We start from the raw sequence: 72,089 nt of genomic DNA, 5'->3' as shown, positions 1-72,089 counted from the left end.
GATAGTGGAGCCGCTGGGCCAGAAAATGTCTTGTTATCAAGCTGTTTTATTCTAGTCCGTGCCTTTATAATCACGGGGCTTTGTTGGCGGCCGCCGAGCGCCGCGTGGAGGAGATGCAAAATCACGCCGACAAGTTGTAGCGTGGGTGATAAATCACCGATTGATTTGAATACGACGCTATAACGCCCCCGGTGCGTGCGATTTGGAGGGAACGAGTCATGGTGTTTCAAGCCGACTGATGTTATCGAGGCTATATAGTCTGCCACACAATGCTACGCGCAGAAGCCTTTGATGTGTACCGCACAGTGCGCAGTAAAAGTTCCTCAGGTAAAAAAGCTGTGATCCCGGACTGCCGATGGTACAGGAGATGTAGCTCTATGCCTCTGCTTCTGCTTGCGTGTCCAATTCCGGATGGGTGACACAGCCAGCTATGGCGGGCGCCCTGAGATCGGGGGCGGGGGCGAATTTTTCCGCGCCTTTCTCCATCCAACAACATCGTAACCGCCATTGAATCTTGGACATGGGAGGATGGCTGCCATCCCTATCCCCCCCTCCCCCTTCCACTTTTGCCGTTTTTAGTTACAGTCCTTAGTTCGATCACAAGCTGCTGAACAACATTCAAGTTGAAGGACTCGAGATCTTCTCAGGGCAGACAGTGATGAAAGACTGACGGGGACTCGGATTTTGAGGCGTTTCCTTCCATGGTCATCTATCAAATGCGTAATTAGGCGAAAGCGTTAAATTCTGCAAAATTGTGGTGCAGATGTGTGTTGAAACCAATGACCTCCAGGTTAGTTCTGAAATGCGCGGAGCGGGCGCTTGATTGACATGTTAAAATATTGGATCCACAGATCAGCTACTTCCTGCATAAATATAGTTTTCTTTTGCCTGGTCAGACAAAGCCAAACTGATGTTCAAAACGCTCGGCGGCCTATCAAGCCACGTCGATACATCAAACGGGTTTTTCCACGTTTTCTCGCTTTATTCGGTGATATTCTCCAATACTTTATTTAAAGAACGTTTTGGCTTCCACATCGGCATGCAAAGTCAGTACGCACCAACGCTACCAACATTGAGACACCGTTTCAAACTACCGCCAGCTGCCAGCTGAACATAAAGACTACATTGGCCGCATCTCCGTTTTTCTGAACTTGTTGGGGCTAAACAACGGCGTTTTGGGGTGACTGCTTTCTTTTCGATCCAGATGAAAGCTGAAAAAGCTTTTGATAGACCCTATCACTGAAACACGCCTCCTGATGAGCGCACCAGAGTGGCATGCCCTGGAGAGAGGTACGTATTTACCCTTTGCTATCCTTGCTCCCAGGAAAACCAGAGCCATGAACTGTTCAGAATATGCTGCTGGAATGGTGATCGCTTGTATACTGGGTACCAGCAACCGTAATTCGGAAGTTGAAGGTCAGATCAGGGTAACCGTTGAAAAACCATTTCAGTCAACGACCACAAGCGAAATGTTCAACCGCAGGGATGTTGACGCTTTAACGCAGACGTACGGTCAACAAGTAGCAAAAGTAATGCATTAGCCATTTCACCATAAACCACTGATCATTTATCCTAACCATCAATCATTATATTAACTCTCGGCCAATGAGAAAGCCTCAATGACCTCTTAAGATTTTCGGAATAACTTCTATATGGTCTTAAGCGCGATGCTGAGGTTCTGAGTAACTGAGCTCGTATAATTTTACTCATGTAAAATTTCGAATTATCTGACCTTGAAAGTTCATGTTTTATGAACTCTTTCTCCGGGTTATCTCGGTGAATTTCGCTCAGAAGTGACAATCAACACTTATTTTGTGCTCGGAATGCACTCCAGAAAACTTTTTTAGATAGCCTTCCGAACCGTGTCACATAGCATCGATTGATAATGCCATGTCTGAACCGTATCACATAAGGGCATTACCATCGGTAGCGGGTCCAGGATTTCGTCCAGGTGGTGGCCACGCAGTAAATGTGGTCCCTGTAGTTTGAGCCTCCGTCCAAAAATCCTCGGATCTCGGACATTGCATGTTAAGATTCTTGTGTTTGCTGTTTTGTGCACGGGAAACCATCTTTCTGTGCGCAGCCCTAGAAAAGTATGTGGTATGTATGTGCATACTTGGGGCACATTCATTTTCTCAAGGTCATAGTGGATGCCGCCATTTTGAAAAGTCTTTCGGAAAAGCTACGACAAAATGAGTTAAAGCTGGCCGCTAAATGCCATTAAAATCAGGCACGATACTTGACCTCCACTTGACCTTGACACTTGACCTTGACCAATTTTGGTTGCGGTCAGCAGGCCTCCTTCAGCCATGTCGATGTTGGAATTAGCTAATGGCTAATGACGAGTGCAGAATTTTTGTTTTAAATATAAAGAAGGAGTGCGAAATATGCTGGCATTCCACCTTTGCTAGGAATGTGATGCGCAAATATAAAGAGTGTCACAAATTCAATAGCCAAGGAGAATGAAGTATGCTGCATTGGCGGCACGTAAAATTGTTTTAAGCCACTGCGCTTAAAAATTCTTCAGAACACATGATGCTGCTGCGGCTAAGACGCCACGGAAAATCGCCATCGTATCGACTTGGTGTACATTCAACACGAAGGTTAGACTTACTTAGACATATACACGAGCAGGCAAAACCCCATAAGTGGCGGGATCAGTGGCGCTCTCAAGCACATGTGGGACTTCCAGCAACAGAGCAAGAGCCTTCACATCTCATGAGGAGAGTCCGAGATCAATGTGGAGGCCCGGAACGATCAAGAGTGCCACCGCCGATGGAAATGCAGGGCCCTGGCAACGGCGGGGCCTTCTGATAAAATGGGAAGACTCAAGACTAATAGAGACCGCATCTAAGCGATCGAGGGTATCACGGCGAACCACCACAGAAACTTCCGTCAGTGTAGGTTCTTCCGAGCAATCGAGAAGAGCCTTAAATAAATGTGGTAGGCAACTCAGCGATCGGTGGTGCCCCGGCAGCTTAACGCACAGGGCCCTGGCCAGAGTGCAGAGCCGTGCGAGCAAACGGGGGGAACCCGAGACCAACATGGAAGGCCCCTGAGCGATCTAGAATGTCTTGGAAAGGGAATGTATAGAGTCCGCGATAACTGCGTAGGGTTCTCCGAGCACGTATGAAGCACTCAAAACGAATGTGACGGGCCCCTGTGCGATCAAGAGGGCCCCGGGCAGGTTGAAAAAGGCCCTGACAAGAGTGTAGGGTTCCCCGCAAATGAGATAAAATGAACAGAGTCCTAGACCAGAGGGCCACTGAGCATCGAATGCCTCGGTAGGTTAACTTATATGACCCCCAGCAACAACACAAGACCCGACCCAGGTCCAAAGTAAATCATTTTTGGCGCCGTGTGTTAGAAAACCTGCGCCCGCTCGTCCGCCTAGGGGCCCTTCGGAGTACATGGGCCCCTTGGGGTCCCAAGTGAGGCATGCCAGACCACTGCCGTTTTGGTTCTCCTTTGCAAGTTCAGGACATCCTAGATCACGTTAAGTGAAACTTGTGATCCTTGTGACTAGATCTGACGTTTTGATGGTCATGGATCTATATTCTAAAGTAAGTGTTCCACATTTGCATGGGGTTTTGACTTGAAATAGCCATCATGAACATCATTCAGTGCAGTTCACAGCCATGCCATTAGACCTAAGACCTAAGCCCTTCTGGGTTTTGAGTTATTTGCCCGCAAAGATGCCCAAACTATTTCGTGCAAGCTATTTCAAGGTCACCCAGGCATCCCTGACGCCACACTAACGTCAATCATATTTCACTATTCCATTGGCCGTGCGACGATCAAAGCCAGAAAAATGTAATTGTGTTCATGTCTGGTATTCGTGCGCACGATTTCCAGGTACGATGCCCGTCAACTGGCTCTCAATCGATGTTGTGCAAGATATGGTGACGCCCTCAAACAAAAACGTATTGAAGAGCATGTTTACTAAAAGAGAGGAATTGTCTAGAGAAACTTTTCTACTTAGAGGCATACCAAAAGTCATAAGTGAGCTTATTTCATCACATCTCATACTTGCTTCAATATCTTCAAATGAGGGACATTGCTTTTAATGACCCATATCCTTGATCCTTAAAAGTTCTTTTTAACGCTGTTTTTCCCATTGATGTGGGTGTTTATTCCTTGGCATAACCAAACAAGCCAATGCAACAATAATAGCCTTCACCCTTTTGACCTGACACAACATATCACCGACCAAATCTACCGATTTCCACCAGCGCCCATCTGATAGATTTTTCCAAGTGCTTTTCAGTTCCGCTTTCCGCCTCGCGTTTTAAACCTCATGGTCGGCTCGTTATAATATGTGCATGGCAATGGCATGGCATGTGCATGGCATGGCAGTGCATGGCAATTGCTAGCTGGCAGCTTTTGGATGAAGACCTGTCAAAAACAACAATAACGGGATAATGGGATAGATTACACACCCCGTTTTCAGTGTAAATGTTAAGCCATGCTGTGGCACGGCAACTGAGGCTTGCCATATCGTGAAATCATTGACGCATCAAGAAACCCACCATTCATTACCACAGCACGTTCTTTCCAATCAGTTGTATCACGGAACGAGGTGAGTGCCATGTGTCCATGGCAGCGTTAGCGTCAATCAAAGCCTCTGCCACGCCAAACAGGGCTATCAACGTCCCCAAAACTGCTGCCGCTAAACCTTTCACATCTTAGTAACATCACTGTCGTACACAAATACAGATGCGAGGTCACGGAAAGTTAATGTCCTGCGAGGTAACATAAGGACCTCAGGTGACCTCCCATGGCCCGTTGATTGCAACTAGTGGCTTGATATGACTTACATCGTCTGTGTTTTGCATGCATACACAAAGAAGGGACAACACTAGCGTAGTTCAGCCTATTTTGACACGATCCGACCGACATGACAACCCAACAGTAAACGATGCTGCAAAGGCCAAGTAAAATTTGTGGATAACGTGAAGTGCTGCCGTACCACCCTTAATTTTGCGCTGTCATATCGGATAAAAATCGGGAGGGGGGAGTTGTACCAACCCCGAACGCTGCGCAAGCTGGCGAAACTGACGAAGCTTCTGAGGGAAGTGTTCAAAACACTAGGCACATTTTGTTAAGGTCAAGTAACTCTTGTTAAGTTCAATAACGGGTGGCAGTGGCAAAACCTTATTTTGTTTTTGTCACGGGCAGTCCGATGGTATACACCGTGGAGGCTATAAAAGTCACAATGTCACAGTAAATGTCACAATGTCGCAGTAAACTTAAGTTCCACATTCCGGTGGTTGATCACAGAATACTCGCCCTTCTCGAGCGCCGCTTCCTGTTCATTGTGATACCGCACCAGGGCTCCGCTTCCTGTTCATCATGACACACCGCATCAGAGCGCCGAGCTCGCTCACCGCCTTGTAAGCAGACGTCACTGAGGGCGTGGATGGCGACGGTGCTGGCAGGAAGATGCAGCATCCCTCCACGGATGTTAAATGATAGCAACAGCATCACGATTAGTCCCGCCGCAACACACGGGAAAATTGAGCTAAGAGTGCGATCCTGTCATCCCCACCCCAACTTTCAGCCACTCGGCTTCCGCATGCCCGGCCACACTCGCGCCGCTCCGGAGCTCCTCCCCAGAAGTCCCCAGTGCACCAACCCGGCGCGCTCGACCGAGTTTATCTCAGCGAAAGATTAATAGAAAATCTGGCCAGAAATTGAAAGCTATTCTCGGCGAAGCGGGCTCGCTGCGATCATGTATGCATGAGGCGGCACCAGTTATCATCGGCCGGATGGATTTTGGCGGGCGGCGGCTCTCGAAGGGGCCGTGAGGCCGATGGTCGGAATGGAAAATATTGAAATAGAAATATCATGTTCTGATGAAGTGGCGGCGCGGCGGATGGATTTTTCTGGTCGGGCACGATGAACAGTGCCCATGAGGGTTGCGCAGTCGGGGCTGGGAGATCTACCGCCGCCGCGGGTTCATTTACGTCGCATTTGCCGCCGGGCCGCATGATGCACGGCGGCGGCCGGGAGACAAGGCCCGGCGGCCGATAGACAAGGCCCGGCTGCCGGGCGAGTTGTGAGCGTTCGTCCGGGCGAGGGACGAGCGTCCGTTTGAGCGAGGGACGAACGTTCGTCCGGGCGAGGGGTGAACGTTCGTCCGGGCGAAGGACGAGCGCTCGTCCGAGCGAGTGGTAAGCGTTCGTCCGGGCAAGGGATGAGCATTCAGCCGGGCGAGGAGTGAGCGTTCATCCGCGCGAGAGGTGAGCGTTCATCCGGGCGAGCGGTGCGCATTAAGCCCGGCGAAAGAGAACACTGCGTCGGGCGAGGAACGAATAGGGACGAGGGACTTGTAGGGACGAACGGCACAGCATTCCCGCAGCTCAGGCACTCAAGACAGAAGCTCCTGTGGAGCCGTTCTCGAAGGAGACGCTGGCGTTTTAGAACCGATTGTCATGCTTTCGCTGGCGTTTTAAAACCAACTGGCCTACCATCCATTATTTTATGTTTTATTCTTTCCGAGGGCAAGAGGAAAATCTTCGAATTGAGAAAACGTGTTTGCCCCGGCAAACTGCAACCAACTAAAATGCCTTCACTTTTGCACTTTATTTGGGCAGTACCGCTGCACATCGACTAAACCACCGCGCTAAATGGAACTTGACATGGTACCACTAACGCGCGCACAAGTCTATAAAGCCCATTTAAGACCGCCAGTACTGTACTGAATAATGTTTATGGCGTAAGGTATTAACTCCTGGTAAAAGCTGACATCCCATGTGAATCAGAGGATTATGCTTCAGATTAACGTATTTATCTGAAAAATCGTCTTTTATACCCTCTTGACCCTTTGACACCCTTTTAATACAGCGTCAATTTTGCTCTGGCTATATTCCTTTCGCTGGACTGTAACACACCGTGCGTAGGTAAATACGTCATGCTATATGTCGCATGCTCATTCATATTTTAGTTACTCAGGGCGGATTTAACTGATGAAGTCATTCGGGTCGTGATATCTCTCGCCATTTGACCTGATTCGCCTGCTTGAGCCGGAGTCACATTCTGATAGTTCTTCTTCTCTGTACCGAAGGGCTCCTGTAGTCGTTTTTGTTCTGCTTTAGCTCTCTAAAAAAACCTTAGTTTTAGGAGCTATTTTCGTTCCGCGCCAACGTTGCATGGGGTGTCCCGCAAGGCGTGACGTCATACGTGGTAACTCAGTGGCTTCAGCAGCCCAGAGCGTTGTTTCGAAGGCTGGCGGCTGGTTTCCTTGAAGATGTATTTTGATGCAAGCGTTGCACAATGACGGGACATCTTTCCTCCCGGATTCTGCAAGGCGGACATATGAAATCCGCCTAAGGTTGAAATGTGCATGGTCCTCAACCACGTGAAGGATGACCTGGAAATGAGGCGGCCTACATTTCACCATCTCGAAACTCAAAGGCATGCAATACCAAACCGCAAATACTTTCACAGTATGCATGCAACAACTGGAAGCTGTCCCAGACATATGACCATTAAAGTTACGCAAAAATTACACAAAAAAGATACTGGAACAAACCAAAGAGCACAGGAACAAACATGACACATTGCTCATGCAAATGCATCAATACTTACAGCATCAGGTGGTAATGTTCGACAGCTTTGAACCAGTATCGCACATGGAGGCTATCTAAGTTGCAAATACAGGTGCAAAATGAAATGAGAAAAGGCCACATATGCCGCAGTTCCACAAAGACACCGACTGCGACTGCTCCTCGGCTGAAGCTGAGATGCTAAAAACAGGTGAGGGACATTGTTGAATGCATTGATATTCATCGATGTAGTAATTAATGTATGGGTCAATGCACACTGTCTGGAGGTGCTTATTGTAAAAAATATTTGCAACCTAAAATAGTAAGTGATTTCTTGATGTGTGCAAGTACTGATCGGGCGGACGGCTGGGCGCACGACAGAGTTGCAGTGCTCTCCTCATGGATGTAAGCACTGACGGAGTGGACGGCCAGGCGTACGGCAGCGCTGCAGTGTTCTCTTTGTGGGTGTAAATACTGAACGGGTGGATGACTGGACGTACGACTGCGCCGCAGTGCTCTCTTCATTGGCGTAAGTACTAACCGGGCGTACGACAGCATTGCAGTGCTCTCTTTATGGGTGTAAGTACTAACCGGACGTATGGCGGCGTTGCAGCGCTCTCTTTATGGGTGCAGGTACTAACCGAGCGGGCGACGGGTTGCAGTGCTCTCTTTATGGGTGCAAGTACTGACCGAGCGGACGATGGGGTTGCAGTGCTCTCTTTATGGGTGAAGGTACTGACCGAGCGGACGACGGGGTTGCAGTGCTCTCTTTATGGGTGTAAGTACTGACCGGGCGGACGACGGGGCTGCAGTGCTCTCTTTATGGGTGTAAGTACTGACCGAGCGGACGACGGTGTTGCAGTGCTCTCTTTATGGGTGCAAGTACTGACCGAGCGGACGACGGGGTTGCAGTGCTCTCTTTATGGGTGTAAGTACTGACCGGGCGGACGACGGGGTTGCAGTGCTCCCTCGTTACAGTATCAGTGTCCCACGTATCAAAACAGTTACAGCACCATATCCCGGCAGCAAGTTAGAGTCGCTTTTGACGCTCGTCAGGCCCGATGGGAAGAGGCAGATGATGTTTTTTGTGTGCTATCGGAACTTAAGCGTTGTGATCCGCGGTATGGAAAACGGCGATTTAGAACGGGGGTTCATGCTTCAAATATAGTCAAACGCAGCGACACTCGGTTCTGCGACTTCAACCCGGGTCGGTTTGTACGCGCCTCAGGACCCACCAGGCTTCGCCCCCGCCTCTCGCCGTTCGTGCTCGCGCTCCGCACCGCAGTGACCGCACTTTTTTTTACTTCGATCTCATTGGCGTTGATTGGAGTGTGGTGTTCATCTGCATCTGTGACTGATAAGTGGCAAGAGCCTGTCCAGGTGCTCACTCTCATCGTTGACGGGTTTGTGAGGGTTTCATGGCAGACACAGAGATAGACGAGGTTTGCGATTTAGAAGAGCTTGCAATCTTTTAATCACGAGCTGATAACTCATCGGACTTGCACGATCCCGGGAGGCTATGAGAGAAATGCTACGTAGAATGTCCTTGCCCATTACGTTGATATTGCAGTGCTCTCCTCGCTCACGCGTCCACCAAACGAACCCACTTCTTATCAGCAGGTGCCAGTTGGACAATAGCCGGGGACTCAACACCAGCGAAGTTGTAAAGGCTGGAAACTTCACCAAACTAATCTACTTCCACGCTGCTTTTTTGCGCGGTGAGGTTCATACAAGTTTACAGCCCTGGGTTTATGACTTAACACTCCAATCCCGCCCGCTTCATCGGCTAGATCAGAAAAAAACACCTCTGGGCGGGTGCCGGGGCCGGAAACCAGCCAGTCAGCTGAACGCAGCGCCGAAATCGTCCCTCGGCGACCATATTTGTCGCAATAAGCTGGTAATGCGCCGGGCTCGTCGCGGCGTCGCTACTGACCAATGGAACGTTCCCCTCAGCGATTTGGAAAATTGTGCTCACAAGGAGCCGGCGGCGGCCGGGCGGCGGGGATTGAGATCCAGTGCTGATATGAATTTTGTTAACGCCAGCACATCGAAACTGAATCGACAATGGCGCCATTTGCCGGACGTTGAGGGGATCAGGACAGCGTTGTCATATTTCAACCAGATGGGATTCTCCGATGTGAAGATACAGCGACAAAGCCGCTGAAAATGAAACGATTTGGGGAGAAATATGGGCGGTTGCTTTCTATGGGGAGCAGGGTCGCGACGTAGGTTCACCTAATAGCTTTTGTGATGGCATTACCACGAGGATTTCCACGATGGGCCGCAGTACAGTTAAAGTAACACCGGAAAGCAAGGAGATCGCAAAATGGATGCCATTCCGGACATAAAGCCGTTGTCAGAAAAGCTATCGTTTCTGACAACGGCTTTATGTCGTTCAGACAATATGACGTGTGTGATAAAGCATGCGGCTTGTGTATTTTCGAATCACTTTTGAGGAGGCACCAGGAGGATTGCTGCGGCATTATCTTAAGTGCTGAGCGGGCCATTATTCCCAGATACGGCGTCCAGACGGCATGGACAATACGTGACTGGATGCCATAGCTGCAACGTTATTGTGCCAGTAAGTGCCTGTATCGTCTGCTATGATTCAGCGTCAGTGCTCCTCAGTCAGGGGCTTTGCGGGAAACATGTTCGATCGGGTGTGAGCCGTGTTGGCGTTCGGAAGTCAGTGGAGCCATCATCACCTCTTCTCTGCCCGCTTTTCGGCTTGCCGCAAGCTTAGTACCGCAATCAAATAGCGGATCAGCATGTCAGGCAAGGCGGATCCACGTTGCTTGATCGCTAAGAATGCCTACTTGCTTATCATTGATGTTTAAATTCCCTAAATATCTGTCATCCAATTATAGGTGGCCAGGCATCCTTCGTTTCGGACCCATAATGATGCGATGCCCTGTCTTTCAATGGCCATCAAGTACGTGCCAAAAAAGCAAGCAACAAACAAACGTTTAAGTCCCAGCACTCATCGCTCGGAAATCAAAGGCGACGTTACAGCACTCTAATTTTAGAATGCGGGAAATTGGCAGGCAAAGGGCTTTATAAGCACAAGAGCGGGCCCCGCCGGTGTGACATATCCAGATTAGGCGCGAAAGAGAGGTCTTGAACGATATGAGGCTATGCCAAACCCAAGCATACACCAGGGCAAGCTGCACACATGAGGCTAGTTAAGCAAGATGTTGAGTTTATTTGAAACAAAGAGCCAAGCAAAACGTACGCTATGTAGTGCAAACGTATTCGCGATTCGCATTGCTGCATTGCTATCATGCCGAAATAACATATCGTTTGTCCGGTACATCCATCGACTGATCCATAAGGCAATTACATCGATATAAACTACTTACTATGATAAGTTTTCGCAATTAATTGAACTTGCAAATAAACGCAAGTGCTTTGCTCCGTCGCATCTCTCCGCTCCGCTTCAAATCTCTCCCTCTCTCTCTCTCTCTCTCTCTCTCTCTCTCTCTCTCTCTCCCTCTCTCTCTCTCTCTCTCTCTCTCTCTCTCTCTCTCTCTCTCTCTCTCTCTCTCTCTCTCTCTCTCTCTCTCTTTCCTCCCTCCCTCCCTACCTCGCTCTGCTCTCCTTCCCCCTCCCTCCCTTCGTTCCACTTCGCGCTCCCCTCAGTCGATCTCTGGCGCCACTGCTGCTCTCGGCAGCGACCCTCTTTGTTTGCGGAGAGCGGGGATTACCAGCCGCCACAAGCCTTCGCCGGCTGGAGGGGACGGGCCTCAGGAGAGTCGTCACTGCCATAATCAATGCTCGGACGCTTAATTTGATTTCAGGAGATGATCGCGCCGCAATCTGCCGGCTTAACAGAGCGGGCGGGCAGAGGCGGGTCCAGGCAGGTGCAGTGAGGGGACAGGGGCGGAGCCAGCGCAGTGCAGGGGGCAGGGGCACGGCCAGCGTAGTGCAGTGCAGGGAGGGGAGGAAAGGGCGAACCCAGCACGGTGCAGTGAGTGGGAAGGGGCGGAGCCAGTGCAGTGCAGTGAGTGGGAAGGGGCGGAGCCAGTGCAGTGCAGTTGGGGATGGGGGCGGAGCCAGCGCGTTGCGGTGGGGGAGGGAGGGAGGGGCAGGGGCGGAGCTAGCGCAGTGCAGTAGGGAACGGGAAGGGAGACTACTGTATGCAGAAGACGGTCAGAGATGGTATCAGACAGATACAATCGAAGGAGCGGGCCGGCAAGGCAAAGTAGACAGCTAGTTGTAGAGCGGGAGGATAAGAGCTGAGATGACCGGGTGCAGTGAGAAAGGACTGCACGAATACGGCTACATGGAGCTGCGTGAGACGAGCCGGGTGCAGTGCAGTGGGATGGAACAGGGGCGGACACAGCAAGGTGCAGTAGGAGGGCGGTAACGGGGTGAGCCATGCACGGGGAGGATGGACGACAAAGTGTGTAAGGTAATAGAATAGTCGAGTAGTTATGTGTAGCAAGATGAAGGGAAAGCAGAAAGTCAGGCATAGTGCAGTGAGGGGCGAGGGATGAAGATTTCAACCTGACGAAACACAAGCCAAGTTTAGAGACCAGTCCAATACCAGCTTGAGCTGTCACATTCATGTTATACTCGCTTCCAAATCGCATAAACGACTGCTCAACATAATGCACAATGTACTAGCCAGGGAAGCAGCTCTTTTCCAGAGATCTAGCCCGCAGCCTACCAAAACGGGTCCAACATCCTTGGTCCAACGCGCGAAAGATCGATACACCACTATTCTGATGCGGTATTAAAGGGAGTGTCGCACATCTATATGGGGCTTTAACTGAAAAAGCCATCTTGAAGACCTTTCGGTGCTGTTTAAAATACTGCCCTTCTTAGGACATACGCCTCTCTTGTTTCTGAGCTAAACGCCCGCGAAAATGGGAAAGGCATATCGGTGAGGGTATTTCAAAGTCACCTTGGCATTCATGACATCACAATAGCTAAGCCATGCGGCGATCAAGGCCAAAAGATTTGATTGTCGAGGCGTTCATATCTAGCGTTGGTGGGCGCGATTTCCAGATACAACGTCCGTCAATTGGCTCTCAGTTAATGTCGTTCATGGTTCAATGACGTAATCAAAGCATGGCGCATTTAGGAGCATATTTACTAAACAGAGAATTGCGCTGTCTAGAGTAGTCTTTTTCACTTACAAAGCACAACAATAGTTATGAGTGAACTTGTTCCAGGGTGTCTGATGCTTACCATCATACTTTGATATGTGGAACATTGCCATGGACAAGACGATAGTAATAGTCTCATTCCTCGGAGAAAAACCAGGAGAACGGAAATAAAGATGAGTTGATATTTCGGCAACATGCCTTTATCAAAACAAATAGCAGAGGTAAATTTCATTTTATTAATTAATTTGAGCGAGTTAGTGAATTTTTCAGCACTAGTTTGTGCTGAAAAATAGTGAATCTAAGAAGTGAGCTTTATCACAGGCTCACAAATCACGACACTGGCCAGAGCTGTAACGCTAGCGCTAATAGATATCCTACCCAAGCTGACTAAAATCATGAGAGCTTATGGAACAGGAAAGTTGGTAAACTTTGTCCAAAAAACGCTGTGCATAACAGCATAACAAGTGTACTTTTGCGGCAGTCTAGCAAAGAGGAACTTTATCAAGAAGCATTGTCAATAACGCTGCAAGAGGTCTCTTAGGCACATGGCAGTTTAGCATTGGCATTATTTTCATATGACCGCTAAGCCATATACATAAATCTATCATATATATATATATATATATATATATATATATATATATATATAATAATAATAATAAACCAAATGGGATCCCTGTCACTGGTGTCTAAGCACTCGAGTAACGTCGGTGATAGACTCCCAAATTCTCAGATGTTCTGAATCAGCGTACGGAGAGGAATGCGTGCGTCACATTATGGTCCAGAGCGCGCCACCGTGCACCGCACGGCGCGAGCACACTTGCTCCACAGGATTCGGGTCTATTCAGATAATTTAACACCGCCCCGCGCTTTCAACAAGTATTTCTTTCAGGCCTTACAGTGGCGTCTCTGATCCACCCAGCCAGCTCGTGTTCTGTCCTGTCATGGACCCCTGTTGTGACATATTATTGCTCACATGATACCAGCAAGAATGCAAACATGATGCAAGCTTGTCGCCCTCGTGCTCCTGGTTTTTCGACATTATGAGTTAGGAGATCCTATGCTGACAGTTACCGACGTACTGGTTAAACAACATTATCAAGCAACCAATGGGGACGTTGCCTAACCTTTCTTGATACCATGAATATTGCCAGCATAACCAATGTTTGCTTGATAGAAACGTTTGAACGGTATGGTATACTGAATTGGTATGCTGGTATATTGAAGGCTGATCACAGTGAGAATAAGAACTCCGCAAGTGTCTTAATTCCTTGACTTTCGCCTTTTGCATCGCAATTTCCGCCGGGTTTTAGCTCCAACATGCCCGCTTCGAAGGTTATTATGGCATAGACACACCACATGAATCGCCATGATAGCTAAACACTCAGTAGACACATCATTGACCACATACGCATGCCACCACGGTCTGGCACGTTGAAACCCCAGATATTGCATTTCTGCCATCTATTGTCATTGCACTATTCTTGTTCATGATCGGCATGAGCACGTCACACCAAGCGGCATATCGGCTGGAAAGCTAGAGGGTAACACCCTGAGTGCGGGCGTGCATCACCCGCGATTGTAGCTAGGCCTGCCACGACCTGTTATACTTTACTTCCGTTATGCATTGGCGTCGTGTTATCCATGTTTGAAATACGGATGTAACGTGGTTACGAATGAATTGCAAAGTTACACTAAAAATTGCAGAGGAGTAGTTTCCACTTTGTTCATCCAGTGAGTCAGGTCACTCATTCAGTGAGTCTGGATATTGTTCGCTCATTTTGTTACTTCAAAACGCAGCCTACTAGCATCGTCACTAAATAAGTTAGGGCTGCTGACAACATCTTCCACTGCTGCGATAGCATCTACGAGGGTAAGGAAACTTTTTCTGAACTGAGCTCTCCGTACAGGGACGAAATTGAAAGAACATTTTCCAGCAGACTCGTTTCCGCACTAGTTAGGAAAACATCAGCCAAATTAACTGACCACCTGCCCTTTGATCGTCGCAATGGCAATGCCAGTGGTGACGGGCGTCGCAGAGGTGCCGACTGTCGTAGTTTCTTCTTGTGGACGGGTGCTTGATGCAGTGCGTTGCTGTAAGTGAAGACAGAGATGAGGCGTCACTGCCATTGTTTCTACTTTCGGGTATACGCACAATGTCCATGGAGGTAGTAGGTGACCCAACATTGGAGGCTTAGGAAGCTTAAAGAAGTTTTAAGAAGCTTAATGATCGGAAGAGGTGAACACCAGAGGGCGTTAATAAACGTGAATATAAACCATTCGGGCGTATTGAAACCTCGTCTGGGTGCATGCGATTGCGTCGCGCGGGAGAAGGGAATTCTAGACTAGTAGGCAAAAAGGACAAACAAATATTAAAGAGGGTACTTTTATTTCTAGAACGACCGGTGACAGTTTTTGAAAATAAAACCGAGGCTGCCGGTAGCGAGCATAAATATAATTTCAAACTTATAAAGCTGGAACAAGACAGTGCACGAGCCTTGTTCCTGGTGGAAAAACCAGGACAATGGACAGATTTTCAAATACTAATATTCGTTTTGACACAGACTTGTTGCCGACACATCAACGCACCTATCTTTCCATCTCCCGGTTTTTCTTCGAGAAATAAGGCTATTAACTCTCTTATTCATATTTAGAATGTTTCTCGCAAATACACTTAACAACTCACACAAGACTAGAACAAAACAAAGAGCCGTGATTGGGGGTGATGGGTCGAGTTAGCTGGTGTAACATGGGTCGAGTCAGCTGGTGTAGCATGGGTCGAGTCGGCTGGTGCAACATATGTCGAGTTAGCTGGTGTAGTTTGGGTCGAGTTAGCTGGTGCCACATAGGCCGAGTTAGCCGACGTCGTGTCACGTGTGTGTCACGTGTCATACACGTGTGCGTTATATTGTTTAGATGTTGCAATGTGTATCATGTGCCGCTATCGCATCGACGCGAAAACGTGAAATAACTAGGCAAATAGTTTACAGGTATCTGTACGGCGTGACGCTTAGTTGTCACGCGACATTGCGAAATGCAGCGAAAATTATTGTCAAGGCTGCATCTGCGTGCGTCTGCCATGTAAAACCAGGCATCTTTTTTCCTTGCGTTGTCTCACATGGATGGGTATGATAAAATTGCGTGTGACTTGTTTTGGCCTTTTCATATTTTCTTCATGCGTACCTGAATCTGCTTTATATATTATTGTCCGACCAAGGCTGATGTAGGGATAGGGATTATTCCAAAAGCTCCCGTTCAATAAGAACAAGCTTGTTGAAATACTATCTTTTCTACCTTTACGATATCCCAGCTAAATCATGTTTACAAACATAAGTATCTAGATCATTTGTGACGGCCAACCCCACGGTCTTTGCAATTTATCAGAGCAGCGAAAAATATCTACTGCCTCGTGCAAATCGATTGCTTATCTGCCAGTTGTACAGACACGGATATAGTGAAAACCAGGATATAGAGACCAATAGTACCTACCAACACAAACGGCGTGATGTGATGACTGATTGTTCCAAAAAGGGGTTCCTGCATATCCGCTGCGTAACATGAACGAGAGCGTGACCAGTAGTGCGTGACGGGCAGACCATCAGCAAGCAATCTGACCACCAACGTGTGCGCACTGGAAAGGCGTAAAAACGTAATACGGTTCGCATAGGTAAGACAGTAGAAATACACCTCGCAAATGTACTTAACAGTTTACGTTTTACGGTTCACTTCATTCAAGGCTTCTTCGGACATGTGGAAAGCTACGTGAAGCCGCGGGTCGAATCCATCAAAAAAATTGAACGTGTCCTAGATTGATCACCTCTTCTATTCATAAACCCAACCCTCCATTTAGACCCAGACGAAATGCACGTAAATGCAACACACGATTAGGACCACGCACATTCGTGCGCCAGATTCGTATTGCACGAATATCACGCTGGAACTGCACCTACACGGGCCTAAGCTGCACAAATAGTATATCCCTCTTCACGAAACCAAAAGAAAAGCCTTGTGTTATATAGTGCTGGGTCCGAGTACTTGCTGCATAGTGCTGGATCCGAGTACTTGTTCGGACCACGCTGCGAATGGACAAATGAATGACAAATATGTCGGATGCCCGAGCGGTATTAGGTGTCGTGGTATGGCCCACACCCAGAACAGGCACGGGGTTGACATGGCATCTGATACTGCACAAATAATGCGGTATGAATACACGTGTATGTAAAGAAATGCGATATGACAACCTCGACACAAGAAGTTCTGTGGAGACAAATATTTGCTAACGAAAATTTGCGTACCGAGTACTGCGATACAGAAGCCTTTGCGTACAAAGTTTAGTATACAAGGGAATACCCCACGAATAAATGCGATACGAATTTTTCTCGGATGAGGTGAAATGCACGTAACACTTAAAACAATGCACAATATGCCGACAAGTTCCTTTACGTGCTCTTTACACGACTACATTGTTATTGCAATTCTACATGTTCCTTATTTCAATCAGTGCTCGTTCCTGATCAAAGTTACAGTAGTGGATTAGGCTCGATATTTCCGCGTTGTCGTCTCTGTCAGCGCGTCCCGTCGGAGGAAATGTCACAACAGCGTTCAGCTAAGTTCAGGATATTGGCCAGTCCAGGCCAGTGCTGGCTGACCCAGGGCGGTGCTGCCTGACCCCGGACAGTGCTGACCAACCCAGGACAGCGTCAACTGACCCCGGACAGTGCTGACCAACCCAGCACAGTGCTAACTGACCTAGAACGGTGTTGACCGATCCCGGCCAGTGCTGACTGACCCAGGACAGTGCTGACTGACCCAGGACAGTGCCAACTGACCTAGAACAGCGCTGACGGACCCCGGACATGCATGGGCACGCACATCAACGCTGCGTGCGCCTAAGTCGCAGTACAGTTTACCAGGTTCCAGGAAGAGCGTGATGTATTTTGCCAACAGTTGATGTATATACGTAACCGGAACGAAGCATGCCATTTTGGCGTTGCGGCTGTTGATCACATGGAATGCATAGACGAGGAGAGCAGATTGCACAAAACGCTGGCGGTAACAGCTGTCGAACCAGCGCTTCTCTGGGGGCTGGTCCTGGTCAGCAGGGGACGCAACCAGCACTCACGCTACCAGCTGTGCACGCGTCGTATAGCGCACTTCGCGTGCCTGAGCATTTGCGCATGGGCGTTTGCAGTTCGGCTGGGGTAAGCCGAAGAAGCCGAAGAAGCCGAAGGGAATCCATTGAACAAAGAATGGTCATAAGTATTTCACACTCGCTACCAAAGGTAACGGGGGGGGGGGGGGGGGGGTAGAATACAGCGTGATTTCAACCCTCACAGGGAGAGGGTGTGGTGGGTACCACGCACCAGGCCACTCGTCTGGGGCACCGCCAACAATAGGCAGCAGCGCCGTAAAATTTTGCACAGCTGATGATGCGTGCGTTGCGCACGCTGGGCAAACAAATTTTGTTCAAGGTAGGGATCCGATTTTGAACACGATTATGTGCTCACTTGGCCCGAATCTTGCTACTACGTGGTCGCCGAAGTCTCAAATCCTTCCGTTTTTTTCAAGAAAGTATTCGTTTTTGTGCCGCAAAGCAATGGGCTCAAATTTGTCTGGAGGTTCAGTGATGATCCGGACATTGAGCTACCCTCTGGTCATATTTTGTGGTTCTGGCTCAGGCCCTTAACACGACTGGCAGGAGCTCCCTACGGCGGGGGTTACGGTTCGTTGATGACCTCACGACCCTCCCCACACGAGCAGGTTCGGACGTATACCAGCAAAGAATGCCCAAGATGCTCGGAATATGAATGTGATTTAATTCAGTAGGATGTAGGTGGCGCGTACTCAGGATCTAATATGAGAGAAAATTTACCAGCACGATTCGGATTTCCGAGGCCAGGAAAACCTGCGCTGGAATAAGCAGCCCTGTACGGAAACAAGTGAGACATTGAATGACCAACAGTCCACTTATTTCAAGCTGAGGTCATATGAAACCGTTACTGGTGCCAGCAAAAGCAGCCCTCCCATACATGGTGAGGTGATGCAGCCAACACAAAAACGGGCGGTTTACAATCATCGCACAACACAACTATGACAAAAAGACGTCCTTAAGACGATCAATGGAAAACCAGGCTGCACGAATCCACTCCCCATATTCACATCCATGTCCATCCATGTCCATATCCATGTCCATATCCATATCCATGTCCTGCCGCAACGGTGTATCGATGCTCCGGTCAAACGTCCCACCGGGCTGCACACATGCTGAGGTTCCGTTGAGGTGACATCACATCACTGCAGAGGCCATGACACGGGGGTCCCGCCGAGGTCGCGCCTCGACCCTACAGGCGTCCCGCCGAGGTGGGGTCGCCGCTGGTGGGCCTCATCTGGCAGGCGACCCACAGCAGGCCCGGCACGGCCAGCGTCAGCAGCAGCAGCAGCGGCAGCATGCGAGTCGTCTGCTGCTGACTCAGTGTCACGCTGAAGTAGAGCCGGTGACGTCACGAGAGAGAGAGGGGGAGGGAGAGGGAGAGAGGGGGGGGGGAGATGCCGGCCAGGGGTGCGAGAACTATTCTGGCGTCAACATATGTCGCTTACGACAGCAGACCCAACTTTGGGCGGATAGTGAGCCAAAGTTTAGGGAAACCACGTTTTTTTTGCATAGTTTGGGGGTAGGTTTAGCTGTTTTCTCCTCCTTAGCCCCGTCCCAACTTATTTTGCGAAGCTACACCTTAGGCCCATGCCTTGCATACATGAACTACTACTGTTACGTACATGCATATGTTTTGTATGTTGATTTTCTTAAGATCTGCAGCTAATAGCACAACTGTCAAAAAATACCTGCTGTATCATGTAGCACTTGCTACTTACCGCACGTGCGAGTCGGACACGTGCTTAGTCATCTTCATCCACACGATGGTGATAGCAAGGGCAGTCAGCTCCCTGAAACGTGCGATCATGAGGTCAGTGGCGGGTTCAAAAGTTCTTCCAGACGGGGGAAAACCGGATTACAGAGTATTTGCAGCCAAGGATGGCGCTCTTCATCGCTTAGTGGCCATGCTTGCAGATTCGGGGGGCTGATAAGGCTCTGCAGTCTGAGTTCTTTTCTGATGTCACGGACCCGTTTTTGTGTTTCAGAAGCTCTAGTTTAAATTGCCCAAAAAACTGGTTCCTTCAGCATCAAGGAGGCCCGGAATACTTCCGGAGATGGACGACCCAGCCCATTCCTACCGTTGGCTACGCCACTGTACAGGGTAGCATCGGTGTTCTGAACGGCCTCCTAAACGCTCATATGCTTGGGTTTCAACCCGAAATACTCACCGAATTCCCAATATGTGTGGAGTCTAATTACGGACTTATTATATTAAATTCATGAAAACACTTTTGGTGTCTAGGAAAATAGGCAAGGCGGCGATATCCGATACACGGATCTGATTTCACTCTAGGTCTCACACACCACACTCAGCGCCGATGGTCGGTGCTAGCGGCACCTACAGAGTGCTACTGCTGCCATCTACCGGAAACAAACTGGTAAGAACGTGTCGGAGCATATTGAAATAGAAACGTCAGTGTCAAACCAAAATCGGCCAACCGTTTACTTTTGCAACAGATTGCGTGACCAACCGCAGGAGAACTTTTGATAGGTTACAATTTACGATGCAAGGAGGTGGGATGGAACTCTATTTCACTAGAGATCACCGCGGCATGCCGGGACATTGCACAGCGATCGGTTCAGGAACGTCTCAGGTACCAGGGTGTCGCCCAGCCTACTTCACTACCGACAAAAACCAACGCATCTGAATTTATATAGAACAAGATGCATTCGTAATTTTTGGCACAATAACGAGACGTACTTAAAGGAAATATTCCACATTTGAAGATATTGAAGCAAGCACCAAATATCATGAAATTACCCCACTTTTAACTATTGGTACACTTTTGAGTGGAAGAGACTGAGAAAGACTCTCGTTAGGAAAGATGCGCCTCAATATGTCACCGTTTGATTGCACCATCCTACCTCACACAACATTGAATGAAAGCCAGTTGACGGCCGTTATGTCTGGAACTTGTGCTCACGGGTGCCAGATATGAACGACAGGGCAATCGTATTTTTCTTGACCTTGATGGCTGCGTGCTAACGGAATGACAGGATTTTAATGACGTCATGACGGCGTCATGCATGCTTGTGTGACCTTGAAATGGTCTGTACCAAATAATCTGCACATCTTTGCGGGCGTGTACCTCAGAAGCTAGAGGGGTTTAGATGGCTTAAAAGGATCAGGTCTGTGAATTGCACCAAATGATATTCAAGATGGTTATTTCAGCTAAAAACCTCATGCAAATGTGGGACACTCCCTGCAACTAACTGGTGGGGAAGAGCGAACAGGACTAGTGTGTTTTAGCTCATTCAATTATAGGCATAACACCATGCATAACCTTCTGGGTCCAAAAATGTAAAAACATCAGGAACTAAACACATCTTTCAAAAACATGCAAGACTCATCCGCGGTTAGGGCAACAGTCATTAAGCCACCTCTCGCTTGGGCACCGCCCCCCCCCCCCTATCCCTCCCCGCTCTCGACCCCCCCCCCCCCTCCCCCCCTCCCCCCCGACCCGCAATCCGCCTCTGACCGGGCGTTCCTGACGAGGTCCTCGTTGTCGGTCAGCGGCGCCGGCGAGGTGGTTCTGGTGGCCGGCTGGTGCAGCAACCGCACGGCGCGCACCAGCACCAGCACCAGCAGCGCCAGGCAGCACGCCAAGTGCACCACGTAGCAGGCTCGCCAAGACAGAGTCCCTGTGCGATTCAGGCATGGTATGGTTGGGAATGTCATAACGCTTGATCATGCGTCATGATGTGTCTGACGCAACTTGGCGAAGGAATGATGATATATCAATCATACCTTGATGGCCTTGCCCTCCCTGCCCTGCAATGCCCCTTCCTGCCTTGTCCTGCCCTGCCCTGCCCTGCCTTGCCCTGCCCTGCACTGCCCTGCCATGCACTGCACTGTCCTGCCCTGCCCTGCCCTGCCCTGCACTGCCCTGCCATGCACTGCACTGTCCTGCCCTGCCCTGCCCTGCCCTGCCCTGCCCTGCCCTGCCCTGCCCTGCCCTGCCCTGCCCTGCCCTGCCCTGCCCTGCCCTGCCCTGCCCTGCCTGCCTGCCTGCCTGCCCTGCCCGCTGTAACGTTCAACGTCATGTCATATCATGGCAAGTCATGCCATTTCGTGGCGTAACATGACCATGCAACATGGTGACACAACAAGATGACGCAACATCACATGACATATCATGCCATGCGATATCTGGCCTTTTTGCCCTGCGCTGCCCTTTCACGACATGGAGCGGCATGACACGACATGGCACGACATGACGTGCCATGGCATGCCACGCTGTTCTGCTCACACATCCCTGTGCCCCTGACGCACCTGCGTACTGCAGCTTGATGGCGACGAGGAGGCAGAGGCTGGCAGGCACGGCATACACCGGCACCCACACGCACGGCTGGTCCCCTGTCATCTGTCGACGCCGAGGACTGACTATTAGTCGCACACGGCACCCACACGCACGGCTGGTCCCCCTCCATCTGTCCCCACAGAGAACTCCTGTCAATTCCACATGACACCCACACGCACGGCTGGTCCCCCTCCATCTGTCGGCACTGTCTGCAGTTAGTCACACACGGCACCCACACGCACGGCTGGTCCCCTCCATCTGTCTGCACAGAGGACCGACTGTCTGCAGTTAGTCACACACGGCACCCACACGCACGGCTGGTCCCCGCTCCATCTGTCGACACAGAGGACCGACTGTCTGCAGTAAGTCGCATACGGCACCCACACGCACGGCTGGTCCCCGCTCCATCTGTCGACACAGAGGACCGACTGTCTGCAGTAAGTCGCATACGGCACCCACACGCACGGCTGGTCCCCCCTCCATCTGTCGACACAGAGGACCGACTGGCTGTAGTTAGTCGCATACGGCACCCACACGCACGGCTGGTTCCCTCCATCTGTCGGCACAGAGAGCCGACTGGCTGTAGTTAGTCGCATACGGCACCCACACGCACGGCTGGTCCCCCTTCATCTGTCGGCACCGAGAACTGACCATCTGCAGTTAGTCGCACACACCCACAAGCACGGCTGGTCCCCCTCCATCTGTCGGCACAGAGAACCGACTATCTGCAGTAAGTCACACACGGCACTCACGCGCAATGTCACTGTGCCCCCCCCCCCCCTCCCACATGAATACAAAATGCAACGCTCTCCAAGCACGCATTGTACTGTGCTGTGCTGTGCTGTGCAGTCCTATTCGGTCCTGGTGTAGTGCGCGCTTCAAAAACTTCGGAATTGGTTTGGCAAACCCCTGAAGTTAAAACATGAAGATCCTTGTGTGCACATGGAGAAGAGGCAGTTCCCTTGTGCATTGCGCACGTGACCCATAAGCAGGTGCATCAGAAGTGCCATCCGTAGCGAGCACAGCAAATACTCCACTAGCACATGCCACTGCATGTCACTACTATCTGGCGACTTTTACGCAGATGTTTGGTAGCATGGCGATCAATGGTGACACTGTGCCTCTGGGAAACTTCATCATCTCAGGATTCTCTCACCATTCAGGATGCTAATGTGGTGGTTGACGTTGCCATCACCCACGCCCTCAGAACACGAGCGCAAGTTCTCCGCCGGTTCTTCCCACATCCGGGCTCCTGATCTCCCCGTGTCACCTGGCTGGAGCTGGAACTGGAACTGGAACTAGTGCTGCACCCGGAGTTGTGGCTTACATTGACTGTCTCACCTGGCTGGAGCTGAAGCTGACAGCCCGCCTCTCTGGAGCCGGAGCTGGGGCTGAACGGCTCACCTGGCTGGAGCACGACAGGGAGAGCGGAACGGCTCACCTGGCTGGAGCTGGCCACCATGAAGAGGCCGCCCATGACTAGCGACAATGCTCTCCACACCACGTTGTCCTCCAGCAGAGGCATGCCGTCTGGGCCGGGGCTGCTGCCGCCGGGACCAGCGCCCACTCTGGGGAGGCAGAGACAAGACATGGGTGGGGTGGGAGGCACGGCGGGGAGGGCCGTCTGGGCCGGGGCTGCTGCCGCCGGGACCAGCGCCCACTCTGGGGAGGCAGAGACAAGACATGGGTGGGGTGGGAGGCACGGCGGGGAGGGCCGTCTGGGCCGGGGCTGCTGCCGCCGGGACCAGCGCCCACTCTGGGGAGGCAGAGACAAGACATGGGTGGGGTGGGAGGCACGGCGGGGAGGGCCGTCTGGGCCGGGGCTGCTGCCGCCGGGACCAGCGCCCACTCTGGGGAGGCAGAGACAAGACATGGGTGGGGTGGGAGGCACGGCGGGGAGGGCCGTCTGGGCCGGGGCTGCTGCCGCCGGGACCAGCGCCCACTCTGGGGAGGCGGAGACAAGACGCGGGTGTGTGGGAGACACGGCGGGGAGGGCCGTCTGGACCGGGGCTGCTGCCGCCGGGATCAGTGCCCACTCTGGGAGATGCCTGCGATGTTATGCAGACTATATCGGCGAGACTATTTCAAGCTCACCCAGGCATCCATGTCGCCATCATGACGTCATTCAAATCCTGTCATTTCGTTGGCCATGCAGCGATCAAGGTTGTGCAAGCAATAACCTATTGAGAGCATATTTACTAACCAGAGAAACTGCGTTGTCTAGAGCAGGCTTTTTTACTTAAAAGTAGATCGACCTAAAAGTACATGGACCGTTATGAACCATTGCCTTTGTGGGACATGTAGAAGCCGACGTACTACAAATTGACGACAAAACACGCGACATTTCTGCCGTCCAAAAATAAAACCCCACGCGTTCATTTCTAGCCATTTTGCGTTTTTGATGTCGACTGATTCGTCTTCTTATGCTTAATTCGGGTATTTAAACCAATAGTTGAAATTTTCACGAATTTTTAGATAAAACAAAGGGCTAGAAGCTCATGAAGATTTCATCTGATGGCTTAAATGACCAAATTTAGTATGAGTAGGCGAATCAGATGACGTAAAAACGAAAAATGGCCAAAAATTAACAGATGGTGTCTTATCTTTGGACGGCAGATTTACTGTCGTTATTTAGACGATATCTTTGTGGAGGTTAGAGACGCAGTGCAGTTAAGCTCTGAAACACATATTTGAAGGACGGTATGGTTGAAAACTTTCAAGAAGACCAAATGTAACAAATGCAATTACCTTTTGATGCGACTGTTCCTGGAAAAGCACTGGGATATAGAGTGGCTGTGGACCAAAAGTAGACTAACCACGGAGGATGCTCAGATGCGGACAATGAGCGTCTTCGACGCTATAAAATTGGCGTCATAAGGTTATCCCTGAGACGCGCATGGTTAGACAAAGTGGTATTTAAGATTAATACGAATGAAACAGATCTTGGTGTACAATATTTCTGTATATTCTGGCACTTTCAACGACATACTGGCACATGACAAGACCTTTTGACAGCAAACCAAGACAGGACAAACAGTCAACCGCCTAACTGTGTTGCCAAAATGAAGTGACATCTGCATTTAAGCAAAACGAAAAAGCTCTGCTGGAAATCATTTCTCGTTATGCAAAAGGCAAGAGCGATCGCATCACAAACATTAAGTGCGTTCTTTGCCGCAGATTCCCCAAGTACTCGGTGGTGGTCAGCTGTTGCGTTCTTTGCGTATATTCCACGTTTCGCGCAAAGTTTGTCGCAGCGCGTCGCCATCAGCAACTGAAGCAGACTTTTAACTGCTTGCGTGGTGGACTAGCACGGATCTCGTTCGTACCTGTCCTTCTCGCAAGCCACGCAGAATTAGGTCTTGTCGGTCTAGAGCTTCTATTGACCAGTACTCACTCCACACCGCAATGTCCACGTGCAAAACCAGCAGTAACCTCGCGTGATGATGATTGGGGCTTTGGGGCGCACCAACTACAATGGTCACATAGCATAGGCATACGTGATAAGAAACGGTTCCCCTTACATATTGTTTTCCGAACGAAACGGGCCATGGCCATGGTCACATGCAACGGAAATAATGTGATATCACGTGATTAGTAACCAATGCGAAGCGAGTACGATATCGTGCGATGGGCGGCTAAGCCAATCGCAGAAGGCGAGACCGCCCGGAAATGTCTGAATAAACAGATGGCTGGCAAGACGCTGATGGTGACTTTAAACAAGCATCCCACCTTTCTTGCACTTTTCGCGTGCCTTTTCACTCATATCATACGGGTCCGATTTGATCGGTTTTGGATTGCTCCACGACAAATCGAATCGAATCGATCGATAGATGCGTTTCGACATGGCAGCCTGTTCTAAATTGACGACAACAGACCGACGGGTGTAAACATGTGACCAAAACGATTCTGCAAGTTTTACAGCCACACGGTAGACCGCTAAAAAACTAAGGGAAGATGGAAATGCGTGATGACGTCACAAACCCAATTTTTCGACTTGTTCTAGTAAATACAGTTTGCGAGGTATAACGTTGGGGAGAGTGCATTGGAAAACGAAGCATCTGTAATTTCCTGAAACATGGATTTGATATCATTCACGGTCAACGAAACACCTAAATGTACCTAGCTCGATTCTGTGCATCTTTTTCTGAAAAACACCGTGCTTTTGGTATCCATAAACCGATATGCAATCGAAGACCCATTCAGTGTTATTCAGTCTATAAAAAAGAAGATATCGATGGGATCTCTTCCAGGTCGGTCGCAAATACAAACTTAAACATTGGTTAAGCACGGCGACTCACCATGAACCGACCGGACCGTTAATGATCGGGTGACCGTTCATGATCGGGTGATCGGTCATGATCGGCTCACAGCGTAGGGAGCTGTGACCGCGCTTTACAACCAACCGGAACTCCGAAACAACGTCTAAATGAAGAATTAATTTTGATCAACGTCATGTACCTGTCATCTATCTCGATTCCCGTAGATAGAGAGGCAAATTTTATTAAAATGACATGATGTGAAGCCATATATCATCAGTTCCGAAGTCGTCGTTTTTACGGCGCACGAAGTTGTTGAGCTGGCGTCGCCTGCCTGTCACCCTGGTAGAAAGGGCAGACACCGCGGGGAATCGAACCCCGTACCTCTGGTTTTCCAGACGCGCAGTGGTCGACGCTGAAGCATTAGCTACTGCACCATCGGCATCCCTCGTTTGGTCACGTCAATTGAAGTGAATCCAAAAATACAAAAACACGCAGAGTCAAATCTTTGGTTCTTTGTTCTGCACCGTAAGTTTTGTTCAACAAGTCGATACAATCAGAGTTTTGGATGGATTCATCTCTCGCTGGATTCATCTCTCGCGCAATTACCTTGGATGTTTGGGCAGTTATGCTTATTGATATAAACGCAAACGGAGTATGCTTCCCAGGGTTATAACAAGTGTAGCTGTGCGTTCCATTCAGCGTTCGTGCGTCTTTTTTTACCTGTATTCTAAGCATTGCTCCGTTTTGCGCATTGCCTCGTTATGACTCGTGATCAGCTTGTGGCTCGCCTCTGCATACGGAGGCGTTTGCCGAGAGCCGGGCTGGGTGTGGTCATCATTCAGCACTGCAATCTTGCCGACAACATTGCAGGGTTGCATATTGGCACTTTTGCTACCTGTGCGCTTCATTAGATGTGATGCTTTGGTAGTGACATCTGTCAAACAAAAACTATCTACTTGCGGGCTTTCCTGCTCTCACATGCCATGGTGACGCTCCAGCTGTCTGTCACTCTCTTACACGTCATAGTGACGCCTTAGTGGGCTGTCCCCTCTTACATGTCATGGTGACGCTCCAGCGGGCTGTCCTGCTCTGGCTGGAAGCGGCGTCGACAGCGTGACGCCGGCCGGCCGCGGCCGCGTGGCCTCTTCAGGGTGCCGGGCGGCACCCTTCCGGCCTCCGGGTACTCCCGGATGTCAGCGGTGAGGTCAGGGGGTCAGAGGTCAGGTCAGCGCTGAGGTCAGGGGGTCAGCCACTGGAAGCAGCGAAGAGATGACGGTCTCACTCACGCACCCACCGACCAGCCAGCTGAACACGATTTCGGCCTCGCCAGCACTGGCGGCGGAGACTTGGAGCGCGGCTTGTTGTTTCACCTGCGCAAAAAGCGCCTCGTTTTGCACTTGGCGTCCAACCCCTCTCCACTCGTGTTCACCTGACGTTTACTTGGCGTCGCTTGACGTCCGCTTGACGTCCTTGATGCCGCTTGACGTCCTCTTGATGCCTGCGTGGTAGTTGTCTGCCGCTTGTTCACCTGCTATTTGCCTCGCGATCACTTGTTGGTCACCAGCTGATTACTTTTTGTTAACGTGGCGCTCCATTTCCGTCCACTTGACCAGTCGCTCCACTAAAATCCGACATTCTTTGTCCATTTGCGTGGCGTCCAGCCGGCGGAACACGCAACCTCCGCCCTGCCACCAGCACGGGGCCCACTCAGGGACTCGACGTGAAGCACTCGACCAGTCGCGCTGGAACGCCGGTTCCTCATGCATTTGCCACTGGCGTTGGCCGCGGCGGCGTGCCCTCCTGCAATCAATGTCACCATGACACTCAGCCGGTGCCGCAGCACGCGCCCGCAGGAGGGTCGCCGCCACGGTGAGCAGCGGTCGATGGCCGCACGGTGTGCTGTGGCGATTGATGGAGGTGTCGCTGACGACTCAGAACTGCTTCGAGGTTTAATGCTGATGCTCTAGGCAAACCAATCACGCCATCTCGTACAAGCTCAAAGGCAGGCGTGCTTACTGAGAAGCCAACAGGTTCTGGAAAACTTAAACAGGAATTATACAATAAAAAACCGAAAGAAAGAAAGTGCGCGATTTCGCTGCTCTCTGCCGAAAAAATGACAAATGGGTCGCGTGAGCTACCGAATTTCCGCACGCAACCCGAACAGGCGACTGCAACGCCACCTATGGATGACGATCAGTCCGCCCTGCCTACCAGACCAGGGGTGCTTCATGTACGCGAAGCAGGTGTAGCGCGTGCCTGCTAAACCAAAGGGGCAGGGTGGGGAGGAGAGTTCACTATGGACGTACGCAAGCCGTCTCGAAGAACAGATGGCTCGTCACACCAAAGGAATACGCTGCAGCTAAATCGTGAACTCTCATCCGCATGAGCACGGCCACCTGGCGTAGATGGCAGGCAGCTTGTTGGATGGTGATACAGGTGGCGCGCTCGTTAGTGGGAGTCAACTGCGCCTGTCACCCTGATGGTGGACGAGATGGTGCACACTGTGCACAAGATGGTGCACACTGCGCAACGAAACAAAAACAACACTTCAATGTGCACCGTGGTAAACGTAAGCCATCGCATGACTTCACTGGAATTACACGCCGCGCCATTCATTTCTCAATGCTTCAACGCTGCGCACAATTGGTTCGATGAGTTAACAATAAAAAATACCGGACTTAAACTGAAAATACAGCTGACTACATACTGAGGTGCGTCCTAACGTTGATCAAATACTTAATGTATGTGTCATAGATGATATTTTGTAACTAAATCGGATATGTCACCGAGCATTTCAATTGTCATGACACCACACCATTCATCTGTTTCGTGTCACGTGTTACATAATGCGTGCATGAACCCTCCGTGTATTAAGGGTGGCAGGTGATGATGACATTTGGCTTTAGGGGCCGAGGGACTGGGGGTAGCGACGGCTAAGACGCGGTTACTGCCACTAATTTCCATCTGCCGCAAATTGCTGCGATTTCAGCGCGGCATCACATGGCAGCCGCGTAAAATTAGAAAAAAAGGATGTCATCAGGCGTATTGGTGATACTTCTTGGCTACCCTCAGTTTTATTCTGCACGAACCACTTCGACTTCAATGTAATGAGTCATATGGTAGCTGCGATAAAATATAGAAATAAATAGGTAGTCAGTGGCATTAATGATTCTTCTTGGCCAGCCTCAGTTTTGTTCTGCACGAACACAGCACTCATCACTCAAACAACATCCAACTCTCCGGATCGGCTGGTATATTTCCATGAGGTCAGAGCACGCAATGAAACCGGCACAGCAGGGCACAGCCAAGCTGCACGGGTTCCCGAGGCGGTCATACCTGGCACCGGACGCTAGCAGCCAGCCATAGCTGGGCCTTTCACGGGGATCTCTGACACGGACACTCATCTGGCGTCGCGATGGCCGTGCTCTACGCGCCCTCCTCGCTCGTCCCACGTTGTTCCACGCGCCCTCCCCCTCGTCCCACGCTGTTCCACGCGTCTCCCTGGCTCGCCCCACGTTGGCGACCTGAAGCTGCTCCGGTGCACGACGCCCGGCAGAAGCAGCAAGCATTGAAGAGAGGCTTTGGGAGGCACTGTCGCCCCCACCGCCTCGGCCACGTCAGAACCCTGAACACGATGCGCTCATCCGCTCACAATAACTGACGGGCCGTTGGAGATGGGACAGCCTCGGCTCACTTCAACCAGGTCAAGCAACATTCAGGTAAAAAGCTGAAAGAATGCAGTCACCAGTTTCCGAGACACTCATCAACTCCTGCGCATCCTGCACATTCTCTATCTCCACGACTAACGTTTTCGTCCACGAGTGCTCTATCTTGCATCTGCATTGCTTGCGCCCTGTGCTGTACCCTCCTAACCCCGTCCCTGCACGCCACCGGGGAAGCCCTTCGACAAACGACTTGGCGCACGAACAAACCACTGATGGCCGCCAGCTAGCGTCGACCTTGCCACGTTGAACGGCCGTAGCCGCCGCCGTGTTCGCCACGGGATCCGCCGTAGCCGCCGCGGGATCCTCCGTAACCGCCGCCGTGTCCGCCGCGGGATCCGCCTTAGCCGCCGCTGTGCCCGCCGCGGGATCCGCCGTAGCCGCCGCTGTGTCCGCCGCGGGATCCACCGTAGCCGCCGCCGTGTCCACCGCGGGATCCGCCGTAGCCGCTGCTGTGTCCGCCGCGGGATCCGCCGTAGCCACCCGAAGACACAACGTATCTTGAGGATCCGTGGCCTCCTGAGGGTCTTCCACCGTCACCTGACGAGCCGTGGCTGCCAGAAAATCCAGAATGCCCAAAAGAGCCGCCGTATCCGGAGAGAGCATGACCTCCAGATCCATGGCCGCCAGTGAAGCCAGCGTACCCCGTCGCCTGGTGACCGCCAAAGGAGTGACCGTGGCTACTGGAGGACTGGCCGTAGCCACCGGAGGACTGACCGTAGCCACCGGAGGACTGACCGTAGCCGCCGGAGGAGTGACCGTAGCCACCGGAGGACTGACCGTAGCCACCGGAGGACTGACCGTAGCCACCGGAGGACTGACCGTAGCCACCGGAGGACTGGCCGTAGCCGCCGGAGGAGTGACCGTAGCCACCGGAGGACTGACCGTGGCCACCGGAGGACCGGCCGTAGCCGCCAGAGGACCGGCCGTAGCCGCCAGAGGACCGACCGCGACCGCTGGAGATGGAGCGCCAGCCACTTCCTCCCGCCCGACAGATCACGGCCAGGCCGACCACCAGGCCACAGCCGAGAGCAAGCCTCTGCCAAACGAAAGAGGGAAAGACATCAGCGGCTTTTCAGACACGATTCTTGCGCTCCAACGTTCTACAGAAGGAGGACAAGAGTCAGAAAAACATTGGGAAGTAGACCTCTTGGAGCGGAACAGATGATCGTTGAGAGCTAGGTAGCCCAGCTCTGCGGCACTGCTCTGTCTCGTCGAGAACCCTCCCGTTATCTTAACAGCTAACTTTAGGCATCACTTTAATCGAGTGATCGCCCCTCGATACCAAACACACCTAGAAATTCAATGTTTGCGTAAAGTTACGATCCATTAAATATTTGTTACTATTATTACTTAATTGATATTGTGTGTGTGTGAGTGCATGTGTGTGTAGCGCGCATAACGACCGACAGTATCCGCCGTTCACTCGCTGAGCGCGCCGCCACGTCTTACCTTCAGGCCCATGTCGACCAGGTGTGCTCTTCCTCCCCGGAGTCGCGCGCGTCTGGGCTCAGACTGCCGACATCCCCCTTTATATGGTCGTGAAGGCGACAGACGGCCGCCGGCGGCGTGCTGCAGCGGCCAGGGGAGCCTCTCCCACCCGGTTCCGCGTGGGCGCACATGCTTATGCGAGTGCCCATTGTTTGGTGAACAGTGATATGCAGGGTGAGACAGTGGGTTCTGTCAATGTTGCAAAGATTGTGATGGCATTTGCTCATTTCGGTGTGTCATTGTCTTAGATGTCGAGACTCGCTAGTTTTCGTCCGCAAACATTGTCATAATCAAGACCATGTAAGATGTCGAAATACTGTTTCTGTCCTCCCAACTCAACGAGGAGCATGCAAAAGGGAAAACCGTGTTAGGTACGATCACGAATTAATAAAGCGGTACAGGCAAGGGGCGCGCTATGATCATCACGGGTGGGACGTATAGCGCCCGCTCCCGCACAGCGAGGATCAGACGGGCGAGGGATGCGCTGTAGTCCTCACAAGCGGGATGTATAGCGCCAGCACGCCCCAAAGCGAGGGTCAAACGAGCGCCCGCGCCCGCGAAGCGAGGGTCAGACGGGCGAGGGATGCGCTGTAGTCCTCACAAGCGGGATGTATAGCGCCAGCACGCCCCAAAGCGAGGGTCAAACGAACGCCCGCGCCCGCGAAGCGAGGGTCAGACGGGCGAGCCAGTGCGCCGGCTTAGCATTTATAATTACAACAAGGATTCAGGTAATTCGACGTATCACAGGTGACAACCTTGTACTAGACCGAGCTATCTCACCTGTGTAATGGGGTGTCAACTTATATAATTTCGGGGTGGCGGGGTTGGGGGAGGGTATGAGGTCGCACAATGCTGATTTGAGCACCCTCAATACCCTTCTGAGACCCCCCTCAATACATATGATTAAAAACCGGAATGCTGGGCGAACAAAATACAGCTAGTGTCTGAACTGCTGGTACAATCGACAGCTAAACGCATCACTATCAACATGCTCATTATACATCGGCATTATCACCATCAAATCGACCTTAAATTACATCTAATTCCTCAAGATCAAAACACTTTTGGAACCAACTCATTTTTTAGTTCAATTTTGATATCAGGGATGCAACTCTAAGTGACCGAAGTCAGTGGAGAAATCAAAATTTGGGGCAGATTAGGCCAACTTAACTGGATTAGTACCCTAACCGATTTCAGAAAGTGGTACCTCTGCCTGTGTGGCAAAGGTAGTCAGGTCAGGTCAGGCTAGTCAGGTCAGGACAGGTCAGCACTGGTGTTTGCCTTATTTATATAATGCGTTATTTATTTGCAAAATTTTCGTCCAGACCTCTCGATGGGAACATTTTCTGGGATCGACGTAACGGGAGGGTATAATTTTGAACGTCGATTTGAATACATTTTACATAATGCCTCATCATTTAGACATTTGTGGTCTCAGAAATGCATACATTCGCACGTGGTGTCAGGGTAACACTAGTGTATTTTTTTCAGAATTGACGTGGGCTATAGTTTGCACATAAAATACGCGATGAGTTTCCACCAAATCATGACACCTTTGCCCAGAAGAGTAATGGAAGCGGAAGCACAGTTGCCTAAACGCAGCTTTGATTTGTAAGATGAGATAGGTCAAGGGCAACGAATTAGGTCCATATCCAAAGCACTACTCCAAATCTGGGCTTCTTGTAGTCTCAAGACCCCAGATATTAGCCGCATTCCTTCAACAGAGGACATTTCCCTTGTCATGGTAACACTGATGATAAACGTTACGTGGGTCGCCGCCGTCCGGCACACATCACGGCGCTCAGCGGTTCACCTGGGCTAGGACAGCGCGATCCGCGAGCGAAGGCGGTGACATAACCCCAGGACGGAGTGCGTAGCTTCCTGTTTAGTCGGTGCGAGGGTAGACCCTCCCGGCTTTAAGAGGAAGGTGGGCCACGTCCGGGAGAGACCCGTCGAGTGACGCATTCTTAGGATAAGTTTCGTCATTTTTCCCTGTTCAGCCGTGGTGATGACTGGCCTCTACGCTACGTGGCGTTATGCCTTTTACGACCGTCCTCCCGCGGGAATGTAGTGGGGCGTGTTCCATGTTTTTTTCAGTAATCCAACAGTTAAAACCAAAATAAATGACCCATTAGCTAGTCAGGAGTGTTCCATGTCCTTTTTTTAAGTAATTCAACAGTTGAATGAATTTCTTACATTTCTTAAACTAAAATTGTTAATTAAAAAAAAGTTGTTAATTTTTCACATTCTTAGACCACAAATGTCTTGATAATAAGGCATTACATAAAATGTATTCAAATCGACGATTAAACTTTTAGGAAAAAGGTCAACAGCAATGAATGACCTATTACCCGCTCGTTTTAATTGCTCACAAGATGGCTGTCAACTTCCTCTTCTTGCACCATACACATTTTCGTATTTCTGAACGCCCAGCCGTAGACTATAGCTTCTCAGCCTTTCCAGCAACATCAAATGCGGATAGGATGATATGATCCATACAGAGAGGAGAGCGTGCGTTTCGAGAGAAGCTTCGGTCATAAATCAATGGTATGCAAAGAAACCCGTTGACTTTTGTACCCTTATGCACTCTCTTTCGTAGGCAAGTATAACAAGTGGTATCGCCGCTTAAGCAGTTGGTGTGCTGCTAATTTAAGTGCATGATGATCCGTCATTTTACCCCCCATCATATGTTTGCAATTAGCAGACTATTTCCAAATACTTAGCCAGCGATTGAAGCTTTATCAAGTTTGGTTTCAATTCGTGTGTCATTGGGGCTTCACGACGCACTCAGCTGCAGAGGCTATATGGCGTCACCTGCCTCTCATCCTGGCAGGAAGGGCGGGCACCACCGGGAATCGAACCCCATACCTCTGGTTTCCCACACGCGCAATGGTTAACGCAGACGCGTAAACCACTACACTGCCAACACCCGTTGGTTTCAGTTTATTTATCAAATCGTTAACGTGCCACGTTACATCACGGCAAAAATTCAGTGGTTAGATAAACAGGTTAAAAAGTACACGATGCGTCTGGACTCTAAAATGGCATGTAGGTCGGCTTCATTATCACGGTGTGAAACGGCATTAAGTGAGTCTTGAGTGAAAGCGTAGGGTGTATCGTGGGCAGTGACAGATGCAGGATTTCGTGAAGGGGACCACGTTGTGGACCACCCTGGAGTTTGGGGCGCGGGGCCCCCGACAGCAGCGTAAGGGACCCCCAAGCAGCGTAAGGGACCCCCAAGCAAGTGTGAAGTGCCCAAGACAAATGTGACGGGTTCCTGTGCAATCAAGAGTGCGCGGTCAGGTTAACAGAAAGGGTCCCGTCAAGAGTGTAGGGTCCTCCGCATATGAGATCAAATGGCTAAGTCGATGACCAATGTAGATGGCTTCTGAGCATCGACTGCCTCGGTACGTTAACATACATGACGCCTAGGAACAGTGCGGGGTCCTCTGAGCAAGGGAAAGAACCCGGGACAAATGTGAGGGACCCTTGAGCAACCGAGAGCACCCCTGCCAGTTAACATATATGACCGTGGCATAAGCGCATAACGACTTTTTGGCGAATGGGAAGAGTCCGTGGCACTCTGATCGATCAAGAGGGCCCCGTTATTGTACATTATTACGTTGCTATTACAACGCAATCCTATTGACAGGTTACTCTGTAGGTCTCGACAACATCATAGCGCCACTCAAGCAAAGGCAAAGAGATGATGGGCAGCTTAGAAGTGTTTTAGCGATCGGGTTGGCCCGGAAAGTGGGCATATGGAGCCCCCGGCAACAGCGTAGGACATCTAGAACATCAAACATTTGGAAAGCGTAGTGAGCATGAAAACCTTCCCAATTACTACCCTTTTAATCGGCAGATGCTGACTTTTGTCTGTTGTGAACACTTCGCATTTGCTTCCGGCTGTTTTTGGTCGCTTGGAGGCCCAAGGCGCCCAATCTTGTTGCATTTTGCGTTAAAACCTGCGTCCGTTCGGCCGGTTATGGGCCCCTTCGGAGCCTATCAATCTCTTCGGGGCCGGGATGGGCGGTCATGGCTTCTTGGCCCCTTGCCTCTAAATCCGTCACTGATCGTAATGCAAATTGACATTAGTGTACTTCTACAAAAACCATTCAGCACAAGCAGCGGCACATAACGTTATCTGCTGCAGCATTGACTTGAACATACGGCACCTGACAGATGTGACAGTGACAGATGTGACAGATGAAGTGACAGATGAGGAGATGAACCCACGCGCGGATAGAAGCGACAGGTGGGAAACGGCCTAACCGGTGAGAAACGACCTAACCGGTGAGAAGCGGCTTGTATAAGAAAATGACGATGTCTGAAGTGCATGCGTAGCTCGACTGGGATCTGAATAGAGGTCGCCTTTAAAGACGTGTGGTATCAGGATCGACAAAAACGGAATTTCGTCCACAATTGCAATGCAGCTGGTAGCAATGCAACGTTTCAGCTGAAAGCGCAATCAACTCGTGCCTGCACGAGCTGGAATGGCATAGGCATGGGAACCATGACGTTATTTAAGGGGTACGTGCGCGTGCAGCTCCCCCCCCCCTCCCCTCCCTTCCCAACATTTGCAGACATCCGGCGCTCACAGCTCACAGCGGCGCATGAAAACCAACAGCCCCAAATGCCTCTGCTCCTTCCCATGCCGCTCTGGGAAAAGCCCTTCGCTCCTGTGAAATGCAGCCCTAGAAGCGTGACCTTGCTTCGGCCTGCTGAATGGCGCACCTTTTCTGAAGCCGCGCCGTGACACTGGTTCGGCCTGCTGGCGAGCGACTGAAGGACTGGATGGAAAGCCCCGCCGCCCGCCTGACGCCCCGATTCGGGCATGACAGGTGTCATGCCGACCTTGGGAAACCCTCCTGGCTGCCTGCCATCATGTTCGCCGCGCAGCTCGCTGCGATGGAACATGAGCTCCGCGTCGCTCGCGCGCCCGGAAGCCTCCGCAGGTGGCGCGGCAAGGTCTCGCCACGAACTCGGTGGGCTTCGGTTGATGTAAATGCAATCTTCTGACGCCAGCGATAATGCATGCATGATGCATGATGACCGATGTAAGTCTGTCATATTGAGTACGCGTGCCTGTGAGGTGATTGCAGTTTGCTGTGCCCTGATAAGAGATTCTGAACTGGGAGTAAGCTAGCATGGTGACGCAAGTGACTCAGGACGTAAACGTGGCAAGCTACGTAGTTCATATTAGACCCGTTCATAGGATGCTTCGCCGGGTCAAAAAAAAGAATACAAACGATCTTTCGAAGACAGCCTCAGTCAAAATTTGCGTGGACAACCGCCGTCCGCCCGCCCATCCTCCAACCGCTATCTGTTCCGCGGCCCGCGTGGTTGGGGGACGGGTGGGCGGTAGCCCTCAATCACGGTGTCTCTCCAACCGTCAACCGCGGTGGAGGACCACCACGGTTGATGTTCCTAACTGACTGCGACTTCAATCGGGACGGTGCTTGCGCGTTTGGTGACCTCGATTTGAAGATTCATCGCGTGCTCTTTCCTGGAAGAAGGGGTTACAGGACAAAAAGTAAAAGAAGTCGAGGGACAAAAAGTCGTGTGGCAAGAAGTCAGATGACAAAAAGTGAAGCAGGTCAAAAGTCCGATGTGGTCTGGTTATGTTAAATCCCCCGAATGTTGGCGACCTGTAAAAACTGTGGCTCGCTGTTAAAAAACTGCAAAAATCGAGTAGGATCATCGGGAAGCAATTTTGTATTTGCTACTGCCATTCGTTTCGATAAAGACACGTTTACGAAATATCAACGCATCTATTTCTCCATTCTCATGGTTTTCTTACGAGGAATAAGTCAATTACTACTGTCCTATCTATACGCATAACCTTCCTCGCAAATGCCCTGAACAACTTCCAGTATTACATATATAGCTGAGCTTAAAAGACCCTCGACTTAAGGACGACAGCCCCATATCATAATTAGATGGAGTTCTCTTGGCGGAAAGAACTCCTATGCCCAATTTGGCTTTTTCTTTAGCGAAATTCTGGCTGCACCACTGGAATATTACATGAGTGATACGACGTTTCGTCAATGATGCCACTGACTAACTCATATAATGCTTGGTTGATGTGGTTAGCGTAAGTTAAGTATTGTCCCGAGCATCCAAAACAGATGTGGCAGTAATTGTAAAAAGTAAGCAAAAACCACCAAATGACCAGCCATTTATCAGAAGATAGTGTATATATTTTGGGCGTCGCAACGTGGTCAACTTACCTGCAGTACACCATACATCGTGCAAAAAACAACAAACATGAAAATAACATCCACCATGGGACACAAATTGCCCCAGGGCGGGTCAGGTTGCGTTATTTAAAACAAGCCCATTAAGAGGTAACTCAAAAATGGATACGGGCTTTCCAAAAATTACCGCCACGGATGTAACTGAAATTGGGATTTTCTGCAGACAGTTATAAGAATCTTAGGGTTATCCCCTGTGGTTAGGCTATTAGGGACTCGAGTGAAAATTAGTACACCTCACCTTACCATCTCCCACGCTGCGGGCTGCGTGAATGATTTGTCCTTGTCTGACGTCCTTACGATTCGGGCTTGAGAATATCCGGATACAATTACAGGACCTTGGCCTCAATGACCTTGGTCAAGGCATGAAGATGAGCCCTCGTCGTGGTCACAAAAAACGAGTCCTTGAGGGACGAAATGCGGCGAAGACCCACATTATAACAGAGTGGAGGCCCAACCCATCACAAAAGACAGCTCAATCATGCAGATCAGCCGGATGACTTTAGGCCGCTGTACGGCAGGGGAGCGGCGGGGACGCTTGACTGGTTTAACCCCGGCTGGGTGTTCACGCCGGCTGACCGTCCGCCCGCGCCGGCCGTCGCCGTCAACGAAGCCGTCAACCTGGCTCGTTAGCCGTAGCCGCTAGCTGCAGCCACATCTCGCGCCGCGACCCGGGCCTGCGCGACAGCGGAGCGTGCGGTCCCGGTGTTGCCGTCCACAGGTCACGGCGGTGCAGACCGACACCACGCCTGAGGAAAAAAGGTCGCGTCTCAGGGCGTGTTTACTCTGCGCCGGGTAGCCAGGCGGCACATCAAGCCAAGGGCCACTGAAAGAGCGGGCAGAAACAGGGAATGATTGATTAGCGTTACATGAACTCGTCACAATGAACGTATAATATTAGCAAAATCACTCATCTCACCAAAGACCAAACATTACCAACTGCAATGGGTTGTACAGCGTCACCTGCGATGCTTGCAACATGCCCGGGAAACATATAAAAGAACCCATCCCGTCCTCAGAGTTCAGCAAGGTGAAATGTTGGCCACAACCGCAGGGTCGCAGCCGCAGACCTAGGTGCTGTGTTTGCCACGACGGATCTAGTCACGTTCAGCGTGGGGACGGACTTCTGGAATTGGATGGCCGGGCAACAGGCTACTTTCAGCCGGCTTTCCATATTCGGCGCACGGCAAGGGACAAGGGTGAGCTACGTTACGTTGGCCTGGCTAATGTTCGGTAACGATGTAAGAACTGCGAGCGGTATTACGCTGATCTGGTTTATTTCGTCCGGAGGCAAATGCGAAGCAGAACACGAGGCATCCACGTATTGATCATGATATTACTCGAATCCGGTTTATTTTGTCCGGTGGCAAATGCGAGGCAGAACACGAGGCATCCACGTATTAATCATGGTATCACGCTAATGCGGTTTATTTCGTCCGGTGGCAAATGCGAGGCAGAACACGAGGCACCCACGTGTTACTCATCATCTAGAGCGCTCTCGGGTGGCAGGACTAAACATCGCAGCTGAAGCTGGAGATCGCTGGACAGCTGGGGTCCTCAACTCAGCGGTCGATTTTGCCAGTGAAGGGGACCAGACCACCTCCTCGCTGCAAAAGAGGGAGTGGCCGGCCCGGCTTTGTCATGTTACGCTGTGTCCTCCGAGAGAAATGCTAACAGATATGACAAATTCCTGTACCTAAGGGGATTAACGTCAAGTTTTTTCCAAATTGTGCTTGGAAAAACCTCGGCAAATTAGGAAAACCAGCGCGTTTTTTCAACGCATGCTGTAAAAAACCTTTTGGCAACGAGTAAATGTAGCTCAATGACAACTTTGTGATACAACCATTGTAATATCTGCGGATTTATATCTGATAATATAGATACGGTTTCTGTAGATAATCGAAGAGGGCCGCCAGGATTTTCGAATGTGAATCAGCAACAATAGAGATGAGTTTTGCTGGGAGCCTATTGGGAGGTTTGCAAGGTTTTCCTTAGCAGGTGTATTTTGATTCGCGGTGACCCTGTGTACAAGCGTTGGCTTTATTTGGTCCACGCGGTGATCGCCGCCTCATTCACGTTGTAAAAAGAAACAACAGGAATTTATCACGGTGAGAAAATGTGACAATGGACAAAGCTGATTTCGAGCAGGCATGTGAGGAGTAAGCTTATTGCGGGCAGGCCTGTGGAGAGTGACTCGGCATCCCGTTAGTTAAACAGCAAGGTGGCATCCGGTTAGTCCAGACTCGGAACTTTTCGAAAAAGTCGTAAACTAACGGGCTCACCGATGTGTTGTCGCACTTTCTGAGGGCTAGAGCCTCAGTTCGCACCGAAGAAATTAAGTGTCATAAAATTCACCGCTGTCAGCAGTACGTTGGAGTGAGTTTAAGTGCAGGGTTGGATTTATTTCAGTGAAGAGTGTTTTTTGAGCGAATTCTCGGCTATTGAGAATATTGGTGAGACGATAAATAACTGGATACAACACCAAAAGCGTGCATGGCCCGGTGTCGATGCCGTGCCAGAGCGCTGATGCTGGGATTGCAGTGCCGCTGAATGATGACGCTTTGGATCTGTTCACATCACTCATACAGAAGAAAACGTGACATCAGTTTGAAGAAGGTTAGAGGAGCGCTGAATCTGCGTCAAATCTGTGGCCATAGGTACGATTTTGGAGGAGGCATCAGCTGTTTGTGCGCAATTTAACCAAGCCGTGCAGGCGCAAGGACGGCGAATAATATTGAAGGTTGAGTTAACTGAAAAATACACATTCAAAATAACATAGATATGTCATAATGTTTGTGTCGAACTAACTATAAATAACGACTTCAGATTTAGCTGCTTGCACCAATTTATGCGTTTGCAGTTTGCCCTTATAATTTCACAACGAGATCACAGGAAGATCTGTGAGGTTAGGCTAGAGACAGAAGGGTGAGTCTTATCTACGTAATTTTCAAATGATGTTAAGTACGCTTTGCGGGGCCCCGCTGAGGAAGAAAATAAAGGTCCACTTATCCTGGGGACTTCAAATTCAATGTGGATAGGCTACATCTTTTTACACGACGAAACTATTCAACTCAGAAGCGGGAATTTACTTTTGGCCGAAGGCCAGACAGAATCTGTTTTAAGGCGGCGGCATACCATCCAACACAACGCAAGAGAGGCTTGTTACGCAAAACCGGATGAGTATTGTCGGGAGGCAAAGGCGAACAAGATATGCACAGTGAGCTCACGTGTTTGTTCATGCAACACGTGCCAGGTACCCACGGCACACAACACGGCACAGCAAACGCAGCGGACACCAGGAGCGCTTCACTGCCGCAACGGGTTTCCCCTGGTTGAGCTGGTGGATGAAGCCGACCCGAAATCTTTGCTCCGGGTTTCACATCCAATCGCATTGCGAGGTGCGCATGCGCGATGAACAGCGGATTCCGCCAGCAGTAGCTGACTGGAGCCGCCCGGGTCGGAGGCGCCCGTCGCTGCCCATCGGCTCGAACTCCGCCTAGCGACGATCAACGGTATCGGCGAGGGGCGTGGCGCCACCGTGCGGCGATGCCAGGAACTAAGGCCGCTTTTGTGGCATCTGCTGCTATCGGGCCTAAACAGCTCGCGCCATGCGCCCGGCCACGCAAAAGGGATAAGCTCAAAAATTTGGTCATGCTGCCGCTACGTTCCACGACAAGAGAACATAACCAGGAGCGCAGCAAAGGTACGATTACCATGACATGTTGGGCGCGATAGCGCATTATAACCCAATAAATCTTCTTTGCCTGACGATCTGTGGAGGGCAAGGTCGAAACTCCGTTTCTCGCTTTGGGGATTCTAAGAAAAGTGGAACGTAGCACCACGGGTTTTGAAGAGAGGTGACGACAAAAACTAAGTGCCTTTGGCCGAGTATTGAGGGAGGGGTGCCATTGACCGAATGTGTGTATTCTGTGACGCGCCGCGGCGGAGGGGCGTGACGCGTCGTGTGCTGTTCTGGGAACAAGGTGCGGCTAGATCCCTTACCACTCACACAACCGGCGTAGCACGTCTGGAAGGAATTCCGTCTTAGTATGCATTGATGCATGCTGTGGAAGCGCGCGCCATCTATATAAGTTTTCCCGCCCCCTGGACTCTGCGCTGTCGCTGTCCTCCCTCAGAGTGTGTTACTCTCCAGCTCATTTATCGGCAGGGGCGTCACTTTATATCCTTTTTAGCGGGGAGTGTGAGCGCCCAATACTGACTTGAGCCCCTCCCCCAATGCTCTTCTGAGCCCTTCAATGCTTACGATTAAAAACGGAATGGTGAGTCAAATAATTAAAGAACAGCTGTCTTAACCATTGGCATACCAGGCAGTAAGTACCTAAACATACTACCATAAGTATGATGTTAGTTGTTACCAAACAGCACCATATAGGCACTAGGTGCCTAGCAGGGGTATCAATTTTTGTAAATTATTTGGGGGGGGGGGGCAAACCAAAGGCCCAGCAGCCTACTCCGCCCGCCCCCCCAAATTTTTTCTCACCGGATTTAGCCCACTTTATTGTGGCAAACCGCAATAGATTACTTAAATGAGTTGCGCTGTGATAATTTATAAAGTCTTTAATTTAAGCAGTATAGAAGTCATGCAGGGTTGGATCCAGGGAGCATGAAGTGGATCTCTTCTGATCGGCACGTGAAGACTTTAGAGGCCACCTTAGGGTGCCGATGGCGCTCCCCTATGGCGGCCATGGCAGGCGGCACGCGTATTGATTCTGGGGACGGGGACGAGCTTGGCCAAGAAGGACGTGGTCGTTCTCATATTCCACAGCTTTTAATTTTAACCTTACGAACCATTGTGTGTCTTATGGCGCTAGGTATGTGCAGTTTATTGCATCGTTTTTCCGCTCAGGTGTTGCAATTTGTATCTCGTGATGAGAGCAACCATGAGTTTTCGTTCTGAGAATGGCACGAGACACCACTATACGTAGACAAATTAAAGAAGATAGTCTTTGTGGTATGATAATCTTTTACCCCCTTTTGTAGTATTCCAGCCAAAAACATAAGGGGGGCCAAGCAAACATTGGGAGGGCCCAACTCAACATTCGGGGGGCCAGGACTCTCGCAAAAGAATACAAATAGACACCCATGGTGCCTAATATTTTTGACATGCTACGCATGCATGCTCATTCATATGTTAAGCCAGGCTGCAAATTTGTGACAAGTTTTTCAAATGGTATTGCCTGGGTTGATACAATAAAAATTGGCTGCCAGATGCAGCAATTTTTAAACGTGCAAGTCTGAGGGGGCGAAAACATTCACTTTTCCATCGGCATGCAGGCAGATGCCCCCTTTGTCACCCTCTCCCCTCTGCTGCACCGTCCTGCTGTCCATGACACCTTGTTGCCGCGCTGACCGCCCAGGTATCATCTATGTTGCTCAGTGCACTCACCTTCAACCTGAAGTAACACAATATGCATGTGCTTCTCAGAATAAATATTGCTTTTATTGGATGGCTCTCAGTGCGAGCAAAAACAGACGGATAAGCAGTCCGTAAAAGACGCAACACTCCTAAAAGTGCAGAGTGCGGGGAATGTACCAGGATTGCGTTGTAATCTCGTAGAAATACCCGCCATGCATAAACATATGAATAATTGCTTAAGAACTCAGCTATCGTGTGGCGTAGGATCCTGAAATTTAAACTCCAAAGCTGTAGTGCCAAAAAATATCTCAATATCTGCAGCCCGCACAGCCTCGTGCCGCACAGACTTTTATGCCGTATTGTCATTTGCTAGCCTTATCCCTAGTAAAATTATAATTTCGTCAATTCTTGTGAGCCATTACAGGTTTTATTAGAATACAGTACCTCTTTTCTTTAACAAATGACTTGAATTCCTTTCAAACAACTAATTCAATGGAGGATACTCGATTCTTCATTTTTCAAACATGTTTTCAGTGCATTATACTGCATTCTATCACCACTACACGGGGCTCTTCCTTTTGGTGTTCGCGAGGTAAGGGTGGATGGCGGTAGCGCGGGCTTCGGTGGTTATTGTCAAGAAATAGACAAAACTGTGTGGAAACGTGATACTCTGAATGGCGAGCAAGATGTGCTTTCGTATTCTATGGTTGTGTGTTTGCTTTACTGTGCGTGGTTTCCTGGGGAATGATGCAAACGTTCGGTTCCGACAGGTGCTTATCCAGTACCCACGTAGTTCCGCACTGCCAAGATGGTGCGCATGAACGCGCTGGCCGACGCATTGAATGCGATTAACAATGCAGAGCGACGAGGAAAACGTCAAGTTCTTCTCAGACCTTGTTCAAAGGTTGTTGTACGGTTCCTGACTGTCATGATGAAACATGGTGAGTTGATCATGTGGCATGGATTGATGCACAGATTAAGGTGTTGAAATCAAGGTAAGTTATGCATTTATGCCCATGATGTGACATTACTATTTAACAGAGTTGAATGGCTATGCAGGCATCTGTGTGCTGATTGGGGTGCTGACATAGCATTCAAGTAACCAGGGTATCAGTAATGCAATGGTTGGCATGCCTGCTGACCACTGCATGTCTGGTTTCCCAGATGTGCAAGGTTTGACTCCCTGCAGTGCCTGCCCTTTGTGCCAGGGGGAGAGGTGGTTGATGCCATGTTGCCTCAGCAGCTGGGTGTGTTCTAAGAATCCGAACAGCATGCTTGACAAACTAACCAACAGGTCTGCTAAGTGTAACAGATTTCAACAATATTTTATTCAGGCAGAGTTAAGGTTAGAATTGATATTTGGTGCAAGTTTGGTGAAGTTTTTGGGTAGCTATTTTGCAGCTGAGGTGGCTCATTTTGTTTTGGAGCAACTCAGTATGTCTGGGCAGGTGTTGAGCCAGGGCAGAGGTTGGGTGGGACTACAAAATGCACCAGTATGCAAAGGTAACAAAGTAATGGTGTTTACTCAAAGCAGGAGCAGCCAAAGGTGGAGTGTACCTTTGGTCTTTAATACAGCATAATTATCTTCATTGCTGCTTTACTATTTAGTCCTGTTCTGGATGTGGCTGCTCATGCAACTTCATTTTTGCTGCTGCTAATGCTACATATGCTGAACAGGTACACAAATCATACACCTAGTGCAGAAGTGTTGATAACATAAAGATGTAATGGATAACATTGGTTGGTACATTCAGTGTGATTCTGACCTATCTTGAGCAGGACATGTGGTTGTTAGTCAGTAGGTGCAAGTCTGATTGTTTGGAAAATGTTACAGATAAATTTGCTGTTCCATTCAGGGCAGGAGCATGCCTGCCCCAAATATTTTCTTCACAGGTCTGCCAGCTTTTGCAGACTGCCATGACATTGGTGTGCTGAATGTGACACACATGCTAGGGAGTAGTATGCAAGGTCACTGCAAAATTTTCAGATGATTTTGCCTGAAAAATATTGTGATAATTGAAATGACTGCTTGTTACCTTAATTTGTGAGGATACATATTTTATATGGAAAGTACGCATTTGATATATTTGGTCTGATTGGATCAAATTTAACAACTAAACTGTTACCATTGAAATCCATTTAGAGGCTTTATTCTGCTAAAAGACTTTTGTAAATAAGATTGCCTGAAGGCTCAGAAAAAGGAAGTAAAGGAGATGCATGACAGGCACAGCTGTATTTGGATGCTGAATTGTGCAACAGCCTTTTAAGAATCCTATGTGTCAGGCCTTTTTGGACCTTTTGGATTTAATGAAAAGTAATCAACATAAACTGGGGAACTATGACTGTTTCTTATCCAGGAAAGTATAGGATGATATATTCAGAGATATCATTTATTAAATTGGTGCATTTGGGAGATGAAGTCAAGCACTTCGGATGTAATTGACCTGGAAAAATACATATTTTTTTCCTATAATGAATACAGTGTCTGTGATGTGCATAGACATTGCACCAGTGCCATAACAAAGTACTGGCCTACCAAGCAAGCTTGCTTGGACAGATCAGACTGCACAGGAAATCATTGACAGTTGATTGCAGGGTCACAGGCTCATTTGTCTTGACATCCATATTAGTTCTGTTTCAATATCCAAAATGTAAGACCTTGAAAATGTTGGTGAAAAACATGATTGGCTTCTGAACTCAGTTAATATTTGGCATTTAGGGCCTCCAGCATCAGTCATCTTAGACCCTGTGTGATGTTTTGAGGTAAATATAAGTCAGCATTTCTGTTATTTGTGATGCAACTTGTGAATTTTGTAATGGACAGATACGGAAAGCAACAGCTTGCAAGGAGCTTTACCCTCTATGGCCCACCATGGCCAGATGGGGGGGGGGGGGGACTCTGAACTGCGGCGTCCACTTGACCCAGGATGATGCCTTTCACCACAGGCTACATTGGCGAGTTCGAGATTATCGACGACCACCGCGCTGGCAAGATCGTGGTGAACCTGACAGGCCGCCTCAACAAGTGCGGCGTCATCTCACCGCGCTTCGACATCAAGCTGACGGACATGGAGAAGTGGTGCAACAACCTGCTGCCCTCCAGACAGTTCGGGTCAGTCTGCTGGATGCGGCTGTGGATGGCGTGAGCCCCTGTCCCCACTTCCAATTATGCATCTGCCTCCCTGAAATTGTGTGCCTTAACAGAATCAAGTTAATGTTGAATAGTGGTTTGCACAGATAAAACAGCAGTAATAGCCTTACTCCTCAGAGACAAAGCAGGAGAATGGAGATATAATTGGGTTCATATTTTGGCAACATGCCTTTACCGAAACAATAGCTGAAGTGAATGTTTTGAATTCACTGAGCTGAGCCGGCTGTGGTCCACAGCTGGCTCAGCAGCTGAGGCCACCCCAGCTGGCTCAGCAGCTGAGGCCACCACAGCTGGCTCAACTGTGGTGGCTTGCTTATTTTGGGTACCATATGTAGCCACATTTAGTATGGCACAGGCATCATGAACTATGAAGAGCATTTTATCATCAGCACATGACAACACGGACCTCATGCCAATCGCCGCGCGGCGGCCGTCTTCATCCAAGCCCAAACACAAACACATTGCTATAGGTGGTTTGAGCTGCTGCCTTGGTCAGCACTCACAACCGCTCCGCTTGTCATTAAGTTTGTACACATGTGCTGCCCTCTTTGCAACGTAACACCCTGTATCGGTCATTGAGAAGTTTCGGCGCAACCATGCGCGGTTTGAGCAGAAATCAGCAGAGTATGGTGTGTATAGTGTTAGAATGTCGAAGCTCGACCTGCTAATTACTCTTACTTATTTTGTGATGGGAGAGCCACAGATTCAGATATGGGCATCACTCAATCATCACAGATGTGGGAGTCTAGTTTTTTTGTTTATCCAGCATCACTCGTGCTAGTGTCCGCAGCTGAAAGCGTCACGTATGTTCGCGATTGCGATCACTATGGCAACTCAGGTCTTTGCCTTGCACGAAATACAAAGAGGCTATGTGCTGGAACGTGTAGCACCACCCTAGCACACCCCACCACCCCACCATAGTAGCTGAAGCCACCAGGTAGCTTCAGCTACTATGCTGGCTTTGGCAGCTTGAGCCGCTGAGACAGCTTTGGTGGCTTCAGCCACTGGGCCAGCTGTGGTGACTTCAGCTGCTGAGCCGGCTGTGGTAGCTTCAGCTGCTGGGCAAGCTGTGGTGACTTCAGCTGCTGAGGCAGCTGTGGTGGCTTTAACTGCTGTGGCGGATGTGGTAGCTTCATCTGCCCATGCTCCGCAGCAGCCGGCGCGCCCAAAGCCCCTACAAGCAGCAGCTACACACGCTGTAACTGGTTGTGTCGGTCGGCGGTAGGTGTCGCCAGCGTCTGAGCGACCCCGAGTCTGACCGCGCCCGCCCGCCGTCGCAGGTACATCGTGATGACGACATCGGGCGGCATCATGGACCACGACGAGGCCCGGCGGAAACATCTAGGCGGCAAGATCCTCGGCTTCTTCTTCTGATCGCTGTCGCGCCGTGGCCAATAAACGGAGACCGCGCGAGCGATCCGCTGTGCACGCGTGCGCGTCCCGACAGGCACACCTTACCACCGCCGGCGTCCGGTCGGCAGCTCTAGCGGTGCGCGTCCCTCTTCGGACGGTGGCCCGACAACAGTCAGTCGTTCAGACGAAATTAAAACTGAACGAGCGGAGCTCACAGTCGCCCACTTCTGGAAGAGATTTTATTGGATCCGGTCCTTTCTCACGGCATTAAATGTTTGCTGTCGAGTTTATTTCCCTATATATAATTGCATCACGTAACCACCAGATGAACGGTCAGCAAGGAGGCCAAGTCAAATGAAGGGAGAAAAGTCGTCTGCAGTTTGGGACTGAAATGAGGTTGAAATCACATACAGGGGTAAAGTTTTGCCCCATAAATTATGTACTTTGAGCAATACCTTTTATCGTGTTTGTCGACTGCCGACCGGACCCAACCAAGTACAGCCAGTGACTGGTGGTAAGAATGCCGGACTAGCTGGAGGGTGTTGGCTGATACCTCGACGGACCGCCGTGTGCTGTGTTTTTCTGTGATGATGCTGCGATGGGGGAAACTGAGGCTGTGAAGTCCGTACAAACGCGACGACGGAAACACCGGTCATACCGTTGCTCGCTTCCTAGTCTGTCCTGGAACGCACCCGTACTAGCGGGGCTGGACGTGTAGGCGTGCCGTGCCTTGCTTCCTCAATTTGGGGCTGTTCCTAAGTTCCAGCCACTGCCAGATACTGCATTTGTCGTTATATTTGTACTGTGACGCTATGGGCGTCATTGTGAACGTGCGGCGCTTATTTTGTCAGTCGCGAGCGAAGAATGTGCGCTTGGATTACTCCATGCAGAGTAGTGCGATGAGCTCAGGAAGTGTGCAGCGCTGGGTGGCATGATACAGAGCTCGAAAGAGCGGCGTTCGCGCGTCCTCGCGGAGCGGCAGACGGTCCGTGGGTGCGGGTCGACCGAGACAGCACACGAAGGCAAGGCAAGGGATTGCCGCAGAGGCGGAGAGTGCGACTCCAGTAGAAAAGGGCTGCATCGATCAAAAATATTGTTGGACGCGTCTTGAAGCCCGGAAAGAATTTTGACGAAACGGCGGTCACGTCACAGGCGGAGATCGACGTAAGTACTGTCCAAGGCGCGATGGAGGGCCGAACGGGAGACTTGCGCCACAGTAGACCAAGCCACTCTGAAGTTCGCCGGCGTCTGCCGACAGTGCTCTGCTGCGCCGGAACAGGTCGAATGTGTGGGGAACAGCTGTCAACAGCGCCACCGCAGTGAAATTGAGCCTAGGGCGGACACGGCCGGTGGTGAGATAATTCCTGGTTTAGTGCGCGTGGCGCTCTGGTGTGTTTAGTGCAGAAGCTGGTCTTTGTCCAGCTCGGCGCCCCGAAGTCTGGTGTTTTCGGTGCGCCGGCAGGTACGTGGCGGGGGGGGGAAGCCAGACGTGCGGCTGGGTGCCGTGCGATTCGCTGGGTTTATCTCTGTAGCACAGGCGAGCGAACTTTGGTAACTACTACTTTGGTAACTGTACTGCGCGTAATGCGGCTTCGGCCGGGGTTTTGGTGTCGGCGTACTCGAGACATTGGGATGCGGAAGCTCGTAGACGGCCATTGCGGAAGAAACAGGTGGCAAGGGGTGCACGGGCTTGCAGGGAGCCGGCAATGTGCAATTGGATGCGCTGTGCACATCGCGAATATGCGCTAGTTAGAGGTCCTCATGCCGGTAGCTGCCACCCATCGGCCCGGGCAAACCGCGCGACCCTAGTAGTCTTAAACAACTGGTAAAAACTCAACGGGAGGAAGAGCCGATTCGTCAACGGCCAGCTGATGATAAAAGCTTGAAACATTTCGAAATTCAGCCGATGTAGTTCAGGAGAGGGAGTGGAAGCAAGATGGTGGAATGTGGCCCCGCGCGAGGGGTCTGCGGTCGTGTCATTGCCTTTAGGCTAGCAACGTTTGGGCCCGGGGCGCGCCACCGAGCGCGCGCGGTCTGTTCGGCACGTCGCGCCATGCCGGCGAATCCGTCCGTCGCCCCGCGGCGACTGGCATGTCTGGGGGACTCCGCCGGCAGTACACCGGTAGGCGTTTATCGCTAGGCTGTATGCTCGGCTGCGAGGCCACACCCACGGCTTTTCACGGCCACGCCGGTTCGCGTCCCACGGCCTCGCGGACACAGTCCGCCGGTGACCTGACCCGGGAACTGGGTCAGAGGACCGCAACTTTGTCGCGCTTCGGTGACCAGCAGTGGTGCAGGCCGTTGGGGCTCGAGTACCGCGTGCGCACGTGCGCTGAGTAGACTGCTCGGGGTTGGGGCGGCAGCGGGGATCGGTGCCCAGTCCTTGGGCGGGTCCGTGCCGACGCACACATCCGTCTTCGGGCTAATGCAAACGAAAGTTGTCCACTTTCATCATTTTATGCGTGGTCAATATGCGACCACAATGCTAGAACACATTGCATGAACAGACCAAAGGTCTGCGGAGACCAAACGTCACGGGAGTGACCAACAGTGAGGTCATCGAGGGCGCGTCACATCATCCGATGGGCCGAGCTATTCCGGACGTCCCTGATTTGGCGCGCAGCACTTAACTGAGATCTAGCTGCCACGCGGGAATAGTGCTGTTTGCGCACGGTGATCTTCGCGGGGCGCGGCGAACGCCGTACCCGACCTATGGCCTCACCGTCAATTCCGCGCGCGTCGTCTGGCACCACTAGAACACAATCAGCTAGAGGACTCGTCTCGGCTGAGAGCCGGGATGTCGTCTTCCCACCGTCAGCTAACAGTCTTGCTTCGTTACCCGAAGCCTCTGCATCATCAGAGCCACCCGGAACGGCGTCGGCGCGACCCGGCGGCCGGCAGGCAGAACTTCTGGTTCTTGTTCTTGCCGCCGAGTGGCGCGCAGATCAGGCCGGGCGCGCACGAGAAGGGCAGCTTGCAGGGCTGCCCCGTGGCGATCGCGCAGGGCGGGCAGCAGTCGCAAGGTCCGGTGCGCACGCCGATCCCGTGCGGGCAGTTGAGTTCCGGGCAGCCAAGCGTGCAGATGGCGCAGGGCAGCGCGACAGCGGGCGCGGGCAGGAGGGCGGCCAGCAGCGCCACACTCGCCGTCACGGGCAGCAGCCAGCGTGCCATGGCTCGGCGGGATCGGCCGTGGCAGGACTGATGCACGCCGTGGCCGCCGGCGCCTTTTAGCCGCGGAGGCGGCGCGCCGGCAGCCAATGTCGGGCGCACCGTCGCGGTCAGGGTCGCCGGCGACGCCGAGGTCATCGGGAGGGGGGGGGGGGGGGGGGGGGGGGGGGGGGGCGCTGAGCTGTCGGTGATCAGGCGTCCGAGCTGAGGCCGCCAGCTGACATTGGGATGGCTTGCGGCGGGGCCCTGACAGCGGTTACCTGGACCCGAGGCCGGGACCCCCCCCCCCCCCCAGGACGGGGCTGGCGCAGCGGCCCTCGTGATCCAGGTCAGCCAGTCAGGTCGTGATCCAGGTCAGCCTGCAGCCGTCCCAGGAAGCATGCGTCATACATAAACATGCGGAATTCGGCGTCAGGACAGCATATTCAAATCCAAGCCGCCGGACAGCAACTCTGCCGCATTCCAGGTTCCACGCGTCGTTAAGGACAGCGATCCTCCAAAGTCAAATGACCACTGCGTGCTACTGGTAAGCATCAGCAGCTGTCAGCAATTTTGAATATCAGTGGTCTAGCCGGCGTCACTGTTAGGTCATGCTCTCCGTCAACGTCACTGATGGTACCCTCAACCAGCGTCACTTGTGACACCTTCTGTCAGCGTCACTGATGGTGCCTTCAGTCAGCGTCCCTAGTGACACCTTTAGCCAGCGTCACTGATAGTACCTTCAGCCAGCGTCACTGATGGCACTTTCAGCCAGCGTCACTAATGGTACCTTCAGCCAGCGTCACTGATGGTACCTTCAGCCAGCGTCACTAATGGAACCCTCAGCCAGCGTCTCCGATGACACCCTCAGCCAGCGTCACTGATGGGACCTTCAGCCCGCGTCTCTGATGGCACTTTCAGCCAGCGTCACTAATTATACCTTCAGCCGGCGTCACTGAAAGCACCTTCAGCCAGCGTCTTTGATGACACCTTCAGCCAGCGTCTCTAATGACACCTTCAGCCAGCGTCTTTGATGACATCTTCAGCCAGCGTCTTTGATGACACCTTCAGCCAGCTTCACCGCCCAATTCCAACCAGCTTCGCTGCTGGCCCACAGGCGTCAGCGCCAGGTCCCCAGAGGCGTAGCCACTGACGTCTTCAGCCAACAGCGCTGATGGGGCATCCAGCTATCGTCATCGCGGAAACCTCCACCTCCACCTCCACAGGCGGCGATGCCGGGAACCGACCTGGTGCCGGGAGCGGTGTTGGTCTGGTGCAAGAAGTGGTGCTGGTGTGGTGTGGGGAGAGGTGTTTGGTGCAGGAGTGGTGCTGGTCTGTTGCCGAGGGCGATGCTGGTCTGGTGCCGAGGGCGATACTGGTCTGGTGCCGAGAGCCGTGCTGTTCTGGTGCCGAGGGCGGTGCAGGTCTGGTGCCGGGAGCGTTGCTGGCGTGGTGCTGTTGTGGTGCAGACAGCGGTGGCGGTTTCATGCCCGGGGTGGAGCTGGTTTAGTGCCGAGGGCGTGCTGGTTTGGTGTAGGCAGTGGTGCTGGTCTAGTGACGAGGGCGGTGCACTTTAAGTGGCATGGGCTGTACTGGTTTGGAGCCGAGGATAGTGTTGGTTTCGTGCTGGGGGCGGCGCTGGCTCGGTTTAGAGAATGGTGCTGGTCTGGTGCCAGGTGCGGTACTGATTTGGTGCGGTGAGCGGTAGTGGTGCGATGCCAGGGACGGTGTTGGTTTTGTGATGGGGGCGGCGCTGGTTTGGCTCGAGGGGGGGTGCTGGTCTGATGCCGGCGGCGGTGCTTTTCTGGTGCCGGGGGCGGTGGTGGCGCGGTGCGGGGGCGAAGAGGACGGTGCACGTGTTGTAAACTGGCAGACACATCAGTGGAGAATTCGGTACTCGACATCCTTCACCAGCGGACTGCAACAAACTTCGATGGAATTGTTGTCACTTTACCACATTTCCATTAGAAGATGCCAGTGCTGGTGCTTTGCCACATCGACTTTTTCAGACACCGCCAAACTGTGACGCGCGCCCATAAGCTTGGCTCACAGCAGCTCTTGTGGTTGTACCCCAGACGTCCCGCTGAGCCTTTCACCGTGGGCGACAGGGCCCCTCTCACATTTGTCTGGCACCAACGCCACTGCAATGTCGTCGCTACGCAGTGACGCAGTATCTGACGCAGTTTGGGCAACCAGACCCGTCACGTGACGCACCACCTGGAACATCCTGATAACGGGAACGGCAGCGAGGTCCGTGGACCGGGATCCAGATTTATTCGGTCGGATTCGCTGTTTATCCCCCTCCGGGCCTCTCAGTACCCCACTGGATTACAACCCCGCACCGATAATTCACGGTCATTTCGTTCTGTGGTTTACAGGACAGCCCTTCACTCGGACTCCAAATCATCCCGCCTGACGGAGTTTAGCGGCGCTGGCTGGGCTGTCCATCCAACATTGGACAGCTCCGTCTGCTGACTGAAGCGACCAACACCAGAAACCTTCCGTTTGTCCCGGGCGCGTTTTGTCACGCGACAGCTGATACGGCTCGCCCGTCGCGAGTTCCACAGCGCGGCACCACCAGACTCGTCCGGTGGACGCTGGCTGACGTGTCGGAAGACCTGCGCCGGCCGTGCTGGGTTCCCCGCTCACGTTCGCACGACTACGCGCCTCGAAAACAGATCAGATCACCGATGACTGGCATATGTCGGGGCCAGCGCCGCCGGCGGTCCGGTCGGGGCCTCGCCGAGGTTCTCGCCGTGGGCGGCGGGCGCCGCTGCTGCTCGTCACGCCTCGCCGTCACGCTGCGGTGTCACGCTGTCGTTGCGCCGGTGTGTGACGTGCGTGTGTCGCATGCCGGCCATTGTCTGGCGGTGTCCTCCGCCGCCGCCGCCAGCGGCCGTCCGGACGTCCGCCCCCATGGCACGCCACCGCCGGCAGGTTAAGGTCACATCCCGCTCATCCTGCTTCCGGGCTCGAACAGAGGGGGGGGGGGGGGGGGGGGTTGTAGCGTCGACCGCCCGCGCTGCTTAGCAGCGAGCTCCGGAAACGAAAAACGTCAAGTTCGAGTTTTTTTCTGGTTAGGGACGTGCGTTTGGCCTCAAGAGGCTTAACCGACACCCACCTGATTCAGCGGGCTAACCCCGTCGGCTCAACACGACGGAGGCCATGGATGGGGGGGGGGGGGGGGCTGCAGCAGCAGAATACAGTTCTAGGTCAAGGCCTGGCGCGGCGTTTTGGGTCATGTGCCGTCGTCGCCGGACACTGATGGTATCTTGAACATAAGGCGATTGGATGCAAAAAAAGGTCCGGAAATTCCCTTGCAAGCAATGATTAACGGCTTGCTATTTTGCGCTCCAGTCGTGAAAATCCGTTCTGCTTCCAATGACAAGATTCCTTTTCTCGGAAGTACTTTCCGAAAATCGAGATTTTTGTCTCGTTTCAAGAACGCCACCCGTGATCACAACGTCGACGAAATGACTTAAATCTTTGCAGCTTAATAACCACAATCAGGCCCGATGCGCACAATACCAGTGAAGGCGAACATGCTGTTGTTCTGCACAAACATTGAGGGCTATCCTGAAGACCCATCAACAAAGCTTTTGCTTTTGGCTGCATCTAGTGCCTTAATGACCTGGAAATAGCATTTCATGTGCCAACGGAGACGCGCAACATAGACGAGGGGAAGAGAGATGTGGGGCGGGGAGAAGCGGGGGGATGCGACAAGGACGTGTTCTCCCACTTTTCCGGAAACCAACATTATTGCGGCGTTGGTGAGGGAAGACGCGTCTCAGAGTCTTCGGCCCCACACTGGACCGCAGCGGAGCGGACGTCCCTGCGAGTTAATGATGGGTCCTTATAGTGCCATCACGTCCGAGGCCAGCTCTCGTTGGAGGGAAAATCCACTTACTGTGATCTTTGAGACACTATACGCCCCCGCCTCCCAGTGGATAACCCGACATGTGGTGCGATTTCCTTTAAAAATGTTCCTGATTTTGACCGGCAGCAGCGCCTGAGCACGGCCAGCAACCCAGCCAATCCACATCGAACAACGCCAAGGGCGCTCGCATAGGATCTCGGCATGGCCACCAGCAACGAAGACCCGAAGAAACAGCGCATCGGTACCTGCCCTCAGGCATTGCACTGTACTGCAAAACAATGTGCTGCAAACACACACACGCACACTAGATAAAACACTATCACCACGTGGTTCGGCGTCAGGGGCCGGCCACCTGACTGCAATCGACAGCACAGTTGACCGCGACAAGAGTACAATGAGTTAACATGATCGGGATATGGCATCGAGCTCGCGGCGACCGGCCGGGTCCGACGAGACAGCGCCGGGCCCGCGGCGACCGGCCGGGCCCGACGAGACAGCGCCGGGCCCGCGGCGACCGGCCGGGCCCGACGAGACAGCGCCGGGCCCGCGGCGACCGGCCGGGTCCAACGAGACAGCGCCGGGGCCCGCGACGACCGGCCGGGGAAGCCCACATCACAGCCAAACCACCCGCGCGCGCCGCCGCTTACCGCGCCGGCCGGCCCGGGGCGGCGACAGCGCCCCTGCCGCGCCGGCCGCCCCTGCCGGGGGTCGCCACCCTCAGCAAGCCGGCGGGAGCACGCCTCCGCTCCGCAGGCCAGCCGGGGGCCTGCACACATCACATCGCGGCGTGTGCCGAGCCAGCCTGCCGGGGGAGCGCTCGGCCGAGCCTGCGCCTGGCCTGGCCCAGCCCAGCGGGCCCGCCCCTGCCGCCGGCGGTCGTGCGGCGGGCAGCGGCCTGGTGGGGAGTCCCCTGGCGCGCTGCGCCGGCGCCGGCGGCCGGCTGCAGGACGCCCGGCGTGCGGAAGTCGGGGTCCGCCTCGGCTCCAGTCCGCCGCCGTCGCTTCCGATGCGCCGTCGGCGCCCGTGGAGCGGGCCACTGTCGATCGACAGAGGTGAGCCGGTGACGCGTGGGGCACGAGCAGCCGCGGAAGTGCCGGCATCAATGGACTGATCAGGCGGACGTGGCGGTCAGGTGGAAGTCGGGCCACTGATCAGGCGGAAGTCGGGCCACAAAGGGAGCAGCCGATGCGAACCAATGTAGGTCACACAGACAGCGACCGGTGCACCAACCCTGACGCGACATCGCTAAACGGGGGCAAGACACTGGCCCACCAACCCTGATAAGCCACAGCTGTTCATCAGATGCAGGCATGGGGGATGGACAATTCCTCAGTCACTACAGACCAGACAGAGGCAAGCCACTGGCATGCCGCCTCATCAAATCATATCACGTTCAGCGGGCGGCGTCAGGCCGGCGACAAAGCCGCGAACCCACGCGGGGCAGACCGACGGCGCCCAGGCGACGCCCCACGCCACCCCGCCAGGGGCCAGTCCAGCGCTCTCCCGCCACGACGACTCACCTGCCAGGAGCCGGAGCGTGCCGGTGGCAGGACCCAACCAGCGCGGACCAGCGCGGACCGGCGCGGACCAGCGCGGACCCGACCCCGTGGCGGCGCGAGCAGCCGGCGGGCGGCGGCGTCCCGGCGGCGCAGCTCCGCCGCTCCGCCGCTCGGCCGGGGCGCCCGGGCGGCGCGGCGCGGGACGGCGCACGGCGGCGAGGCGCGGCGCTGCGAGTGTGCGGAGACTCTACGCGGCGTGACTAGAAGGCCAGACGGTGAGGCGGCCGCCGGCGCCGGCGCGCGAGCGAGCGAGCGGCCGGCCCGCGCGGCCCCTCCGCAGCGCGAGGACGCCGCGGAGCGGACCGGCAGCCCGGCCGGCCCGGAGGCGGCCCGCCGCGGTCCGACGCCGCGTCCCCGGACAGCGGCCAGGCACGCTCGGCTAGCCGGCGGCGGCGGCAACGGCGGCGGCAGACCGGGCCGGGCCGCAGCGCCACCTGCCGGCACGGGCGACGCAGCGTCAGGCGCGGCCACGCCCGCCACCGCGGCCGCGCGGCTGCTCTGCGGCGCCGCGTGACTGCTGCGGTCACGCCTATCGGCGTCCAGATCTGTCACGCCGGCTGTAGCCGCCGAGGCAGCAACACGGCTGGCCATCACTCCCCGGGTCACGAACCAGAGCTCGCACGCCGAGTATCGGCTCTTTCGAGCCCAACGGACAGTGAAGGTTCTTGGTACTTTGGTGTGGCTTTATGCCTCTACATACCTTTACATAAGCGATCACTGCTGGCTTCGTGCCTCCTATTTACAAAAAGCACAGCTTTGGCACAGATAGCAATGCGGCACAACGTGCAGCATGTAACAGACTGCAGTCTCTGTACCCTAACCTTGATGTATGTAACAAGATTAACGTCCTATTCGGCATCTCGACGTCGACCAACATGCGTGTTGATGTGTGGACCGGAGTGAGCTGTTCATCACCAGTAAGTACACTTACGCACACGTTGGTCGGCGCGTCGTTTTCTATAACCCGGATGCGTCGTCCCAGCGCCAGATGACGATGCCGATTTGGGCTTTGGGGCGCCCCCCCCCCCCCCCCTCCCCCCGGCTCGCATCCCATCCGGCTTTCCAGCTGGTCCACACCCTGTGGCCACCCCTGCCGCTGGGACTCTTCACAGTCTGCAGCACCCGAGAGCCCGCCTCACCCAACACCCAGACCACGGCGCCGCCCCCCTCCGGACCACACTCTCACCGGCGCCGTCCCCGTCACGTCTTGGTGGCGAGCTTGATGCGTCGCACGGGCGGCCGCGGCGCCGCGTAGCAGTGGTCCTCCTGCCAGGCGGGCCGGCTGGGGCCGGCCGGCTCGGCCGGGTCGGCGCCGGCCGCCAGCCGTCGGCGCACGGCCTCGGCCAGCCGCCGCTCGCCGCCGGCCGTCACCGTCCAGCGGCCGGCCGCCGAGCGGCGGAAGCAGTCGCGCCGCGCGCCCGCCAGCAGCGCCTGCTGCAGCCACGTCTGCCGGCAGCGGCGGCTCCGGTCGGACGGCGGCGGGCGGCGGGCGCCGCGCGCGCGGCCGCTCCGAGCGCACGGCAAACGCCGACGACCGCCACGGACGTGAGGAGCGAAACGGCGCCGCGCCACGGCTGTGTGGACTCACTTTCGCCAAGAGCGCGTCTCGCAAGGGTACGCCGTCGACATACAGTCACCACGTGGCCGACACGACTCGGCGAAAACCGGTTAGCCCGGACGCCGCAACGGCAAGAGCGACAAGACACGGCCGCCGCGCGGCGGGCACCACGGGAAGCTTCAGTGCAACTAATTACGAAAATTAACCGATCGATCTGGGGTTCGGTAGTTGATCAAGTTCCGATTTCTCTCGGAAACACATTTCGGCTTCATACATAATCCAAAACCTTGCTGAAGAACGACACAACCGCTCGCACCTCTTTCCTTCTGCTATGCACGCTGCATTCCCAGCGCCATTCCCACTGCATTCCCAGCGCCAATGCCAGTCAAACCCTGCTGGCGCCGCCAGACGTCCGCTCGATGCCCGCACGTGAACGTCCCCAAACACGAGCGCGCCGGTGCGTGCCCTACGTACCTGCAGCTGCGCGTGCTGCCGGAAGAAGGGGTACTCGCGCCGGACGAAGGCGGCTACGTGCGCGACCGAGACGTGCCGCTCGGGCGCCGAGCAGATGGCGAGGGCGGCCAGCTCTTCGGCCGTGAACGGGGGCCGACGCACGGTGTCCGTCCAGCCGAGGCTGGCCACCAGCCGGGGCAGCACCGAGCCCACCGCCTGCCGGAGAGCAGCGCACACGCCGGTTACAGGCGTGAGCTGGCTGGTTATCTGAGCCACAGACACAGAGGCGTGGTTAGAGCCACAGACGGAGAGGCGTGGTTACAGGCGTGAGCTGGCTGGTTATCTGAGTCACAGACGAAGAGGCGTGGTTGCAGGCGTGAGCTGGCTGGTTATCTGAGCCGCAGACGGAGAGACGTGGTTACTGGCGTGAGCTGGCTGGTTATCTGAGCCGCAGACGGAGAGGCGTGGTTACTGGCGTGAGCTGATTGGTTATCTGAGCCGCAGACGGAGAGGCGTGGTTACTGGCGTGAGCTGATTGGCTATCTGAGTCACAGATGGAGAGGCGTGGTTACAGGCGTGAGCTGGCTGGTTATCTGAGCCGCAGACGGAGAGGCGTGGTTACTGGCGTGAGCTGATTGGTTATCTGAGCCGCAGACGGAGAGGCGTGGTTACAGGCGTGAGCTGGCTGGTTATCTGGGCCGCAGACGGAGAGACGTGGTTACTGGCGTGAGCTGATTGGTTATCTGAGCCGCAGACGGAGAGGCGTGGTTACAGGCGTGAGCTGGCTGGTTATCTGAGCCGCAGACGGAGAGACGTGGTTGCCGGCGTGAGTTGGCTGGTTATCTGAGCCGCAGACGGAGAGGCGTGGTTATTGGCGTGAGTTAGTTAGTTACGTGAGTTACGGACGGGGAGGCGCGAGTTACCGACGTGAGTTAGTTACGTGAGTTACGGACGGGGAGGCGTGAGTTACCGACGTGAGTTAGTTACGTGAGTTACGGACAGGGGGGGGGGGGCGTGAGTTACCGACATGAGTTAGTTACGTGAGTTACGACACGGGAGGCGTGAGTTAGCTAGTCACCTATCACAGACGGAGCAATGCAGCGACCGGTGCGGCAACATTCGGCCATTTGGGTGGTCAGGGTGCAAATGTTTGTCATACTTTTGCACCCTTGGCTCGTGCTCGCTGGCTGATGCCACTCTCCTTGCCAAGGTTTCGCCAAACAACAATGAGCTGGATGGCGGCCAACTCGGCATCAAAACAGCTCGAGCTTGGCTAATCGGGCGGCAGGTCACAATGGCTGGGTTTGGGGTCAGAGGGCAACGGAGGTCAGAGGGGGGTCAGAGGAGGCCAGAAGGGGTCAGAGGGCAACGGATCAGCAGTGCCGAAAGGTGAGGATGGCGGCTGCCGAGCGGACAGAAGTCTGCTGATACGAAATTATATGTATACCCTTGACACCCACGTGGATAGATTTTTGAGCTCTGTTGGTGACACGTGGCAGTACTCATATAGGGGGACGACGGGGGGTCACACGTGTGCACAGGAGACACGTCGATGTAACAACGGTGGGCAAGGCGCTGCCGTTGGGACACCAGCCATCCCTGAGTAAGAACGGCTCAAACCGCACCAGCAGACAATGGGGAAAGCTTACACCTGACCACAAAACACGCCGGTGGCCGCAGGAAGACACGGGCTGAAACGTCACACGGGCTGACTCGGGAAGGACCAGTGCACGAGTGCTGAGTACCGGGTACTGAACAATGAGCACCAAACACAGTGCACCGAGCACACTACACTGAGCACGGAGCACAGTACACTGAGTACTGAGCAAAGTGCACTGAGCACCGGGCAGAGCGCAATGAGCACCAAACACTGAGCACCGAGTCCAGTGCACCGAGCACTGAGCACAGTGCACTGAACACAGTGCATCGAGCACGGTGCACCGAGCACCGAACACTGGGCACAATACACTGGGCACTGAGCACCGAAGACTGAACACCAACCACAGAGCACAAGCAATGACCTGCCACGCCACGGCGTAAAGAGCACACGTAAAGAGTCGGGTCGCTCACGCGCGGCGGCCGGCGCCACGCGCACGCGCGCGGCTGGCCGCGACAGCGAGCGGCGACGTACCCCGGAGTCCAGCGGCGCGAGCCCAGCCGTGTCGGCCGAGTCCAGCAGCACGTCCTCCTCGCCGTCCTCCAGGAAGCGGTCCGGGTCGTCCTCGGCGTCCTCGCACCCGTCGTCGGGCGGGTCATCGGGGTCGCGCTGGCGGCCGCGGTGCTCGTCGCCCTCCGCCACCGTGTAGTAGTAGGAGCTGAGCCAGCCGTCCAGCGAGCCGTCCGCATCGTCTGGCGGCGCGGCCGCGCGCGTCAGGCGCCGCGCACCGCCCGAGGGCGCCGTCGCGACGCGTCACCGGAGACAGCAGCGGCGCGGACCACCGTGACCGACGCGAGACGCGGAAACGTGACGTCAGCGCTACGGGCCACGCCCGGACCGCCACGACGCTGCCTGCAGCCGTTGAACATTATTGCATCCATATCCGCTTGCATCTACAAACATCCATGCTACGCGACAGCACCTCAATGTAGTGCGTCTCATCAGGGCGCATTGCCAGTTCAGATCTGCCAGGGTACAACGCCATATGACGTCAGAACAGCGTGTTGCTAGACGGTGTCTTCACATGCGGTGAAAATTCAATGACGCGTCATTATTTCTAGTCTGTTTTCCTGTTTTAGAGTTCAAATAGGCACATCATTACAATACAACACGTCACAAGGAAACCCCGTCGACAACACCGCAATGAACCCGAAAACAGCGCCGCACCACGCCCCATTCGCATCACGCATTCCGCAGCCACTGCGTGCGGGCACCCGCGTGGCCGCTGGTCGGACCACTCACCGGCGCCGACGAGAGAACGGGCGGGAGCGCGCGCGGGCAACAGGAGGGCGTCGCAGTCGTCCGGGTCCGGGCCGGGGTCCGGGTCCGGGTCCGGATCCGGATCCGGCTCGGCGAACGGCCAGTCGTCGCCGCCCTGGATCCCGCTCTGGGCCATGGCTGGGGGGGGGGGGGGGGGGGGGGCAGGCCGTGTCAGTGGCGGTCTCACGCGCACACGGCAGTCAGGCGCGCCCGCCGATGCCCAGTGATGCTCTCGTCGGCATCACACGACAGTCAGACAGTGGACAGACAGACAGACAGTGGTTGTGGTTCGGAACTGATTCTGTAACCATCTAATTTGTGGTGAATCAAAATGATTCAGCACATGAACCAGAGTTACAGGAATGCAACTGGTGTATAATGTGGTGTGTACAGGACAGTGTGTGTAGCACAATGATGCTTTGATGCAAATGAAATGACAGTGATTCTACATGAGTGGATACAAAACTAACACACTCTGAAGGCATAATGAACAAACAACCTTGGAGGAAAGGTTCCTCTCATTGAGGCATGCAAGAATAAAAAGAAATAACCACCACATGCATGAGACTCACAACAGACCATGGGGACATATCCTAGAAACACACAGCCATGCTGAATACATAAACTGTGAAATCATGGTTGATGTAAAAGACAAACACCAAGAGTAGCATGGACATATACCTATTGCCAGAGGGTCTGCTCCACAGTAGGCATCAAGCTGTGAGTTCTTGTCCTGGCCATTCACAGCCCCGCCCTTGGCTTTGCTCGATAGTCTATCCATGGCTTGAATGACCTGAGTCCTGAAAAATAGCACTATTACATTTTCATGCCTGTGAAAAACCATTCAATCAAGTTCTTCACACCATGAAGACCCTGGTAATTGCAGGGAAAAATAAACACCAATGTGGATGCAAGACAGACTTACGAGTGATATGAGAATGAGCAGAGCACTTGCCACTTTCATGGTGCAAGCACAGAATATCAACAGTTCTAATCATAAAAATGTCTTGGTGTATATCTTAAAATGAACAGAAGAAAGGATGACACAGTTAAGCTTTGTACAAAAAGAACATCTTTTTGTGACCACAATATTTGCTTGTGACCACAACTTTGGAATGAATGTTGCTTGGCTCAGCATTCTCAACCAAACTATATTGCCATCAGGTATTGCAGATACATACAAAATAAATATTCATCATGCAAATTATCTCCATGGAGACAATCACATGGATAATGTTCACTTAAATATCAGAATGCCTTCAATTCTTGCCACATCAAAGAATTTGGAAACCTTCTGTGATTGAGATCATAAAGAAGACAGTTGAGCACTCTTTCTTCTCATCTTGACAGGAAACAGCTCATTCTAATGAATGTGCAGGGGCATCATGTGAACCAGCACTGTGTGGCATGCCTCAAAGATGGCTACTTGGCTCAATTCTGTTTGCAATAAATACACATGCTCTTCCTGCCAGGCAAAAAGCAACTTAAGCTGGTAATATTTGTGGATAACACAAAAGCATGTTTCAGAATCAAGTATGAGACATAATCAAATCATACAAAGCCTGTGGCACCACTAGCACCTGCCACCACTTCAACACCAAACCCTGCCCACCACTGTCATCCCACCAAGAACTGACTGGCCATCTGTTTTTCTCATGGAAAAATGACCATGACTCAGCAGAAGCAAAACTTTTGGAAGGTATTGCTTGATAATAATATCTTATTGTTTTTGTTCATTTGTTTTGGTTGGGTCAGTGATTACAAAAGAGTTCTGATGCTTAAAACTGTTTCAACACTACCTCACTTGTCATGTCTTCAGCATGGCAAAACAAAGCTATCAAGCCGCATATATTTAAGCATGAAAACCATGCCGTAGTTACATGGTTTTGTTTATTTATTGTACCATAAACCACCTTAAAGCTTACCAGGATGGGCTGGGGAATTCAATACTTATGCACCATAACCATGCATGCATTACACAAAAACACCACATTAAAACCTTTATTATCCTTCAAAATAGAATTCATTTTTTCACCAAAAGAAAAGAAATGATGGTCTATCCAAGGCCCTGCATAAAAGCTACCAGTCTTGACCAAAAAATCCCATTACCAACTACAACATGAACCCTCATACAGCACATCAGGTTCCATGCCATTTAGAGTCCAAAGTAATTAGGCAACACCAGTTTAGGAATTAGAACAGCATAAATTGCACTGATGAATTGACATGTAGGATACTTATGCCTCCCTTAGCCCTAAATGAGTGCTATTCTTCACATGACATAGCAGAACTTGAGTTGTGCAGATCATCATCAAATCAAAATACGAGGGCAGATTTGCAGCACAATACACATCAAGATGCTTCTGCATTTGAAAAAAAGAGATAGCCACCTTGTAATGCTTTGCAACAGCCCTTACTGCCGTTTTTATGAAGCTCACTTACTCCAGTCATCCATGCACCAACAGCAAGGGCACAGTTTCTCAAAAAGGATCAGGGGGCTGACTCCCGACAAATTGTGAAACCTACCCCGAAAATTCGCCGATACGCAGGCGTCTCCCCGGGTTGCGTCCACCTAAAAAACAGCATGCTAAAATACACATAAGCAAACGGAGGGAATCACGTGTCCAAACGCTTTCTGGCGGGCTCTCCGCACCACCTCTTCGTATTACATTTTGACTCACACCGCTGGATCCTTATTGCGTTGGCAAGAAGGTGTGGTGTCTGCCAATCAGTCAACCCCTACAATGCCTTCTGCCCCCCGTACTCATCATTCAAGACTCATGCCAATTCCGTGCGCTGCTTCCGTCGGTGTTTCCCTTTGCCTCAAGGTCCTATATACAGGAGTTGTGGTCATTCCTGCATGTCACCAATTTAATGACGTCATTGTTTTCAAGTGACGGGATAATCGCAATACTTAAGCCAGCCTAAGGAAGAAAGCGTCTGACATCTAAAGGTATTAAAGCCAGCATCGAATTTGATGAAACAAGCGCAACCCTTAACTTTTGGTATACTTTTAAAGTGAAAAAGACAGCTGTGGACAGAAAAATTCTCGGTTTAGTAAATATGCTTCTCAATGCGTCATGGTTTGAATACGTCATCGTGCCTTGCATAACATTGATTGAGAGCCAATGGACCTCGTTTTATTTAGAAATCACGCTCACGAACGCCAGTTGTGAACGCCTCCACGACTTTATTTTTCTTCGCCTTGGTCGCCACATGGCTTGTGGAATCACAGGACTTGAATGCAGGGGCGGGATATCCGAATGGGCGCGTTCGGCCAAGCGAAAATTATTCAACGAATAAATATCTCTCCGATAATCATCCGCCGAGATTCACCATTTTTACTGGGCCGGTCCGGGAATGATGCCCCACATAAGTCTCCATGCGCCACCTACAGCCAACGGTCATAGCTATGCATATCGAAAACAGCTTCTCCGTCTGGACCATGCTTTGAAAATTCCCCGCGATTCTCTCCCGCTACGGAAAATTATCCGGGATAATTTTCCATGACGGCAGTGCCGAACGCCATCCCGGAAAATTGTCCAACATTCTGGATAATTATCCGAGATTATCTGCCGGCCGAACGCCATTGAGATGTCGGCACGGGTGTCGATTTGCTTTTTCGTGAGTACCCTGCCTCCCCCCCCCACCCCCCCAATATTGAGTTGGGCCCCCAATGTTGGCTGGGCCCCCTAATGTTTTTGGCCGGAATACTAAAAAGAAACGAAGGTAAAAGTAAAAGTGAAAAACCCTAGAATATGGGGGTGACCTAAGTCCTTCATTGTCAACCCCATCCTCGTCTCCACAACCAAAATGCGTGCCTCCTCCCATGACCGTCACAGAAGAACGTCATCGGCACCCTAAGGCGGCTTCTTAAGGGGTGCGTTCATGTGCCGATCAGAAGAGATACGTGCGTCCAGTGTCTGCCCCCTGGATCCAACCCTGCATGCCTTCTATATGTACTGCTTAAGTCAAAGACCTATAAACTATACAAATATTAAAAGCGTATATTGCGTTCGATCAAAATGAAGTGGGCTAAATCAGGTTGATAAAAATGGGGAGAGGTTGTGGGGCCTTTGGTTCGGCCCCCAATAATTGACACCCCCGGATGGAGGGAGGGGGGGGGGGGCAAAGACTACGAAGGACCCCCAAACCGACGAACCCGTATGTTTAGGTACAGGCGCAAAGCCAGAGCATTGGCAATGGAGAGGCACACAGGTTTGACAAGCCCCCCCCCCCCCCCCGATAACAAAAGCCTCTTTCAAACGAAAATTAATCGAATATGGCCCATGTGAGGGTATGTTTTTATATTTTGCATTTTAACCTTCCAAGACTGGAACTGAAGACGGAAGCTACCGCGAAATCAATTTTGTCCATTTTTTTTTTAGTCAATTAACTAGAGAAATCATGCGTTAAACAACAGCATGAAATGAACCACCGGGCTCTTCGTTATAGAACGGTCCAATGAACTTTTTCTGAAGCACTAAAACTTACAAGCTTTGTCGGAACCTTAAATTCCATTAACATGGCCAGGCAGTGTTTGTCTGGAAATGTTCAACTTTCAGTCGGATTAGTGATTTAAATTAGGTAGCGTTGTTTTGAGCATGCGCGCTCGCACATCTTCGCAAAAAATCTCGACACAAGGCGTTGTTGCCTCCGTAAACCGCGCAGCGTCAGCCCTGCGGCTAACACTAAGCCGTGGCCTACGGGTAGACGAAAATGACACATTCAATAGAAGTACCTTAAAACGCTTTAAAACTTTGGACCGTGCATTTAGAAGACAGTCGGGCGTATCTTTCACCTGCGCGAATTTTTGATTGATGAATTGAACGGCTTTACAGCACCACTAAGTGGTGCTGGAATCTGGGGGCAGAACTTAAGGAGTAAGGGTAGAACCTTCATTTTTATGTTGTTATAGCTGTTAAACTGTCCAGAGGACAGCCCCAAAGTGATAAAAAAGATGCTTCCGGCCTGACCTTTGAATGACACGAAATAGTTTCCTAAGGCATTTAAAAGCATCATTCCACGACGTTTGCTCTCGCGCGCACGGCACCCGCCCCGTAGTGTTACCACAAGCTACCATTGCCGTTTACGATCATGTGAATACTTGATTTAACCATGTTACCATTAGTGGCCAACGCCGCTCGGTTTTGCGGAGACTACAACTCAGGTTACCGCCGCCCATGCTTCCGAGACTGCGCATGCGCAGGCTCAAGCCTTTTGATGATTTATTTCACTAGTCGATTATGCAAAAGAATAAATGTTCTCAGGCACACACGGGATGGCCTCGTTTGTTTTCGAACTCATTTCGACGCGCTCTTTTCAACACTAATGCGACCCTTATTCCTTTCCGGCTAGGGCAGGAACGAGAGGTGCACGATCGACCCACGAGACAGGACGGTGATATATTACCTTATACCTCATTTGCGTGCTGATATGGGAAAACGACGCTCTTCTACTCGCGCGGCCAATATGTTTGACGCACTCCCGGACTATCCTCGAGGTTTCCCGGCTATCTCTTTCCCAAAGCACTCGCAGAGACATCTCGTGGAACACCTACGGATGTCACGATCTGTTTATGCGGCAGAGTCGTGACTTGTGTGCATTTTCGTGTGCTTCAGTGCGTTTGTTTTAGATGCCTGTCTTTGCCCTTATGACCTACACGATACGCATTTATCTGCTGTTGATGGGTATTAATAGCCCGGAGTTCATTCGGGATTGTCCAAATGGGATTCCCGGGATACGGTAATCCCGGGATTCGGCGTTACCAAACGCACACCAATCAATCTATCAACGGAAGGAACTAGGGAAGCAGCTACACGAGGAACTAGGGGAGCAGCTACACGAGGAACTAGGGAAGCAGCTACACAAGGAACCAGGGGAGCGGCTACACCAGGAACTGTCACGTCAGCTGCGACCAAGTCCAGATGCCGACCGGGAAACTCTCCGGCTTCCCGGAAGCCGCCCTCAGCACAGCAGGGCTATATGAGCATCGGGAACGCTCGTGGATCGAGATCAGTGGTGTGCAGGGCGGTTAGGTCACAGGTATGGCACGGGTAGGCACACATATGATGTGCGGATGCCGAGACAGGCGTTAGCACTCTGGGAGGAGCGGGAGGAATGCTTAAAAGTCGGGAGGAATGCTGAAACCCTGTCAGAGGAATTTCAATGTAATCAATCTCAATCATCTGAGACTGGATTTTCTAGGATCGAATGAAGCGAAAGTCTTAGCTTACCTCGTAATAAAACAAATAAGAGGAGTCTGCATGGGAGTCCGAACAGAGGTTCCGACGACAGGTTGCGTCCGCCGGGAGACCGATCACACGTCGCGGTCCGGCCGACATTAAAGTTCGAAATAGTGCTTCACACGCAACAGCCTCGAAAACCGTGCATTATATTAGGAGATAACATCGAGTCGATCAGATCACCCGGGCGTTAACATTCCGTCGCTTTGTAGTTTACTTTTTCTTCCCGCTATCATTTCCTAGCCCTCACAACAACTCACTCTACATGCACAGATTCGTTCGCGCTCTTTACAAGCATCAAGCGCATAATCGTCGCGTTCTCGCAACAAACGGGTGGTGCAAACGAACCCATCGACATGATCATGGGCTCCATGGCAAAACTTCACAACGCACGCCACCCACGTGCAAGACAGTGCGCAACATCCCCCACAGCGTGACAGCATCCTACATACGTGGCAGTCCTATCGAACGCTGGTAGACATTCGCTGCGCGCGTTCGAAGTATCGCACCGGAAAGCTCCTAAACTGACACCGAGCACCCGACAGCAAGAGCCGCGCCTCGCGCTTGTGCTCGCGCTCGTGGTGCAGAACCCGCTGCGATTGGCCAGGGGCCAGACCCGCAGACCAGGTTTGCTGAACGACGCCGGGTTAAACCATTGCGAAAGTGCACTTGTTACGCTGACGCACGCCAGCCGCCTGCGCTGAACGTCATGTGTTGTCGGGCCACGCGGCCGCATCGGCTGCAGCGTCAGGCCTGCGATGGTCGTCATGCCTTTATTGCTCAGACGCTGTCAGAAAACACGAGCCCGTTCTCGGTATCGACGTTCTCGAGCTCGCTGCCGTAGATTTCACCTCCGCGGGCGTCACAACCCGACAGGGCACGAAAAGGACTGGGTGAGTTGTTCCGATTTCCAAGGTCATGCCTGCAGGACACGGGCCCCCGTTCGTGTCCGGACTGGTCCAGACGAGCCGGAACGCGTCCGCTACAACCCCAGAGCTGGCTACGGCGCCCGAGCACTTCCCCACGTCGCCGGCAGCACGTGTCCACGCAGCCAACCGGACGCGTCCCACCGCAGCGCCGAGAGCGTCACCACCACGCACCCCAGCGCCCAGACCGGCCGCCGCTGCCTAAGCGCGTCCCGGCGCTCTCCGGCAGCCCACAGCTGCGCCCACAGCTGCTCCAGCGCCGCCGCCCCTACGACAAGCGGTAGCTGTAGTCCTCATCGTCATCCTGTAAGCGCGGCGCGGGCGTGGTGGACGGCGGCTGGCGCAGGTCGTCGGCCGACACGTGGCGCCATTACACGTAGCCGATGCGCCAGCTCGTGCTCTGGCGCCAGTCGAGCTGCTGGTTGGTGCGCGCCTCGTACGGCACGTAGCCGCGGTGCGCCAGGAAGATGGTCATGCGCTCGATGCTCCTGCGGCGCAAGCAGCGCGCGGTCGGCGGGGTGAGTCGAGGGCAGACAGAGCAGAGCGTGCGATGGACAAACACTTGCTGGTTTGGGGTGATTTAACCGGGGGTAGTATGACATGGTGACGACAACGTTCCACTACATTTACTGGCTTATTTTCTCTGAATGCACCTGGACGTTTCTGGCCCCAGGGCTGGGCTACCCGTGCTGCGGATTTTAAAATCACCCCGTGGCATGGTCAAGGGGCCTTTGGGGACGTGTTGCCCCGCCTGGAGATGGCAGGGACACCTTCTGAGGGAATTACTCCTCCGCCTAGGATGGTAAAGACACTGTATGGCTTAAAAACGCGAGGGCCTCTTGATAGTTTAAGATTTATAAAGGGGTGCTAAAAAAAAACCGAACAACGGAGCCCCCCGAGCAAATAATAGGACCCCGAGCCCAAGACAGCTCCCTGCAATCCAACAATAGATCTATAAGAGACGACAAGATGTCCTTTGGCTGGAGGGACTACTGGACGAAAACCTGCTACGCGCCATTGGTGCCGTAACTTCCCTGACTCCCCTCCGACGGCTCGACTCTGGCTCCCCACCGGACTCTGCTCGGCCCTGACTCCTCGCAGACCCTGCCGGCCGCTGCCGTCTGATCCTCCCCCCCCCCCCGCTGGTCCCTCACGGCCCGCCAAACTCACTCTGGCGTGCAGGCCGTGTTCGGCCGCCGTTGGTGCAGGAACATGAGCGACCAGTCCATGAAAATGTAGGGGATGTGCACGGCCGCTGAACAGTGCGTGGCCGACTAGATGGCGCGACACTCACACCCCTCTGAACTGGCGGCGGCAACCCCGTCATCGGTCACGCACGCCCCTCTGAAAACGACTACACACGGTCACCGTTCACCTGTGACACCCTGCTTAAACGGCGGCAGCACCCGGTCACCGGTACACCGTCTCTGAAACGGCGAACCCAGTCACCGGTCACCGGTCACATTCCTCTGCAACGGCGGCATCCGGTCACGAGTCAGCTACACTGCTCGACCCACTGCCCGGCTTGACCGCCTACTGACATCAAGCTGGGCAAAATCTCGAAATCCTCAAAATCAAACTACTTTTTTGTGCACAGAATCTCAAAACAGAACCGCGCATCACAGCAGTTCCACATGATCAGAGTCCAGTCAGTCCACACAGCGTGGCCCTTCCCAAGAGACAGCGGGTGCTGGAGGTCGACCTTCACGTACCAACGTCCATCTTGATGGAGCACAATCCTCCGCTGAATGAATGGGTACAGGTCGTCCGTCAGAATTGTCTTCACAAGCCTACCTCACGCGCGTTCGTGTCGTACGAAGTGTCGCTATCACGATGCTAGTGCCCCCTATATTGCCAGGGGGCTGGCGCAGCCACGCGTAAGTTCTCGAGTTGTAGATGGCGTTGTGAATTAGCGGTGATGTTTTGCGCACGCCGCAGATAGCAGCGCCGCTGGTGAGATGCGTCGCAAAACTTGAGGTGACCGGCTCCACCGCCAGGACGCGTGACCCTGCTTAGCCGCGAGAAGCGTGTGGAAGCCGATGTGGTGCCCCGGTGGGTTCGATGACCGTCCAGGATTTCGGATAGTTCCGCAGAGCTTTTCTTCTGCAACAGAAATCTCGCGTTAGCAATCCAAACTCCGTGGGAAAGCACTCAGTATGATTGTTTTCTGTGGTTGGCACGGATTTAATCGCCGCGCCTTCCGAGCACGGGGAGAGCCAGCCTCGGTTTTCTCCGCTTACTATTTTATCCAAAAGCAAACACATGGCGGTCGATCCGTCCCGTTCATTTATTACCGCTACCGGCTTGCTCCGAAGTTCTTGCAATGCCCCGTAACCCCAGGGACCCACTGCCACCGTCAGCACCGACTCTGCGTTAAGGCCTCCCTGATGGAAGCACCGTAAGAACACCGAGACAAGCCCTCTAGTCGGGACCCCTGCCGGGCAACACTCAGCAACCGTGACAACCAACAACGGCCATAGCGCCGACCAGCTCTTACCTCTAACGTTACGCTACGTTACGGGCTAATCGCACAGCCCTTGAAGATTCAATCGTGCTTGATTTGAGCCAAAACTCATGTCATTTGCTCTTCCAGTACGAAGTAGCCTCGGTGGTTTTCGAGTAAGCAGCGGCCCCATTGGTGATCATCCGAGGAGCGGCAGCGCCAGTGGTAATCACTCCGGTGAGCGGCAGCCCCAGTCGTAATCACTCCAGTGAGCGGCAGTCCCAGTGGTGATCATTCCAGTGAGTGGCAGTCCCAGTGGTGATCACTCCAGTGAGTGGCAGCCCCAGTCGTGATCACTCCAGCGGGTGGCAGCCCCAGTCGTGATCACTCCAGCGGGTGGCAGCCCCAGTCGTGATCACTCCAGCGGGTGGCAGCCCCAGTCGTGATCACTCCAGCGGGTGGCGGCCCCAGTCGTGATCACTCCAGTGAGTGGCAGTCCCAGTGGTGATCATTCCAGTGAGCAGCGGCCCAGGCGGTCTCTCCAGTGAGAAGGAGCGTCGGTGGCTCCCCACTGAGGGGCAGCCCCCCCCCCCCGCTCCGCTCTTTCACTAAGCGGCAGTTCCAGCAGTGTCAGAAGTCCCTCGTCAGTCCAGCCCTGCTCCATCGCCTTAGAATCTGAAATTGTCTGCACCAACCTCCGTCCGACTGCACGAATCAATGAGATACAACAAATCAAAAGGATCCTCACGTATCTATATATGCAGTATTGCTGTTGTTCATTAGAGTCTCGGGCGCACCAAAAATGTCAATGTTCTACGCGTGTAGAACATAAACATTTGGCACGCATCCAAGAGAAGTTGGGCGAAGTCGGGAGGCAATAAACGTGTTGTTTTGGAGGGCGGAAACGGAGTGAAACGATTCCAAGGAGAGAACGGGACTTCCGGCTGCTCTTATCAGCAACAATTAATTCAACAGTGCGATGTGAATTTAACGCAAGGTCCGCGCAAGGAATAGCCAAGAAAGAGACCAGGGCTTGTCTAATTAGGCGGATACTTATGATTAACTTGTCTGTACCCGAAAACGACAATTCTGTCAAAACAATGTTGTCAAAAGCGCAGGCCATGTCAAATGAGCTCAGCATATGATGCATATGGTACAAGCATGGGCTGCATCCCGACGAGCTGCATGGATTCTCCACGTCTTTTCCGTCACGAGCGATTCCTTCTTCCCAACTGAGAGAACGCCA

General features: G+C 52.7%; 2 protein-coding genes across 2 annotated transcripts; one reads left to right on the top strand and one right to left on the bottom strand.

Annotated features, from left to right (window-relative positions):
• The first annotated feature begins 43,953 nt into the window (after positions 1–43,953).
• On the top strand, positions 43,954–47,782 carry LOC119113930 (40S ribosomal protein S15a). Its single transcript, XM_037238163.1, has 3 exons — positions 43,954–44,155; positions 46,161–46,326; positions 47,646–47,782. The coding sequence occupies exons 1-3, from the start codon at positions 44,023–44,025 to the stop codon at positions 47,737–47,739; spliced, it is 393 nt and encodes a 130-aa protein (XP_037094058.1). The 5' UTR covers positions 43,954–44,022; the 3' UTR covers positions 47,740–47,782.
• A 2,792-nt stretch (positions 47,783–50,574) lies between these two features.
• LOC119113438 (insulin-like growth factor-binding protein 1) lies at positions 50,575–50,889 on the bottom strand. The gene has a single exon (XM_037237751.1). The coding sequence runs from the start codon at positions 50,887–50,889 to the stop codon at positions 50,575–50,577; it is 315 nt and encodes a 104-aa protein (XP_037093646.1).
• Positions 50,890–72,089: the final 21,200 nt, after the last annotated feature.

The sequence above is a fragment of the Pollicipes pollicipes genome, unplaced genomic scaffold, assembly GCF_011947565.3.
Source record: "Pollicipes pollicipes isolate AB1234 unplaced genomic scaffold, Ppol_2.1 Scaffold_7262;HRSCAF=8765_pilon_pilon_pilon, whole genome shotgun sequence".
In the NCBI taxonomy this organism is placed as follows: Eukaryota; Metazoa; Arthropoda; class Thecostraca; order Pollicipedomorpha; family Pollicipedidae; genus Pollicipes; species Pollicipes pollicipes.
The sequence above is the reverse complement of the archived record's forward strand: the minus strand, read 5'-3'. Positions and strand labels throughout refer to the sequence as shown.

Coding starts and splice junctions, on each gene's coding strand:
- LOC119113438 (XM_037237751.1), bottom strand. CDS start 50,889: ATGGCACGCTGGCTGCTGCCCGTGACGGCGAGTGTGGCGCTGCTGGCC.
- LOC119113930 (XM_037238163.1), top strand. CDS start 44,023: ATGGTGCGCATGAACGCGCTGGCCGACGCATTGAATGCGATTAACAAT. Junction 44,156..46,160: donor GACTGTCATGATGAAACATG/GTGAGTTGATCA, acceptor CTTTCACCACAG/GCTACATTGGCGAGTTCGAG. Junction 46,327..47,645: donor CTGCCCTCCAGACAGTTCGG/GTCAGTCTGCTG, acceptor CCGCCGTCGCAG/GTACATCGTGATGACGACAT.